The following is a 72,089-nucleotide window of genomic DNA, read 5'->3' on the forward strand; positions in this document are numbered from 1 at the left end:
TGTACTAATTTTTTAAAACTTTTAATTCTAGTGTAGTTAACATAAAGTTATATTTATTTCAAATGTATAATAATGATTCAACAATTTCATATATTATTTGGTGCTCATCAAGATAAGTAAGTGTACTCTTTTTTTTAAAAAAAAGACATTTATTTATTTGAGAGTGGAGAGAGGAGGCAAGGCAGGGGGCAGAGGCAGAGGGAGAAGCAGACTCCCCTCTTAGCAGGGAGCCTGACATGGAGCTTGATCACAGGACCCCAGGATCATGACCTGAGGAGAAGGCAGGTGCTTAACCAACTGAGCCACCCAACTGCCCCAACATACGTGTACTCTTAATCCCCTTTACTTCTTTTTTTTTTTTTTAAGATTTTATTTATTTATTTGACAGAGAGAAATCACAAGTAGATGGAGAGGCAGGCAGAGAGAGAGAGGGAAGCAGGCTCCCTGCTGAGCAGAGAGCCCGATGCGGGACTCGATCCCAGGACCCTGAGACCATGACCTGAGCCGAAGGCAGCGGCTTAACCCACTGAGCCACCCAGGCGCCCAATCCCCTTTACTTCTTTGACCCATTTCCACCACCACAAAAAGTATACCAATTTTTATTTTTCTTTAAAGATTTTATTTATTTGACAGAGAGAGATCACAAGTAGGCAGAGAGGCTGGCAGAGGTGGGGGGAAGCAGGCTCCCCACTGAGCAGAGAGCCTGATGCGGGGCTTGATCCCGAGACCCTGAGACCATGACCTGAGCTGAAGGCAGAGGCTTAACCCACTGAGCTAACAAGAGTGCCTGTTAATCACGTACCTTTCCCACTGTTATATTTTTATTGTTGGCAGTGATGGCCATCACTGTCCTGCCAAACAGGACAAAAATGGTGGTATCTTTTAAAATGTTTATTTCCGGGGGAAAAAAAGTTCATTTCCGGGGTGCCTGGGTGGCTTAGTATATCCCGAGACCCTGAGACCATGACCTGAGCTGAAGGCAGAGGCTTAACCCACTGAGCTAACAAGAGTGCCTGTTAATCACGTACCTTTCCCACTGTTATATTTTTATTGTTGGCAGTGATGGCCATCACTGTCCTGCCAAACAGGACAAAAATGGTGGTATCTTTTAAAATGTTTATTTCCGGGGGAAAAAAAGTTCATTTCCGGGGTGCCTGGGTGGCTTAGTATATTCATAGATCATCTCTGGAGGAATACACAAATTGGTAAGGATTATTGCTACTGGGAATGTCTTGGGGGATTATTTTTATACTTTTCTAGGTTCCTTTGGCTGGTAAACTGATACAGGACAGATTATTAGGAAAAAAATTTTGATTACATACATATGGGAGCCCCATAAGAACATGAGATCTACAGGCAGTCAGAGTTGAGATTTATATGCCATCCTAAACTGGGGAGCAAAGGGGGTAGGGGTCTGAGACTTCAAAGGGGAGAAAGTTTATAGGACCATGGGAAGAACAAATGTTTGATAAACGTTTGCCCGGCCATACGTAGACCATGAAACACAGGAATTTGATCTCCAGGTCCTACAGAGCTTCCCCCAGTTTACCACACCTAGCTCGTATTCTTTGCAGTTATCTATGGTGATAGTTCTCTTCCTGGACCAGGCCCTCTATCTAAATTCCTTTGGGCAGTTGAGGAGGAGGTAAAAGCATTTCCTGAATCTTTGGAGCTTGACTCACTTCCGGTTAAAGTAGTCCACAGGCCCCAGGCGCCTGGCTGGCTGGGTTGGTAGGATATGCAACTTTTGATCTCTGGGTCTTGAGTTCAAGCCCCACATTGAGGGTAGAGTTTACTTAGAAAAATAAGGGGCGCCTGACTGGCTGATTGAGAAGAGCATGCAACTTGATCTCGGGGTTGTGAGTTGGAGCTTCCAGTTGGGTGTAGAAATTATAATGAGTAATAATAGTAATAAATATTTTAAAAGTAATCCTCATACCAAAGCTGGACACTTTGGGAAGGCTTCTTTTGATACCCTTTAGTCCAGCCTTTGAAGCTTGCCAATGAAGTTTCACAACCCAGAAGTTGAGTTGGTATATTGCTCCATCTCACTGAACTGGTCTCTTAATCCTGAGAATAGTCAGTTCAGTTAAATAGTTGTGTCTCATTTCAGAAGATGGTAATGCACTTGAACTCCCAAAGTTAGGGCTGTGATGCAAACAGTCTGGTATTTAATAAGAGAAATTTCTGTGAAAACGAAACAGAAAGGTTAATAGAGCAGATGAAAGTTTCAGTTTCTGAGTTGTTTTTTAGAGAGAGATATAGTGAGAGAGGAAACACAAGCAGGGGGAGTGGGAGAGGAAGAAGCAGGCTTCCCACTGAGCAGGGAGCCCAATGTGGGGCTCCATCGCAGGAACCTGGGATCACAACCTGAGCTGAATGCAGTCGCCTAAGGACTGAGCACCCAGGTACCCACCTAGTTTCTGAGTTCTGAAGGCAGCCTGGTGAGAGGATTTCTAGATGGTCAGTTTGAAGAAGCTTCAGATAGAGTGCAGGCAGACAGTGGCATTCTCAAAGATTTTCCTGAATGTCTCTGGTGATCTTTCTGAGTGGTCCACATAGCAATAGGCATGAAGACTGTATGTGAGCTGTTGTGATGTCTCTGAAGTTGTCCGGCTTTAGCTCACATGGCTTTGGAAAAGGAGCAGTTTTAGTTCTCGGATTCCAACTCAGGAGGTTGGGGTAAATTTAGAAATGTTAGTTTGGAGAGTTGTAGCCAAATATTGGAGGAAACTTCTGGATTCAGAATCCAATCCAGTTTATAGGTAGAACTCAAAGACAATAGCACTAGCACTTGAGACTTTTTAAAAAAGATTTATTTATTTAGAGAGAACGTAAGTGAGGAAAGGGGCAGAGGGAGAGTATCTCCAAGCAGACTTCCTGCTAAGCCCAGAGCCCAGCGTGGGGCTCAGTCCCACAACCCATGAGATGAAGTCCCACAACCTGAGCTGAAACCAAAAGTTAGACACTTAACTAGCTGAGCCACCCAGGCAACCCCCACTTTTTTAAAGAGGCTTCATGTGGAATCAAATGTGGGACTTGAGCTCACAACCCCGAGATCAAGACCTGGACTAAAATCAAGAGTCAAATGCTTAACCTGACTGAGCCACCCAGGTGCCCCAGTAGAACTAGAATTTGATATTCATAATGGTGTATTACTGAAACATAATTTTTCTCTGTCAGATTCCCCCCCCCATTTTTATCAAAGTTAGTCACATACCTGTCTATTCGCAAATTCAGTCTAGTTTCAATAAACTTGGCTTATTTACATAAGTGTAACAAGAGTGTTGATTTGTCATATAGGCTCTTTTAATCTGCTTTGTTGGAACTTTTCATAAGAAATCTGATTGGAGGGGCGCCTGAGTGGCTCAGTGGGTTAAAGCCTCTGCCTTCAGCTCAGGTCATGATCCCAGGGTCCTGGGATCAAGCCCCACATCGGGCTCTCTGCTCAGCAGGGAGCCTGCTTCCTCCTCTCTCTCTGCCTCCCTCTCTGCCTGCTTATGATCTGTCTGTCAAATAAATAAATAAAATCTTTAAAAAAAAATCTGATTGGACTCTTTAAAGGTTTCTTGGGGTTAGAAAGCCAAGCTAAGACTTGCCATTAGACTTAACCTGTAATACTTACAGATTTGGGTTAATTTCTCTTTTCACAGTTCCCAGGATTTCCTAAGGTTCCTATCCTTCTTGAAGGTGACCTTCCTTCCTTACCTGGTAAGGCTACCGGGAATCCTGTAAGCAAGGTATCAGGCTGATTTTTCCAAGGGGCTTTATTGGCTCCATGAAGTTAGCCTTAGCTCCTTAAAGCTGTCTAATGGTATCTGAGTCTGTGCATGTCTCTCTCAAATATAACATCCCAGTCAAAGCCTTGGTACTATAGCCAGTGTTCCCAGTTGTGTCCTGTTATAAGGAGAACAGATTCTTATAGAACCTATGCAAGTAACTATCTTGCCATGAAAATAAGAATACTGAGTTTCCAAATTCTGGATGGATCAGGTAAAAAATGTATGTTCCATTTCTGCTCTCAAAGGTATCATTTAACAAATTGCTTAAGGTCGTAGCTTAAGAAGAAGGGTTTCCTGGGGTGCCTGGCTCGCTCAGTCGGTTAAGTATCTGGCTCTTCGTTTCAGCTCAGGTCATGATCTGGGGTTTGTGAGATCAAGCCCCACTTTGGGCTCCATGCTCAGTGCAGAGTCCACTTGAGATTCTTTCCCTCTCCCTCTCCCAGTTTGAGTCCATGCACACATACTTTCTCTCTCGCAAATAAACTTACTTGCAATTTATTTATCTGAAAATGAGAGAAACTGAACACAAGCAGGGAGAGCAGCAGAGGGAGAGGGAAAAGCAGGTCCCCGCTGAGCAGGGAGCCCAACAACCTGGGGCCTGATCCCTGGACCCCTGGATCATGACTCAAGCCTAAGGCAGATGCTTAACCAACTGAGCCACCCAGGTGCCCCAATAAATTAAATCTCTTTTTTTAAAATATTTTATTTATTTGGGGGCACCTGGGTGGCTCAGTGGGTTAAAGCCTCTGCCTTCAGCTCAGGTCATGATCTCAGGGTCCTGGGATCAAGCCCCTCATAGGCTCTCTGCTCCACGGGGAGCCTGCTTCCTCCTCTCTCTCTGCCTGCCTCTCTGCCTACTTGTGGTCTCTCTCTGTCAAACAAATAAATAAAATATTTTTTTAAAAAATATTTTTATTTATTTGTTTGACAGAGACACAGCAAGAAAGGGAACACAAGCAGAGGAGCAGCAGAGGGAGAAGCAGGCTTCCTGCCAACCAGGGAACCCAGTGCGGGGCTCGATCCCAGGATCCTAGGATCATGACTTGAGCCAAAGGCAGACGATTTAATGACTGAGCCACCCAGGTGTCCCTAAAAATTTTTTTTTTTTTGTAAAGAAAGCATTCCTTATTTCTGAAAGATAAAAGATGAAAGAACGAGGGGCACCTGGGTGGCTCAGTGGGTTAAAGCCTCTGCCTTCAGCTCAGGTCATGATCCCAGAGTACTGGAATTGAGCCCCACATCAGGCTTTCAGATCAGCGGGAAGCCTGCTTTCCCCTCTCTCTGCCTGCCTCTCTGCCTGCTTGAGATCTCTGTCTGTCAAATAAATAAATAACCTTAAAAAAAAAGACGAAAGAACAAGTGATATTATAAACAAGTCATAAAGAATCCTAATCAACCTTTTCAGTTCTTTATAGTATTATGTAATTAGTACTTGTTCTGTTAAATCCAGCTTTTACATTTGTTCCAAAAATTCTCACCCAGTTCAGTTTTATGATCTTAAAGTTATTGGAAACCCATATTCTAGCGTACCTGTCGAGTCCTTTCTATGGGCTCCACTCAGGGCAGGGAGCCTACTTAAAAAGGAAAAGCAAAAAGAGTCCTTCCCATGAATTTCTCTGAAGGTGAAACACTTGTGCGGAACATTTGCAAAAGCATCAGAGTAAATAAGTGTAAGTAGCAAAAGCCTTTAACATGGCAATGGTTAAAGATCTGATGAGTGTTTGTTATAATGTGGTTGACAAGGAAATTTGGTTGTTTTGGTGAGATACATTTTAAGATGGCAAGCATACCAGTATGTAACAGATTTTTAGAATTTTTTCAGAATTTAGAATATTTTATAATTTTTTTCCTTAAGGTTTTATTTTTAAGTAATCTCTGCACCCAACTTGGGGCTCAAACCTATAACCCTGAGATCAAGAGTTGCACACTCGACTAACTGAGCCAGCCAGGCACCCCCAGATTTCTAGAAATTTCATATGAGGGGTGCCTTGGTGGCTCAGTTATTAAGTGTCTGCCTTCGGCTCTGGTCATGATCTCAGGGTCCTGGGATGGAGTCCTGCATCAGGCTCCCTGCTGGCGGGAAACCTGCTTTGCCCTCTCCCACTCCCACTACTTGTATTCCCTCTCTCACTGTGTCTCTCTCTGTCAAATAAATAAATAAAATCTTTTTTTAAAATTCATATGATTTGTGGAACACTTAGGTTTAAGAAGATTATTATCAGTTATTTGACAATGCTTCCCATGTAATTTAACATACCAAATGAGCCTAATTAGTTAATATCTCACTTTTTATAAGGAGAGAACAAATCTTTTGAGAGGTTCAAGGGTGCCCTTTGGAAAAATCCCCAAACTAGTTTGAGGTCAAAAAGACTTTATTTGTAATTTAATTTTTGAAAACTTTGTCAAAAATACCAAAATACTTTAAAACATTTGACTAAATAGGATCAGAGATGATTATGAAACATTATTTAACCAGAGTGACAAAAGATTTTATGGGCAAATACAAAAGCTTACATAGTTGTGAGCAAAACCAATCAAAGAGCTGATAAAGCACAGGAAATTATTTTAATAAAATACAAAATCTTTGCTTTCTAAGAAGATTACTTAAAAGGTAAAGAAAAACCTTTCACAGTCTCTTAAATTAGCAGACCAGTAGTCCAAGGAAGCATTATCCTTTTAGCAAATGAAAAATTGAGTTTTAATTTTACGTAAGTGTACTACCAATATTAAAGCTTATTTTAAAAACCCTTGTAGGGTGCCTGCGTGGCTCAGTAGGTTAAGCATCTGCCTTCAGCTCAGGTCATGATCTCCAGGTCCTGGGATTGGCCCTGTGTCCAGCTCCCTGCTCAGCAGGGAGTCTTCTTATCCCTCTGCCTCTGCGCCTCCCCTGCTGGCACACTCTTTCACTCAAAAATAAAATCTTCTTTAAAAAATTAAATTTAACAAAAACCCTAATTTTTATTTTTTTTTAAAGATTTTATCTATTTATTTGACAGACAGAGATCACAAGTAGGCAGAGAAGCAGGCAGAGAGAGAGGAGGAAGCAGGCTCCCCACTGAGCAGAGACCCCGATGCAGGGCCCAATTCCAGGACCCTGGGATCATGACCCGAGCCAAAGGCAGAGGCCTCAACCCACTGAGCCACCCAGGCGCCCCCCCTTTTTTTAACAAAAACCCTAATTTTTAAAAGATTTTTATTTATTTGTATGACAGAGAAATCACAAGTAGGCAGAGAGGCAGGCAGAGAAAGAGGGGGAAGCAAGCTCCCCGCTGAGCAAAGAGCCCGATATGGGGCTCCATCCCAGGACCCTGAGATCATGACCTGAGCTGAAGGCAGAGACTTAACCCACTGAGACACCGAGGCATCCAAACAAAAACCCTTGTAATAACAGTTCAAATTATTTAAAAGATTTTATTTGAGAGCCAGAGAGCCAGAGAGAGAGTATGAGCAGGGAGAGGGAAAGGGAGAAGCCGGCTCCCTGCTTAGTGGGGAGCCCTATTCGGGGCTTGATCCAGGATCCCAGGATCATGACCTGAGCCAAAGGCAGATGCTTAACCAACTGAGCCACCCAGGTGCCCCAACAATTCAATTTTAGCCAGCTTTATTATACCAGGTAGGATTTTCTCTCTCTCTCTCTCTCTGTGTTCCCAACTTTCTGTTTGTCCCTTCTTTTCACCTTTCCCAATTTGAAATAACCAGATTGACTTCAGGACAAATTACTTTCTTTTCCTATAACACAAATGCATCTCCATACCTCATGCACTTTCATAGCCAAAAACATAACCTGCTTTTTTTTTTCTGGTTAAAACTAATAAGCAATTGTGAACAGTTTACATCAGTATTCTTTTAGATTGGCAAATTTTTGAGTACATTTCATAATTCCTATAAGCATATGCTTCTTCATTTTAGTCTTTTAATGTGGTGTAAAATGTGTTTACTAATAGACCCATATTTATCTTTATGTGTAACAGGAACCCAAAACTAGATAAAAACCTGTGTTCAGTAATTTTTTTAAAAGATTTTATTTATTTATTTGTCAGAGTGAGCACAGGAAGACAGAGTGGCAGGCAGAGGCAGAGGGAGAAGCAGGCTCCCGCTGAGCAAGGAGCCTGATGTGGGACTCCCATCCCAGGACACTGGGATCACGACCCAAGCCGAAGGCAGCGGCCCAACCAACAGAGCCACCCAGGCTTCCCCTGTGTTCAGTAATTAATGTTTCATTGTTTATCTTACTTGGAAATTAGATATTCCGTAAACTTCCATCATTTAACTTAGCAAAACTCTAAACTTTAAAGTTACTAAAAAGGGGGCACCAGGGTGGCTCAGTCAGTTAAGCGTCTGCCTTCACCTCAGGTCATTATCCCAGGGTGCTGGAATCAAGCCCTACATCAGCTACCTGCTAGGTAGGAGCCTGCTTCTCTCTCACTCTTTGCCTGCTGCTTTCCCTGCTTAAGCTCTCTCTCTCTCTCTGCCAAATAAATAAAATCCTTTAAAAAAGTAAAGTTACCAAAAAGATTTTAGAAGCTATTTTTATTTTATTTTATTTTTTAAATTTTTTTTAAGACAGAGATCACAAGTAGGCAGAGAGGCAGACAGAGAAAGAAGAGGAAGCAGGCTCCCCGCTGAGCAGAGAGCCTAAGCGGGGCTCCACCCCAGGACCCTGGGATCATGACCTGAGTCAAAGGCAGAGGCTTCAACCCATTGAACCACCCAGGTGCCCCTAGAAGCTATTTTTAAGTACACATACTGTAAAATATAGTTAACTGCTCAAAAATTCAACCAAAAACCTCTACCCCACTTAACGTCTCACATCTAACTAAATCACTTGCTCCCAACGGTTGTGTTTAGACTACTCAGAAAAACTTCATGAGGCATTAGACAGCCGTCACCCCAAGCTATTTTCTGTAAGAGCTATATACTTGACTAGTAAACCTAGGCAGAATAGAAGTTGAATGTCTGCATTATAATCAGTGTTGATAACTCTAAAAACATGCCTATTTTATTTTTTATTTTTTAGATGTTTATTTATTTGAGAGAGAGCGAGCCCACATGAGGGAGAGGCAGGGGGAGAGGAAGAGTCTCTGAGAACTTTTGGGATACCTAATTTATAAGCACTTAATTTTATAGAGCGTTTTAACAAATTAACTTTAGTAATACCACCTGGAGATAGAAAATGCCACCCATCTACAACACAGAGATAAATATATAGATAAATGCAGGTAGAGACCTTGTTTTAAAATGTTAACCATAAGAAGGGTACCTCACTGGCACAGTTGATAGAACATGCATCTCTTGATTTTAGGGTCGTGAGTTCAAGCCCCACGTTGGGCATTTTAGCCAATGAGATGGGTATGATAATGCAAAACTCACTAGTTTGTAAAGGAGCAGTTGTGGGGGTGCCTGGGTGGCTATCGACTTTTTTGTTTCAGCTCAGGTCATGATCTCAGGGTCAGGAGATCAAGCCCCTTGCCAGGCTCTGCTCAGGGCAGAGCCTGCTTGAAATTTTTTTCCCCTCCTTCCTCTCCCCCTCGGTTCCTCTCCCGCTCATGTTTGCATGCACACATGCTCTATCTAAAAAAATAAATAAATAAAATCTTAGAACAGTCAGAATAAGTTTAACTTACCTGAGTAGAAGCCTTTTAGCTCATATTTATAGAGAAGACTTATAAGATTTGTATTTGTCCTTGACAAGTAATATTTAAGGAGGCTGTAGTCTAGAGTTGAGGCACAAAAGCCTTTTTAGAAGTTTGTATTAGCAATAATCGTGTCTCAAATAAATCTCATTGACTGCCACTGTGCAAAGCTAGCAGTTTATATTTTAAAAAGGTTTCTGGGGGCGCCTGGGTGGCTCAGTGGCTTAAAGCCTCTGCTTTCGGCTCAGGTCATGATCCCAGGGTCCTGGGATCAAGCCCCACATTGGGCTCTCTGCTCAGCGGGGAGCCTGCTTCCCTTCCTCTCTCTCTGTCCGCCTCTCTGCCTACTTGTGATCTCTGTCTGTCAAATAAATAAATAAATCTTTTAAAAAATAATAATAAAAAAAATAAAAATGTTTCTGTCCCCTACCCCTTTTTTCCACACCACTCTTAGGAATTGGGCATAGTCTAGGTAAGATTTTACACTTAAAAATCTCAAAGGCACAGGGAAAGAGTACAAGTTCCTCAGATAAATTTCTGCTTCTTAAGGCCAATATTTCAAGCCTTGTGAGATAAATAGAGGTTTGGGGAATGGTAAAAAGGTATAGGTGAACTTTGAATTGCCTCTAGTGTTGCATTTCTAGTTTTGCAAAGATTTGTAAGATAAGGACAGGTGCTCTCAGGCCCTCCAAGAATTGGGTTGCAACTTGAATCCTTACCCAAGAACATTAGAAGATTTTTCTTTCCCTCTGGGTACATAGTTTTATTTCAACTTAGGGGAGGAGGCCAAAAAAGTTCCTGTCACACTCTGAATATTAGCTTTCAACCTGGCCAGTCTCTTACCACAGAACTACGTAAGCTGTAAGCCTTATGGCCATCATAGGGCTTGAACTCATGATCCTGAGATCATGAGTTGGATATTCTACCAACTGAACCAGCCAGGCATCCCTGGAAAAAAAACCTTTGTCAGTTTTTAGCCAGATAGATAGCAAACATTTTCCAAGTTTAATACAGTTTTGTAAAGTCTGTATAAAGCATTTTATTTTGTTTTATTTTTAAAAATATTTATTTATTTGACAGAGAGATCACAAGTAGGTAGAGCAGCAGGCAGAGGGAGAAGGGGAAGCAGGCTCCCTGCTGAGCTGAGAGCCCGATGTGGGGCTCGATCCCAGGACCCTGAGATCATGACCTGGGCCGAAGGCAGAGGCTTTAACCCACTGAGCCACCCAGGCGCCCCTGTATAAAGCATTTTAATAAAGACCTTCTTTCTTAGTGTTCAGTTCAACCTTGAATTCACCTTAAGGGGAAAAGCCTCCCTGTCGGCCCCAAACATCGCCTTCAGTTGATATTTGTAGGAGGGCCTGGGAGAAATTCCAGGCAGGGGGAGGTTTTCAGGAGGTGGTCTGGCTGAGTGGAGTTGTAAATGGCCATTAATTTTTTGAATCCCTCTTTAAATTTGGTAGGCTCCTGAAAGTAGAGGTAAGGGCTTTATAATTTAAAAGATCTGCTGTCCAGGGGACATGAAATTCTTAGGGACATTGCCTAGGAGGAAACTGGAGGAGCCTGATTATAGAACCCAGCAAAATAAGCCTTATGTCTGAGCCTTATTGTCCATTTTAGGTACTTCTGTTAAATTTATTTTCTGACTTTCAGTATTTACCTGAGTAACTTCTCTACCCCAGTCTTAGAGATCATGCGGGAGTGCTCCTTGTAAATATTGTAGGGAAGGGGAAGCTGAAACAAGCAGCTAAGTGCTTTAAGGGATTTTCTGGGGAAGGTGAAGGAGCTCTGGGGACTAAAGAATTTGCTGAAGAGATGGACCAGATTTTAAGAAGGTGAATTCATATTGGGGACTTCACAGCTTTTATTCTCATTTCTATTCTTATTTCTTGTTAAAGGAATCTCTAAGGCTAGCTCTTCTGTGTCTTTCTGTCTACTTTTTAATTTGGTTTTCCCATAAGTACCATTAAGACAATTGTTCAGGATGAGAGCTCTCTAAAATTTTTTTTCTAATATAGAACTTTTTCATTTCTGAAGATCCATCATCTGGCCACTGAGAAGTAGAATCTATGTTTTTTAAAGATTTATTTATTTGAGAGTGTGCACTCATGTGAAGTGGGCAGCGGGCAGAGGGAGAGGAGAGAGAATCTTAAGCAGACTCCCCACTGATAACAGAGCCTGACATGGGGCTCGATCTCCTGACCCTCAGATCATGACCTGAATCGAAATCAAGAGCCAGATGCTTAACTGACTGAACCACCCAGGTGCCCCAACAAGTAGCATCTATTAATGTCAGTAGTGGTTCAAATCAGGAAGCCTTTTTATGGCTTAGCCAAGGATGCAAGAGGTATCCTACAAGAGAGTGCAAAAGATGCAGTCCTTACAAGATCCTAAAAATTCACTCCCAAAGATAGTCGAAGAAAGTAAAGCCCTTTGTTGTTATAGGCTGTAAGAGTGGTATGAAAACCATGTCTCTGTTTTCTCGCAAAAAACACCTCCAGTCCCAGACCCACTAATCTGATACCAGGCATTACTAGAATGGGTTTTTTCCAACACTAGGAAAACAAAGAAGGTTGCCATAAAAGCCCCTTATGGACTAGGATGGGACCCCTTCTGACAGACTCCCCTGAGAGCTGGCACAGTTAGGTGAAAAGAGTGCTGCTTGTGATTCATGTCTCAGAACCCAGTCTCATTGGCCATCAAGATGCACACTGGTATGTGCATCTTCTGGCTGGCAGAGACAAGAGACAATATTCTCACTGGTCATACAGCCACACTCTCTAAGACAGAACAAGACAAAAGGAAAACCTTATTCAGCTTTTTGTATATGTATGTTAACAGCTTAAGCTAAGCCAATCTCTCGAGCCAAACTAATACCTAAGATGGATGTTCCACTGGTTTGGGGATCGTGTGGTGGTTTACAGAGTAACTTGCATGGAATTTTTTCTGAGTTTCACAGGTGACCTAATAGGAATCTAACCTGTTCTGTTCCAACTTACTCTAATACAGGAGTCTTTGGATTACGTGGCCAGTGCTGTAATAGCTCTTAAATACTTGACCTATACCCTCCAATCTTGTGACTTTGGCTTCCAAGATGTTTCTTAGCAGCAGCCTTTACCTCATGTGTTCATTAACCATAGCAGAGTTTGTATAAACAGACACCGGTCTGGTGAGAACCATGAGTTCACCAATCAGTGAGGCCGGCTTGAACAGCAGACTTATAGGGCCTGAGCCTGTGTTCTCTACCCTATGGTCTTCCTTCTTATGACAACACAGCAGAGACAAAGGAAAACAGTGACTATCTCTGGGAGGAAAAGGATCAATAAAAATCAAAAGTACTTGGGATGCCTGGGTGGCTCAGTGGGTTAAAGTCTCTACCTTTGGCTCAGGTCATGATTCCAGGGTCCTGGGATCCAGCCCTACATCGGGCTCTCTGCTCAGCAGGGAGCCTGCTTCCTCCTCTCTCTCTGCCTGCCTCTCTGCCTACTTGTGATCTCTGTCTGTCAAATAAATAAATAAATAAATAATCTTTAAAAAAAATAAAAATGAAAATAAAAAATACTCAAAAAAATCAAGAGTACTCATAATAGATCTTTAGCACAGTGGCTATACCCAAGGAACTAGTTTCACAAATATGTTTTCCTACTAATCTAAATTTAGAAAAGGAAAAAAAGGACTCAGACCACTCTAATTTCCACTGGACCCCTTAGGCAGAGATCCGGAAGACTGACATGGTAAGAATTCTTACCTTCTGCCATGCCTATTGGAGATGCCAGGATTTCTCAGCTGCCGTAGCCCTGGAGCAAGCAGTGATCAGTCAGTAAAGTTGCTCCTGCCTGGCTCACCAACTGTTGGGGAGAAAAGTTTTTTCCTCTGCTATTCCAGGTTCTTTGGCTGGTAAATTGATACAAAACAGAGCAACAGGAAAAAAACAAATTTAAGTATGTACAGAAGCCACATAGGAATATGAGAGCTGCAGGCAGTCAGGTGGTTGAGGCTTATTTGCCATCCGAAGCTGGCGGGGGTGGGGGTTAGGGGTCTGAGACTTCAAAGAGGAGAAAGACCGTTTACAAGAAGGTGGGAAGAACAAATGTTTGACAAACAAATGTTTACCAGACCATACTGAGAGTGTGGGACCAGAGAGGAATTTGATCTCTAGGCCTGGTAGAGCTTTCCCCAGCTTAAGCACACCTAACCCAAATTCTTTGTAGTTTTCTCTAATATCCTCTTCCTGGATGGGGCCCTTTATCTAAATTCCTTTAGGCAGTTAAGGAGAAGGTAAAAGCTTTTTTTGAGTCTTTGGGCCTTGATTTGACTTCAACTTAAAGTAATCCACATGCCAAAGTGGCATATTTTGGGAAAGCTGCTGAATCCCTTCAAGGGAAACCAGAGGATTTCAAGTACAGGGTAGGTAACATGAATGAGGTGACTTCTCGAACTGTTGGATCATGTGTGTATTGTCTCTTTTAAATATACATCTAGGGGTGCCTGAGTGGCTCAGTGGGTTAAAGCCTCTGCCTTCGGCTCAGGTCATGATCCCAGGGTTCTGGGATTGAGCCCCACATCGGGCTCTCTACTCAGTGGGGATCCTGGTTCCTCCCCTCTCTGCCTTCCTCTCTGCCTACTTGTGCTCTCTCTCTGTCAAATAAATAAAAATATTTTTAAAAATAAAATGAAATATACATCTAAAATTAGTGTTCAGAAATATGATTTGATGAGGTCATGATACATTTGTATAGTCATGTACTGGTCATTCATTTATGAGACTGATGCACTACCTACTGCGCTAATGAGGCACCTTAGTCATCCATGTAAAATAATGTTCTAATCAAGATAAAGATGGATTTGGGAAGATGCTTATGATACATTATTAAATGGAAAAAAAAAACAAGGGCTCCTGTGTGGCTCAGTCAGTTAAGCATTGGCCTTCTGCTTAGGTCATGAGCCTGGAGTCCCGGGATGGAGCCCCACATTTGGCAGGTGGAGGGGGGGAAATCTCTGCACAGCAGGCAGTCTGTTTCTCGCTCTGCCCCTTTCCTCACTCTCCTGCTCACTCTCACTCACTCTCTTAAGTAAATAAAACCTTTAAAAAAAAAGATAAAAAGCAAGTTATAAAATACCATGTATAATAAATCCCCTCTAGAAATATTTATAATGTCATGTGTACATTCACACAGAAAAGTCTTTTTTTAAAGATTTTATTTATTTATTTGGCAGAGAGAGAGATCACAAGTAGGTAGAGAGGCAGGCAGAGAGAGAGGAGGAAGCAGGCTACCTGTGGAGCAGAAAGCCCAATGCAGGGCTCAATCCCAGGACCCTGGAATCATGACCTGAGCCAAAGGTAGAGGCTTTAACCCACTGAGCCACCCAGGCGCCCCTGGAAAGGGTCTTAAAAGGTTAAATATACTAAAGGTCGCAGCCTGCATAGTAAGATTCTTTTGAATTCCTGTCCTTTGAAAAGGAAAACATGAGGGGTACCTAGATGGCTCAGCTGATTAGACATCTGCCTACAGCTCAGGTCATGATCTCGGGGTCCTAGGATCGGTTCTCCCACACTCCGCAGGGAATCTGCTTTTCCCTCTGCTCCTCTTCCCCACCCAATAAATTAAAAAAAATCTTCAAAAAAATTTTTTTTAAGATTTTATTTATTTATTTGTCAGGAAGAGAGCGCGTGGTGCACACACACAAGCAGGCAGAGTGACAGACAGAGGCTGAGAGAGAAGCAGGCTCCCTGCTGAACAAGGAGCCCAATGTGGGCCTTGATCCCAGGACCCTGGGATCACGACCTGAGCCAAAGGCAGCGGCTTAACCCACTGAGCCACCCAGGCGTCCCCAAAATCTTCAAAAACTTTTTAAAAATAAGAAAGAAAACATTTGTATTAAAGATTGAGTTAATGTCCATCTTGAGATTTTTTTTTCTGCCTGTTCAGATTTTAGCAAAGGTTTTGATCTGGGCTCTGAATAAGCATAAATATTAATTATGTCATGGATCTACAGTTTGGACTGTAGATGGTTTGTTTTTTAATCAGAGGCAGCTGATTAGCAAGCATGGTAAATTGCTTAAGTTTTGAACAGTTGCCAATAAAATGAAAGAGGGAATAGTAATAGTGATGTCGAGCCTTTTTATGATCTTTAATGAATTATTGAGCCCCAAACCTGTGTATTCTTCATGCAGAACATTGTTTTGGGAAACACAGGTGCATAATTTGTTAAAAGATGAGGGAATGTTAAAAAAAAAAAAGGAGGGAATATCTTACTGTGTGTCCATTCTGAGCAACTGTACCTGTGGAATTAATTATTATAAATAATTAGGCAAAGACTGGAGGTCTGTGCTCAAAATTTAAGTATTACTCTGACTTTATAAATCAAGTATAGAGCATGTAATTTATAACTCTATTTATTGATTCTAAGTATGCCTTTGCAGGTGTCTATAGAAGTAGGTTTCACGATCAAGTACCTATTGTATATGGCACTATTCATAAGTTTAGGTTATTGACTGAACTTATAAGCTAAGTGCTCATTAATGTCATTTAGTTATTTGAATGACTCTGGTGCTTAATTTTAGGGAATTAACTTTTGATTTGATTGAATGTGATTAATCTCAAAAACGTTTTGTTGACCATTAATATAAAGTTAAAAGAGGGGTGCGTGGCTGGCTCAGTTGGAAGAGCATGCGACTCTTGATCTCAGGGTTGTGAGTTTGAGCCCCACATTGAGTGTAGAGATTACTTAAAGTTAAAAGAATTATAATATGTCATGGTTTGAAGAACCCTACTAGTATAAACAAACAATTTGGCTAAAATTTGAAATTTTTTAAAAGATTTTATTTATTTATTCGACAGAGATCACAAGTAGGCAGAGAGGCAGGCAGAGAAAAAGGGGGAAGTAGGCTCCCCACTGAGCAGAGAACCACACACTTGGGGCTTTATCCCTGGACCCTGGGATCATGACCTGAGCCCAAGCAGAGGCTTTAACCCACTGAGCCACCCAGGTGCCCCAGTGAGAGAGAATCTTAAGATAAATTTGAAATTACAGTATTTTATGGTGAACACATAAAATTTTGATTGTTACTATGAAAAATTTTATGAATCCTATATTTTTGAAATGTGATTTTTAAGTTTTTATTTAAGTAATCTTTCCACTCAAGATTCAAATGCTACTCCTACTGGGCCAGCCAGGGGCCCCTAAAATGTGATTTTAGTATAGGTTTTTTTTTTTAAGATTTTATTTATTTATTTGACAGACAGAGATCACAAGTAGGCAGAGAAGCAGGCAGAGAGAGAGGAGGAAGCAGGCTCCCTCCCGAGCAGAGAGAGAGCCTGATGTGGCGCTCGATCCCAGGACCCTGGGATCATGACCTGAGCTGAAGGCAGAGGCTTTAACCCACTGAGCCAAGCAGGCGCCCCTAGTATAGGTTTTAATCACTGAAGAATTATGCTGTTTGCATGGTATGCCTGTATTTCCTATTTTGTTCACATTTCTGAAGCATATATTAATAATTTTTAGTGCTCACCATAATCTCAAGTGTCTTAGGGAGATGGTGGGTGGGATGTGGTGTAATATTAGCAGTAACCTACTAGAGATGGTTTTGCCCATCATTCATTAAGCACTACGGTATGTTATGTTGATTTCCTTAGGCATTGGGAATACAGGTGTGGTAAGACAATCCTTGCCAAAAAGGACCATTCTAACAATGTACTGCGTATATACACACATACATACATGCATACAGAAATTATTACATCTTGTCCTAGTAAAACTTGGGTCATCAGCAAATTGTATAGAGGATATAGTAGGGGCACAAAGAGTAATCTTTCTGGGGTTTGGAGTGGAAGAATCTGCAAGGATGTTGTAAATGAGATTCTTAAAAACACATATTTTCTGAGTTTTAAACAGATGCCTTTATTTAATTACATAATGTATTTAAGCATAATAGTGCTGCAGTGGGAGCTAATAGGGATATATTGCTTGCATAATTCCTGTCCAATTTTTAACATCATTGTTACTAGTTTTTTTAGGGTTGCCATAGCATGGTACCACAAACTGAGTGGCTTAAATAAACAGAAATTTATTTTCTCACAGTTCCGGAGGCTAGAAATTGGAAATGAAGGTATTGGCAGGGCCACATTCTCTCTGAAGATTCTGGAGACAATCTGTTCCATGCCTTTCTTGTAGCTTCTGGAGTTGCCACTGATCCTTGGTGTTCCTTGGCTTATTGATGGTGCATTATCACTGCAGTCTCTGCCTCCACCTTCACATGGCCATCTTCCCTATGTGCCTCTCTGTCTGTGTTTCTTCTCTTACTTGGACTTCAGTCCTTATAAGGGCCCATCCTAATGACCTCATCTTAACTTGATTACATCTGCAAAGACCCAGTTTCCAAGTAAGTTCACATTCCTAACCACTGGTTAGGACTTAAACATACCTTTTGTGGGGGCATGATTCAACCTGCAACAATCATTTAGTTCCCTTTGTACTGTGCCGTATCATCAATATAATTACTTAAGAAATGCATTTTCATGATGAGAGGTTAACAAAGCCCCTGGTTGCAGGAATAATGTTAAGAATTTGTAGTTCAGGGGTGCCTAGGTGGCTCAGTTGCCTGAGTGGCTGCCTTAGGTTCCAGTTGTGATCCTGGGGTCCTAGGATGGAGCCCTGCCTCACATTGGGCTCCCTGCTCAGCAGGGAGCCTGCTTCTTCTCTCCCTCTCCTGCTCCCCTTGCTTGTGCTCTCTCTCAGGTATTCTCTCTCTCAAATAAATAAAATCTTAAAAAATTTGTAGTTCATTAAGTGAGCCTGTAGTGATTGGATAAATGTCTTCCAGAGACCAGAAGAGTGAAGCATAGACAGATTGTAGAGATCTGTGAGCTTGATATAAAAAAAATACCCACTACTAAAGCTTCTGCTATTTATTTGTTAAGAAAGGTGATTTATTATTCAGGTGCTATTTTGACTTTAAAAATTTTAATGGGTATTTATAGTATTTAATTTCAGTCATCAGAGACATCATCCTAGTTAGCCATCTTAAATAAATTTATATTAATTTGCAGACTTTTCATCACTGGTACACATCTGAAACTGCGTAGTTATATTTTCAAAGGTGCTGTGATACTGAAACTCATGATATTATGGGGTACATTGTTTTTTAAAATTACCTTAGCCAGTAATAATTGACTACCAAACAACTTTTTAAAAAATATTAATCTTTGTTTCAAGGAAGGCAGGTATTGTTAAAAAGCTTAATACATTTCTGAATAGTGTTTTTTTTATTAAATCTAACAAAAAATACTTCTCTCTGCATGGGATTTTTTTTCTATTGCTTTTAACACTAGAGGTTGGGTTTTTTTTTTCCTTTTTCAATTAATCAGGATTTTCTTTTTTTTTCTTTTTTTTTAACCATTTAGAGAATATGCCCTTCAGAATGTAGTCATTTGGGTCTTCCATTGTTTTAATAGCACACAACTGTTTCTAAAGGCATGCATGGGGCGCCTGGGTAGCGCAGTTGGTTAAATGGGTCATAATCTCAGGGTTGTGACATCGAGCCTGGCGTCGAGGCTGCATGGGGCTCTGCACTCAGTGCAGAGTCTGCTTAAGACTCTATGCCCTGCCCCTCCCCCCCAAAAATAAATCCTGTTAAAAAAAATAAAGGTGTCCATAGCAGACCTACCATAAAATTAATTGGGGTGCCTGGCTGGCTCAGTAGAGCATGTGACTCTTGATCTTGGGGTCCTAAGTTTGAGCCCCACATTGTGCATAGAGATTAGTTAATGAAATAAATAGATTTGGGGGCAATTACCCATAAACTGTAAGGAATTTATATACTTCATGATATTCTTAATTTCTATATACATGTATACTATAGTGCTTTTGCACACTGTACAATGATAAATACCAGGGAAGTCAGGCAAAGAATGAAAGTTAGCAGCCTTACTCTTCTTTTTTTTTTAAGATTTTTATTGATTTATTTGGCAGAGAGAGCACAAGTAAGCAGAGTGGCAAGCAGAGGCAGAGAGAGAAGCAGGCTTTCCACCAAGCAAGAAGCCTGATGTGTGACTTGATCCCAGATCCTGGGATCATGACCTGAGCCGAAGGCAGCGGCTTAACCAACTAAGCCACCCAGGCATCCCAGCAGCCTTACTCTTATTTGTTCTAAGTGGATATGCGAGAAATAAATAGCCTAATGAAAATAATATGGATGACAAACTCTACCTGTCAATAATAAATACCACAACTTTCTTCTAAAGTGTAGTCAGTGATCCTAGAATAATCCCGCTGAAGAAGATCTAAAATCTTTGTATAAACCTGCACGCAGATTTATCTGTGTTTAAACTTGTGCACAAATCTGTCCTGTGTGTAAAAATCTTTCAATCTATGTGTATTTTGGTTTCAAAACAATTCACACTACATGAATACATTAAAAAGGTTCAAAAGTGTGCTAACGTATGTGTAGACACAGCAAAAAGAATGCTTTCAATGAGAGAGAATGAAGATAAGACTTAAAGGAGAGTCTCCTATATTACCAGAGTCCGTGTCATTAACTGCATTTAGTAATGAATTATACCTGTTTGGAACTAGTTTATAAATACGTAAGCTGTAAGATGAACAGAGCGAATGTTAAAAACTCACAGAATTTCATAATTCAGGAACATAGCTTCAGTGTTTCATAATATGGAAAGAAGCTCCTAAAAACAGCCAGTTGGGGGGCGCCTGGGTGGCTCAGTGGGTTAAGCCTTCGCCTTCGGCTCAGGTCATGATCCCGGGGTCCTGGGAGCGAGCCCCGCATCGGGCTCTCTGCTCAGCGGGGAGCCTGCTTCCTTTCCTCTCTCTGCCTGCCTCTCTGCCTACTTGTGATCTCTCTCTGTCAAATAAATAAATAAAAATCTTTAAAAAAAAAAAACAGCCAGTTGGCTTGCTTTCTTAGAAGTTAGAAAAGACTGCATTTCAGAAAATGATTTGTAATGATTAGGAACAGAAGAATATTAAGAAATAAAATATTGGGGCACCTGGGTGGCTCAGTGGTTAAGCATCTGCCTTTGGCTCAGGTCATGATCCCAGGTTTCTGGGATGGCCCTGCCTTGGGCTTTCTCCTCAGCCAGAAGCCTGCTTCTCCCTCTCCCACTCCCCTTGCTTGTACCCCGCCCCTGCTTGCTCGCGCGCGCTCTCTCTCTCTCTCTCAAATAAATAAATAAAACCTTTAAAAAAAGAAAATATTGAAAACATAAGAACTGAGGTCCTCAGGGTAGAAAAAGATAAGAATTAGACTTCATATTAGAATTTGAAGAATGTAGTTGAAAGAAAAATTAACTAGGATCTTTGTAACAGGTTAAATATTAAACCACCTCAAATAGAAGTGATTTTGTCCTCTCAACCTACTTCTGAAAATGTACAGTAACATCTAGTTTTCCATATAAAAAAGCACATAATTTCATTAGCAAAGGTCCCTTTGGTTTAGCCTTAAAATCACATCTGATCCAGGGCTCTTGGCTGGCACAGTTGGTGAAACATGTGACTCTTGATCTCAAGGTTGTGAGTTCAAGCCCTTTGTTTGGCATAGCATTTACTTAAAAATAATTTTTTTAATTAAAAATCACCTGTAATCTACCAGTTCATACTAACAATTGCCAAACTAGCATTTAAACAGCTTTATTAAGATACTTGTCACCTACCGTAAAATTAAAGTGTGTAGTTCTGTTGCCATTTAGTATATTCACAGTTGTGCAACCATCAGTACAGTCTAATTTAGAATATTTTCATTACTCTGAAGAGAAAACCCAGTAACCGGGGCATCTGGGTGGCTCAGTGGGTTAAGCCGCTGCCTTCGGCTCAGATCCTGATCTTGGGGTTCTAGGATCGAGTCCCACATCGGGTTCCCTGCTCAGTGGGGAGCCTGCTTCACTCTCTCTCTCTGCCTGCCTGTCTGCCTACTTGTGATCTCTGCCCGTCAAATAAATTAAAAAAAAAAAAAAAGAAAACCCAGTAACCATTTGCAGTCACTTTCTAGTCCCCTTCTGCCCTAGCTGTGCACAATCACTAATCTACTTCCTGTTTCTATTTATTTTCATAACATTTTAAACTTGCAACACTATTGTTCTCATACCTATTCCAGGTCACTGACTCAGAGGTTTAGAAGTTCTTCAAGTAGCCATATTTACAAGTCCTCTGACATCTTCATTCATAAAGCATTCAAATGATGACTTCATAATATGATTGTTCCATATTCTAAGAGGTTTTGATCTGGGTCATGTGTTTCAAATTCTGTTTGTGCCACTTGATAGGGATGTTACACTCAGAAGGAATAGAACCATTTTGTCCAGACTCAAAATGAAGTTTATTCAATGTGTGTTAACCATTCCAGGCTTTCTGATAGTGAGAAGAGCTTTAGGAATCTTTTGTAGCATACATTATCTTCAGTAATAATGTCATCTTCATCACTGTCTTCATCCTTTGGTCAAAGTTTGGTTTAACTTGCTGTGGATAGCCAAGAAGGCTATTATCGGTAGATTTGCTAGAGCTGCTGGAAGTCCTACTGTTCGTAACGTTATTCTGGTTTACTTGTCTGGCTGTTATGATGAAATTGCATCTGTTTCAGTCATCCTGTTACTTGATCAAAACTCTTTTCTGAAACGTCTATGCCATTAACTTCTAAAACTTCATCATGAATATTCAGTAATCCTGCGCTGTAAACCAGAAAGATCCCTAGGACTTACCAAAGCCGTGTAGTGTCTCCCTTGGGCTTTCTGAAACCATTCTGGCTATCGAGTCCTGGAGAATGTTCAGTCCTGTGTTTGTAAAGATAAACTAACCCTATGATGTTTTTCTGGGAGGATTTTCATGGCTGTAATAGAAGATGCAAGTCTAACAGCTTGGGACATACCAATGACTGGGTGTTGAGGAAGCACAATGCATTGAGTAAACATTTTCCTTCTTCATTAGCATGTCTATACCTTAGGCACTAAGGTAGTGCCTCTTTCTTAAGGTAGAGGCCTCTTCCTCTTTTTGCATAAAGATCCTAAGTGTGGGTTGTCTGTTGAAACACCTTTGTGATAATTATTATTTGTAGGTAGTAAGTCTCCCTGAAGTCTGCATAGCTTAATAAATTGTCAGCATTAGGTATCTTATGAACATGTCGTAGTAATCCATAAAACTACTCAAAATGTCCAAGGTTTGCTCTTTCTAGCAAAAAACCAACAAAATTAATTGCCAGACCTGCTCTTCACCTCCAGGATGCCCTGGCAACCACTGTCCTGTTGAGTGTTGGGCTGTCTCTGTGTGGAGTGCCCGTTGGGCGCATGTGCACCCTCAGCTGCAGCCCAGGAATCCACAGCTCAGCAGATGCACCTATCACAGTAGCTTGGATCTTGGTGCTCAGCTCCACTGAGCTCCACGGGGCTTTTACAGGGCAGCAAGGAGTGGTCTGGCAGCGCAGCGGGTAGAGGCACAATTCCTTCCACCTCTCTGCCGGGCTCCAGTGCAGGAGGTTGAGGGGGCAGTTAGCCTATCCACCTCCTTGCTTTCATCCACCTCCCCCATGACTAGGCTCCTGACCTGGGCCTGGGCTCCTGATCCGGGCCAGCAGTGCCAGCCTGAGAGACTGTAAGTGAAAATATTATTAAAGACATTTTGCAGGGTGGTGGGGCAGACATTCTGGAGAAAAGGATCACCTGTGTTCCTGTCATCCTAACATAATTTACTCACTTAACATAAGTTATCTTATGATAAAAGAAAGGGAGGTGCCTGGCTGGATGTGTTGGTGAAGCATGCAACTCTTGATTTTGGGGTCGTGAGTTCAAGCCCCATGTTTGGGTAGAGTTTGCTTTTAAAAAATTACCTTACAGGTCTTATCCATGAGTATATGTTGTCATGCAGTGGCAGTCTAATGTACAAATTACTTTATGTCCTATTCCCCATTAAAATAACCTTTTTTCTATATATTTAAAAACTTTAGTAATTAAAGCTGGAGGGATAGTAACTTTTGGGGGCTTAGTCTTTAAGCATCTGCCTTCAGTTCAGGTCATGATGCCAGGGTCCTGGGATCAAGTCCCACGGTCAGGCTCCTTACTTGGCTGGGAGTCTGCTTCTGCCTCTCCCTCTCCCTGCTGTTCTGCCTGCTTGTGCTCAGGATCTCAATCTCTCTCTCTCCCTGGCAAATAAATAAATAAATAAATCTTTAAACAAAAGAAAAAGAAACTTGTGTATTATGTGCAGATATCAGTAGGTGGTTTTATGTGTATATTTTTCTCTTCCCTCTAATCCCCCCCCCATTACCACATTTTTGATAGATTAACAATCGATCACTCCTCGGTACCCATTCATGGCTGTCTTTACCCAGTTGACTACGCTAAATATGTATGTGTACTGTGTATGTATGTATATGTACATGTATGTGTATTTTTTGGGTATGTATATATTTTAAACAACATCTCACTATCTTGAAATCGTCCATGTCCTTCGTATAAACATGTAGCACTGCTTGCTGATTCTTTCTGCGCCCGTGTTGGTTTCCGTGATACCATTTTCCCAACGACCATTCCATTCAAGTTTACTGACTACCTAGCCCCTTTAATGTCAGAGATTTCTTTGACATCTTTCTCTCAGTGCCTTCTTACCTTTCTGCTTACCCAATATAAAGCCTGAGAGTGTGCTTTCACAAAGAAGCCTTAAATGATCTCAGCATACTTTATTACTTTCAGACCTTTTCACATCTAAAGCTTTTTATCACCCTCCTCCAATATCTGTACCCCATTTTCTTCTCTATTCACAATTCCCGTGCTTCATCTATGCTTATTTTCTAAATATCATCTCTCCCACCTTCATTTCACCTAAATCCTTTATTTAAAAAATCCTCTCTCTCATCCCTTTTCTTTGGTGCCTTCCGCCAATCCCAAGGTTTCTATCTGTTGTCAGTCATTTTTCTCCCTTTCACCCCTAACCTCTGGTAATTCTGCTTTCGCTCCCTTCAACAAAAGCTCACACTCTGATAATGTATGTGTAGTGTTCAGTTGGGTGCTTCTGAATAAATATCTGCTTTTCAAAACAGTGAAATCTAAACTATTAGCATGGAAATAACCATTAGGAAGATGAGGTCTCCACTTGAAAGCTTCAAATCGAGATTCTCCTGCTATTATTGAATGATGGAGTTTTATATAATAATATCTAAAATGGGGTGACTACTTGAACCATACAAAATGTCCACTATTGCAAAATGAGAATAGATCCTTGATTTTATACTTCTGTTTTGATTGACCTGAGAAATAAAACTTAGCACTTCAGAGAAGGTAATTTTCATATGTTTGGATTATTTTGAGCATTAATTCCTCAGGGTCATTATGGACTTAGAAATGTTTTGTTCTGCCTCCTAGTGTATGCCCAAGTGCCTTCTCATGATGGGAAAAATCTATAAGACCCCAGTCCATTCTGCACTGCTGTTGATTGTTCAAACAGTTCCTCCTTGTATTGAGTTAAAATCTGCTGGCTAGAATTATATTCATTGACTCAGCCTCTGTCCTCAGGCTACACTGAATTTGATCCCTTTCCTATATAACAGCCCTTTAGATAGCTAACGGTAATTATTCTGTCCTCTACAGCTCTCTCTCTCTCTCCATATTTTTTTCCCTTTGAGATAAACACTCTCAGCTCTTCTACCTGTTCCTCACTGAGCACCAGTTTCATCATCCCGATTGCTGTCTATAGATAGGACGCTTTGTTAATGTTCCTTCTGAAGTGTTTTCAGTACTGAAAATAATAATCAGTGTGTAGCTGAATTGGGTCCAGGCCTTGTACATCTGGACATTAATGCAGCCTGGAGTTGCTTTAAATTTCTTTTTAGTAGCCATTTGATATTGGCTCATAATGAATTTTTTAAAAAATAAGCTCTGTACCCAACATGGGGCTTGAACATATGACCCCAAGATCAAGAGTCTCAGGCTCTACCAACTGAGCAACCCAGGCACCCCTCATAACGGAATTTTTAATTAACTAAAATCCCAAGATTTTAATATAGAGATTTGCCTTCACATGACTTCTTTCCAAACCAAGTTTCCATTTTCCTTTAGTTGTACAACAAATTTCTAAAGTCAGAATGTAATGTTTAATAACCCTGTGAAATTTCATCTCAGCCTGTCAGCCAGCCTTAGTTTCTTTGAATTTTGATTTTTGTCATCTAGCTTACGCTGATTGAACAAGGGGTCTTTTTTTTAAAAAAAAGATTTTATTTATTTATTTGACAGAGATCACAAGTAGGCTGAGAGGCAGGCAGAGAGAGGAGGAAGCAGGCTCCCCGCCGAGCAGAGAGCCTGATGCCGGGCTCGATTCTAGGACTCTGGGATCATGACCTGAGCCGAAGGCAGAGACCTCAACCCACTGAGCCACCCAGGTGCCCCTGAACAAGGGGTCTTGAAGCTAGTGTCAAAATGTTTTCAGACATCTGGGAAACAATAATGAAGAATCATGGAGTCTATCTTCCAAAAATTGTTGTATGCAGATAATATCTCAGCTCTTGTGGTATATATGAATTACTACCATTGTAAATTAACAAGGCCAATTGAAAGGCTAAAGTTTGTTGAGCCTGCAGGACAGAAGCCTTGTGTTGAACATTACTCTGAGATGATGTTCTAAGACATATTGTGCCAACATAATGCCAGGGCTCCTTATTCTTCCCAAGAAATCAATTAATGCACATAGGAAGTAGAGACAGAATTATTGTGACTTTTTTTTTCCCAAGCATATACTGAGCACAGGATTAGGAACAGTGTGAGATTCTGGAGAATCAGGTTGCCTGAGGCAACTCTGATTTACACCTGTTGTCCTAGTGTAATTATTAGTAGCATCATTTTTCACTTCCCAAAGTGTCTAGGTTTGGAGGATGAATTATCTGGCCATCCTTCTCATAATCCAGCTAGTTCCTTTTACTATTTTATCTGGGTTAAAGGTTACACAGCTGTAATTCAGCAGCTTTAATGAGGCTGCAGTAGCACTTCTCTTCCATTTGAGCAGATTATTTCTTGACCATGGGAAGTTGACAGCAAAAGTAACTGCAGTTAGGGTCTACCCATACTAAGTATTTTTCCTGAGCTATTCTTTAGAGGGCAGTAATATATACACCTGAAATGATCCGATTCCAACAAAATATGGACTACAAAGTCCTGTTTTCATATGCATGAAAATAAGAAACATTTGATGCTCTTAAAGGACATATTGGAATCAATACGATGAGTAAAACTCAAATACCTTTTGCTAAGCAGAAAAGTAAAGAAATACCAAAAATTAATTCATTAAGATTCTGAACATACTTTTTTTAAATTGTAAGAACTGAACTTTGATGCCTTGAATATATAATGATCCATTATAACAATTACGCATAGAGTTTGAGAATCTGCATATTTTATGCTTTTGTTTTTCCTAATTAATAATTTTGCATGGTTAATAATTTTAAGATATTCTTTATCACATAGTTTCCATGTTTATGTGAAATAAGCAATTAAAAATGAATAGTTCTATTCTACCTGCTAAAATATTACTTTCCTCTAAAAAATGAAAATGCTAGGTTTTATCTTATAACTTGAATCTTGTGGTAATATAGAGCTCTAGTATTTAGAATTAGAGGGTTTCTTAGAGATTGTGTAATTAATTTTATGTCATCAGTAGGTAATTTGTTAGCTCCTAATATCAAAATTCTATTGCCTATGTTTCACATTTTGGATTTCCTAATGTAATGTTCTCTTTTTAGAAAAGGTGGACAAGTCCTATTTTCAAGAGAAGATGAGTTTTAACAGTTTTGAAGGATCTAAAACTTGTGTACCTGCAGACATCGATAAGGATGAAGAATTTGTAGAAGAGTTTAATAGATTAAAAACTTTTGCTAATTTTCCAAGTAGTAGTCCTGTTTCCGCATCAACACTAGCACGAGCTGGTTTTCTGTATACTGGTGAAGGAGACGTCGTTCGGTGCTTTAGTTGTCATGCAGCAGTAGATAGATGGCAATATGGAGACTCAGCAGTTGGAAGACACAGGAAAGTATCCCCAAATTGCAGATTTATCAATGGCTTTTATTTTGAAAATACCGCTGCACAACCTACAAATCCGGGTATCCCAAATGGTCAGTATAAAGTGGAAAGCTACCTGGGAAACAGAAATCATTTTGTTTTAGACAGGCCATCTGAGACTCATGCAGACTATCTTTTGCGAACTGGGCAGGTTGTAGATATATCAGACACCATATACCCGAGGAACCCTGCCATGTGTAGTGAAGAAGCTAGATTAAAGTCCTTTCAGAACTGGCCAGACTATGCCCACTTGACCCCAAGAGAGTTAGCTAGTGCTGGACTCTACTACACAGGTATTGATGATCAAGTGCAGTGCTTTTGTTGTGGTGGAAAACTGAAAAATTGGGAACCGTGTGATCGGGCATGGTCAGAACACAGGCGACACTTTCCCAACTGCTTCTTTGTTCTGGGCCGGAATGTTAACATGCGAAGTGAATCTGATGTTGTGAGTTCTGATAGGAATTTCCCAAATTCAACAAATGTTCCAAGAAATCCAGCCATGGCAGATTACGAAGCACGGATCATTACTTTTGGGACGTGGATATACTCAGTTAACAAGGAGCAGCTTGCAAGAGCTGGATTTTATGCTTTAGGTAAACTTCATTATAAAACCAGGCTAATAACTTACTTTCCAACTATTCTAGTGCTTTTTAAAAGTAGATTCCTTTAGCCCCTTGAACTGGTAAATATTTATGTGTAGGCTGGCATGATTATATCAGTATTAATCTGCAAACCCTTATGTTGAATCTGCAGTGTAACCACTACGTTTAGGGGAGAATGACTACCATATTGTGACTTACGTTTACCTTTATGTGATTGTTTTTTGGAGAAGGATGGCATGCAAAAGATGATAGTTTTCTCTGAGACAATGGGTCTGACCATAATAATAACTCTAATTTATTGAGCTCAGTCATGTATTACATGTATTATATGCACTTTCTACATATCATAAAAAGAGTTAACATTAAAGAGTTTAGTATGGCTGATATTAAAATTGATATCTGCCTTTTGTACAGAAACTGTATATTTGAAAGCTGACTTGTATGATGCTTCTTGCTTCAGATAAGCACTTCTCAAAGGGACTGCTGTAAACGTGTCAGGAAGGACCATTGGTGTGATGGCTTCCAGGAGTATTAAGAAAAGTTACACCATTATATATCTGACCCATTTATTTTAGGATTGAGTTGTACCAAAACACAAATTATTAGTTATTTCAGTATTTTATTTACGTAGTCTCCTATAGCAATCTTGAAGGCTTGTTTAGTGTCATGTAGCTATAATAACCTTAGAGAAACTTACTTTGTGTTTTTGTTAAGCTGAACTTTACTGTTGAAGTTCCACAGTTTGAAAAAGTGTAGTATTGGTGGCCCTAAATGACATGTTATAAAGAAGTTAACAGTCGTAATTTTTTACATAAAAATTGGGCATGTAAAATACCTCAATTAAATCAGTGAGTTTACTATGCATTTCCTCCTCAAACAATCATATCTTTTACTTAGATATGAATTTGAATATCTTCCTTGAAGCTGTAAGATTTTCATGTAATTTAGAAATGATTAATTTCATGGTGTGAAAGGGGGTATTTTTTCATAAGCTTCCAGTTGCACAAATACATGTATTTTTACTTGTGTCTTTTCTTAGGGGAAGGTGATAAAGTAAAATGCTTTCACTGTGGAGGAGGGCTAACTGATTGGAAGCCCAGTGAAGACCCTTGGGAACAACATGCTAAGTGGTATCCAGGGTAAGGTATTTAAATGTTTATTCAGGAACAGGCCAGTTAGACATTTGCGATGGGAAAATCTTGAATAACTTTTCACCTCAACTATTTTTGCCTTCACCATGGCTTGCAATTCACACCAGGTTTATAAAAATGGGGTCACCTACTTTATAGAAAAAAAAACCCTAAGCCTTCTCTGGTGACCAAAGCATTTGTTGCTTATGTGTTGTATCTATGACATTCAGATGATTCTATTTCTAAACAGCAAATTAGGAATATATAGTTTTGTTGGTGGAAGTGGGTTCTTTTCACAGTGGGCACAAGAGAGCCCTTGTTGCCAAGGATTTTTCCTAAGAACCCATCACATCCCCTAGCAAATAGTTCTGTGTCTCACTGATTCTAAGACATACAGTTGTTCATATTTTCAGATTTTTGAAAAGAGGACACATCTAGTGGTGGGTCATAATTTAATTGGCACTCATGACACATAAAATAATCATGCTTCTTATAATCAGTGGCATCTTAAAATAATAATGACATACTCTAAATGTCTCTTTGTCATATTTAAAAATAAAGTATACATATATGTAGGTGGTGTAGAATTTTTGGCCTGCAAAAGAGTATAACTTAAAACTTAAGAGTGATTGTTTGAAAATAAACCTTAAACCTAAAAAGCCTTAAGAGGAAAGGTTGAAAGCCCAAAAAATTCCTTCACAATGTACAGTTGGTTAATCCTTTAAATAAAATTTAAGATTAACTATTTGAAAAAAATTTTTGAATCTTAAGGCAATAATGTAATAACTTGTTTAAAAGTTGAAAGTTCTCACGTTGGTATTTTTTGCGTCACTAAGATTAGCAAAGTAGCGTAACAAAGGGAACCTTTTTTTTTTTTAACTTTAAAATGACAGTTGATAGGGAATTGGATAACATTTCATTTTGCAGCTTCTTAGAAATGCCAAAAAGCACATTCATGGAATTAAGACCATGGAGATTATATCTTTTCTTATACTTTACTAATTTGTCAGATACCAAAGTTTAACCTTCTTTTAACCTTCTTTTAACTGTTTAGGTGTAAATATCTGTTAGAAGAGAAGGGACAAGAATATGTAAGCAATATTCATTTAACCCATTCACTTGAGGACTCTATGGTAAGTCACATATTGTAGAATACCTAATTTTAAATATTTAATTTCTTTTGCAATGATTTCTTGGTGTAAAAGTCACAGTATAGTATCTTAAATTAATAATGTATAGTGAGCCTTAAAGAGGAGATCTTGAAGAATGCTTGTTCTTGACCTGAAGCAGATTTGTGAAAAGGGAATCACCATGAGCTGACTCATTCAGTGATCACCGTAAACAAAAATGGGCTTGAAGAACTAAAGTACTTAACCCCTCAGCTTCTGAAATTACTTTTGTGTAATGTGTTTTATACTCATAAATAGTTGTAAACTTTTCATAGACAGTATTTTAAAATCTCAAAAATGTATCTAAATTGACAGTGCAGCCTGGGGTGGCCAAGGTATCGGCACCACATGGGAAGAGCCATGGACTAGAATGGAAGGCCTGAGTTGCCATTATGGCTTTACCATAACTCTCTAGCCTGGATGGAGTTGCTTTATCTCCCTGATAAAGACACCTCAGCGTCCTGTCTGTAAAGGGAATGGATTGGGTTAGATGGTCTGTTAACTTCTTTCTAGCTTCATCATATTATGCCTCTTGCGAACTCTCATATGTTAAATTGGAAGAAAGCCAACTTATAAATTCATGATTAGTATAACTTTTCAAATTGAGATAACTGCCTTCTACCAAAAAGAATTCTAACTTATAATCCATATTTCTGTTTTAGGTAAGAACTGCTGAAAAAACAACATCATTAACTAAAAGAATTGGTAAATACGTTTATTAAAATAAATACACTTTTATTTTTTTAAGATTTTATTTATTTATTTAACAGACAGAGATCACAAGTAGGTAGAGAAGCAGGCGGGGGTAGGGGGTAGGGAAGCAGGCTCCCTGCTGAGCAGAGAGCCTTATGCGGGGCTCTATCCCAGGACCCTGAGATCATGACCTGAGTTGAAGGCAGAGGCTTAACCCACTGAGCCACCCAGGTGCCCCTAAAATAAATATACTTTTAATCCCATTGCTAATTTATTGCAGTTGTTATTTATAGGGTGGAGACATATGGCTGTTCTTTTAAGGTAATTAAGGTATCTTTATTTAAGATGAGATTGCTATAAAGCTAAGAATTAATGAAGTGCCTATAAATTTAAGCCAGATATTTATATATTAATAACATTCATGTGACAAAGGTAACACTGTACATTAATTGTACTGGAAAAATTTTCAATGACACTAAATCATATTAAATTATAAGTTATATAGTTACATATATAAAATTATATTAATTATACTTAAAAATAATAAATAAAATTTTAAGAAACGACATTCCTATGGAGGTTGGGCAGTTAGCTTTTCTAAGTTCAGGAGCAGCAGCTGTCCATTTGGATCCAAATGGCTGTCTATTGCCATTTCTGTTAAAATCAAAAAAGGAAGAGGTAAGTGTATTTTTGTCCCAGGTGCTTCTTGAGTTAGCCGGGATCATGAATCCAATGTGATCTGCTAATGTGCCATCACCATGATCAGCTCTACCTGCTTCCTTATCCCATGCCATCTTTGTGCATCCCCAGTTTCTTCGCAGAGGGGCATGGTTCAGTTTATCTCCTGTTACATTATAGAGAGGTAGAGGTTTTTATCCCGAAGATTATTAACTCATCATAAACATGTTTAAAAACCAGAAAGATACTGTGTTAAGCAGAGATGATACCATTATCAGATGAAGAAACACAGATGAAGAAACACAGTCAATGAAGTTAAGTGACCTGCCCACAGTTACATTATGAATCATTAATAGAACTAGGACTGTAAACAGGGTCTTCTGAAACCTACATCACACTGTAGATATTGTTCTCAACTTAGGTATCATGTTTCAAAAATAGTAAAAAATTTTAATTTAGAGTATGTGTGCTGGCTCCACAGCTCAGGGGTGAGAGCGCTGGTCTTGTAGAATATGTCTGCTAATTCCCCACTCCTTACAGCATCCTCTAAGGGTTACACGAGAAAACTATATATAAGCATAAATATGCTTAAGAAGGAGAGCCACTTTGATAATGTTTGATACAGGTTTTGTAATGGGCATAAGTACTAAAGTTTAAGAAATCACTTATTCCAGCCTATATTTTTGAAACTATCCACAAATGAAGATTCTATAACATTTCTTGGGGCGCCTGGGTGGCTCAGTCGTTAAGCATCTGCCTTTGGCTTGGGTCATAATTCTTGGGGTCCAGCCCCACATTGAGCTCCCTGTTTGGCAGGAAGCCTGCTTCTTCCTCTCCCACTCCTCCTACTTATGTTCCCTCTCTCACTGTGTCTCTCTCTGTCAAATAAATAAATCTTTTTTTAAAAAAGATTCTGTAACATTTCTTGATAGTAATCACCCTAACAATGTATACTTTTTTTAAAGATTTTATTTATTTGGGAGAGAGAGAGCATGAGAGGGGAGAGATCAGAGGGAGAAACAGACTCTCTGCTGAGCAGGGAGCCCGATGTGGGACTCGACCCTGGAACTCTAGGATCATAATCTGAAGGCAGTTGCTTAACCAACTGAGCCACGCGGGTGCCCTATACTGTACTTCCAATGACTACTGCGACTCTTGCTCTACTTCAGGATTAATGTTTTAAAATGGACATGTAATTCAGATAGCAAAAATTTCACCCTTACAAACTATACACTTTGGTGTTTTTTAGTATATTCACAGGGTCGTGGAACCATCACCGATATTTAATTGCAGAACATTATCATAATCTCTAAAAGAAACTGTGTACCCATTAGCAGTCAGTCACCACTGCTGCCCCTTCACCCTCAAGTCTAGCCAGACAACTACCAATCTATTTCTGTCTCTCTGGATTTACCTATCCTGGACATTTCATATAAATGGGATAATAATATGTGGCTTTGAAGTTCATCCATGTTGTGGTACTCATATGAATCCTTCCTTCTTTATTATGGGGGGAAAGTTTTCCTTTGTATGGGTAATACCACATTCTCTTCATCCATTCATCAGTTGATAGACATTTGGGTTTCCACTTTTTGGCTCTTATGAATGATGCTGATGCTGCTGTGAACATTCGTGTGCAAATTGTTGTGTGGACAAAGGTTTTTAATTCTCTTGAGTATAGATTTCAGCATGGAATTGCTGGGTTATGTAGTAATTCTACATTTAACCTTTTGATACATGGCCAGTTTTTCAACAGGCTGCACCATTTTACATTCTCACTAGCAGTGTAGAAGGGTTCCAGTTTGTTTCTCCACATTTTTGTTAACACTTGCTATTGTATGTCTTTTTATTATGTCCATCATAGTGGATGTGAAGTGGTATCTTACTGTGATTTTGATTTGCATTTCCCTCATAGCTAATGATGTCAGGCATCCTTTCTTGTGCTTGTTGGCCATTTGTATGTCTTCTTTGGAGAAGTGTCCATCGCCTTTGTGTATTTTTCAGTTGGGTTATTTATGTTTTTGTTACTGAGTTATAAGAGTTCTTTGTATATTCTAGTTCTTTACATGTAAGTCCCTGTCAGATATATGATTGGCATATATTTTCACTCATTTTCATTTTCTTGCTGGTGTACTTTGACGTATATAAATTTTTAATTTTGATGAAAACAATTTATCTTATTTTTTTGTTGCTTATGCTTTTAGTATTATATCTAAGAAACCGTTGCCTAATCCAAGGTCATTTATGTTTTCTTCTAAGAGTTTTATGGTTTTCTCTTACATTCAGGTCTTTGATCCATTTTGAGTTAGTTTTTATATATGTGTAAGGTGGGGGCCCTTTTAATTATTTTGCATGTGGATATCCTGTTGTCCCTGCTTTTGTTTTTTAGCAGGATAACCTTGAGATACCTACAGAATATCCAAATAGGTGGGTCTTAAAATCTGGAACTCACGTAAATAAGGGTAAAATTGTGGTATTGGGGGGAGTATCCAGAGAGATTGTTAAAAAGGGGGAATCAGTGAGGGAATAGAAGGGAACCACCAGTGTCTAATCAGGTGAGCAGAAGGAGCCAGCAAAACAAGCTGGAAAAAAAATCAGACAGTAGAACCAGGAAGGAGTGATGTCCAGCTGACCTCTGGACAATCCCAAAAAGCAGCTCAAATTCAGCATTTCTAAAAATCACTCAGACTGAACCCAGTCCTGTTCTTTTCCCCCCAAGCTGGTTAATAGTTCCATAGTTCACAAAGTTGCCCAGTAATTTGAGTCATTTTAAGCTCTTTGCTTTCCTTAATCCCTCTATATTTAATTAGCCATCAGGTCTGATGAATTCAACCTTTATAATATTGTCAAAAATCACTGGTTCTGCCCTAGTTTCTGCCCTTATTTCTCATTCAGTTGCTTTAGTAGTCTCATAAATGGTCTTTTATCTGCATTATAACTTCCCAACATATCAAAGATCTTAAGTTACTTTCTTACTTCTCTTACTACTTACCATGTAATATTTCTTAAAATCAAATCCCTTTCCAACTTCTCTTTTTAAAAAACATGTATTGAAGTATAATACACATAAAATAAAATGCTTAAAATAGACTAATCTTAAGTATTTAAGTCAGTGAACTTTAACACGCATTTACCTGTGTAGTTATTAGTCAAATCAAAATATAGAACTGGGGGTAGGGGCGGCGCCTGCGTGGCTCAGTGGGTTAAGCCTCTGCCTTCAGCTCAGGTCATGATTCCAGGGTCCTGGGATCGAGCCCCGCATCGGGCTCTCTGCTCAGCAGGAAGCCTGCTTCCTCCTCTCTCTCTGTCTGCCTCCCTATCTACTTGTGATTTCTGTCAAATAAATAAATAAAATCTTTAAAAATATATATAGAACTGGGGGCACCTGGGTGATTCAGTCATTTAAGCATCTGCCTTTGGCTCAGGTCATGATCTCAGGATCCTGGGATGGAGCCCTAGAGAGGGCTTCCTGCTCAGCGGGGAGTCTGTTTCTCCCTCCCCCCATCCCCCCACCACCCACTACTGCTTGCATGCTCTCTCTCAAATAAATAAATAAAAATCTTTAAAAAAAAAAATAAAAAGGTAATAGAACATTCCCACCATGCCAGAAACTCCTTCAGGCCCCTTTCCCAATCAACATCTACCCCAAGCTATGTTCTGACTTCTGTGTTTTTAAGATTTTATTTATTTATTTGACAGAGACACAGTGAGAGAGGGGACACAAGCAGGGGGTGGTGGAAGAGGGAGAAGCAGGCTTCCGGCCGAGCAAGGAGCTTGATTCAGGGCTTCATCCCTGGGATCATGACCAGAGCCAACCAGAAGCCCCACCATAGATTAGTCTTGAACATCCAATAAACGTAAACATACGGTATATTCTTTTGTCTCTGGTTCATCATTATGATGACGTTTTGTTCATCAGATCTGTGAGATTCATTATGTTGTCTGTGGCAGAAGTTCATTTTTCTTGTTGCTGTGTAGTGTTTGAATATACCACAGTTTACTTACTCATTCACCTGGTGATAGATGTTCAAGTTGTTTCCAGTTTGAGGCTCTTACAAATGACACTGCTATGAATATTCTTGTGTATATCTTTGGTGAATCTTTTTTTTTTTGGTGGACCTTTGTACTTATTTTTAGTACTCAAGTAGAATTGATGCATCAGAGGGTGTAAGTCTCCTCTTTCAGCAGTTCCATTCATAACCTGTATTTCTACTTCGAGTACCGTTGAGGTGAATTTCTGTTCATTTTGTTTCCTTATCTACTTCACCCCCCTCGGCTGCAGAAACTAAGTCTCAGAGTTAGGAAGCTCACACATTCAAGGTCACAGACTCCAAATTCCCCCCATTTCCCATGATTTTTCCAAAATAATTGCTAGTGACTTGGGAAAGACATCTACTCTTCAGTATGTAGGTTAGCTGTTAATGAGTACAGCTGATTTGGAAAAAAAATCTGATTTTTGAAGCACTTAACTTTATCTTCTCAGTTTTACCTAATCTTGCACTATTTCTTTAGTCTTTAAAGCATCTAATCTCAATTCATAGTGCTACAAAATAATACTGTATTGTCAATGATTATAAGATTCTGATTATTCAGTGCTTAAGTATTTTAAAATCTTCCCAGAGTAGCTTTGATTTTTTTTTTATTTTCTTGCTGCGTACCTTTTTCTTCTTAACTGTACTTTTTTTTAAAGATTTTTTTTATTTATTTGATAGATCAAAAGTAGCCAGAGAGGCAGACAGAGAAGTGGGGGAGGCAGGCTCCCTGCTGAGCAGAGACCGATGAAGGGCTCTATCCCAGGACCCTGAGATCATGACCCGAGCTGAAGGCAGAGGCTTTAACCCCCTGGGCCACCCAGGCGCCCCTTCTTAACTGTACTTTGCTGTTGAGTTGTGTTAATGAAAATAATTGTTTAAACTCTGTGTTCTTTTTCCTCACCAACTTTTATTTCAGATGATGCCATCTTCCAAAATCCTATGTTACAAGAGGCTCTACGAATGGGATTCAATTTCAAGGACATTAAGAAAATAATGGAGGAAAAAATTCAGACATCTGGGAGCAACTATACATCACTTGAGATTCTGGTTTCAGATTTAGTGAGTGCTCAGAAAGACAATACACAAGATGAATCAAGCCAAACTTCATTACAAAAAGGTATGCATGGCTGTTTTTATTTTTAAAAAGCAAGAAAAACCTAATAGTACTTCATTATGGATCATATCTTATATGACTGTGACCCATTCATTTTTTCCTTCTCACATCCCCCCTGGCATAAACAATTTCTTTTAAAAAACGTTCTGTTGGGGCGCCTGGGTGGCTCAGTGGGTTAAAGCCTCTGCTTTCCGCTCAGGTCATGATCCGAGGGTCCTGGGATTGAGCCCCGCATCGGGCTCCCTGCTCAGCAGGGAGCCTGCTTCCTCCTCTCTCCTCTCTCTCTGCCTGCCTCTCTGCCTACTTGTGATCTCTGTCTGTCAAATAAATAAATAAAATCTTTTAAACAATTTTTTTTAAAAAATGTTCTGTTATAGGCACCTGGGTGGCTCTCTGTTGGGCTTCTGCCTCCAGCCCAGGTCATGATCCCAGAATCCTGGTATCAAGCCCCCATGGGGCCCTCTGCTCGGCTGGGAACCAGCTTCTCCTCCCCCTATGTCTCCAGTTCTGCCTACTTGTGCTCACTCTATCAAATAAATAAATAAAATCTTTTTTTAAAAACTTCCTGCTAATAAAAAATTCAAAAAAAAGTCAAAATTGGAGAAAACAGTACAGTGAACCTTCATGTACCCATAAATCAGATACAGTAATCATCATCAGTTTTCCAATCTTGCTTCATTTTTTTCCCCCAACATTTTTTGCTGTGGTATTTCAAAGAAAATTCCAGGTATCACATATATCATTTGCCTATAAGTACTTTAATATATACCTAACAGATAAAGATTTTTTTAACTTAATGCTGTCGTGTTAAGCAGTAACTTAAACTATGCTCAGAGTGCTCTAACAGAATACCATAGACTTAAAACAACAGATACTTATTTCTCACATTTCTGGGGCCAGGAAGTCCAGGATCAAGGTGCTAGCATATTTGGTTCCTGATGAGGACACTCTTCCAGGCTTGCAGATGGCTGTTTTTTCTCTGTAAAGGCAGAGCACTCTGGTCTCTTTTCCTCTTATAAATACACTGATTCCATGGAATATCTGTCTGGCTTAGTAGAGTATGCAACTCTTGATCGTGGGATTGTGAGTTGGAGCTCCACATTATGTGTAGAGATTACTTAAAAATAAGGTCTTTAAAATAAATGAAAATAAAAATACATACATACGTGTATACATACATACATAATAAAGTGAAGGAAAGAAATAAAAGAAAAAAAGGATACCGATTCCATAATGAGCAGGTCCCACTTTTATGACCTCATCTGAATTTAATTACCTGCCTCCCAGAGGGCCTGTCTGTGAGTCCCATCACATTGGGTGTTTAGGGCTTCAACATAGGAATTTTTGAGTGGATACATTTATTCCATAACATACTGTTACCACACTTAACAAAATTATCAGTAATTCCATAATATCATTTGAATGTCAGTTGGTTTTAATTTTTTCCATTGTCTTGAAACATTGATAACAGTTGATTTGTCCGAATTGGTATTCAGGTAAGATCCACTAGTTTAGTAATTTTATTTTATTTTTGTAATGATTTACCTATTTATGTTAGAGATAGTGCTGGGGGAGGGGATAGAGGGAGAGGGAAAAAGAGAATCTCAAGCAGATTCCCCACTGAGCATGGAACCTTTGCAGAGCTTGAGCCCATGACCCTGAGATCATGACCTGAGCCATAATCAAGGGTTGGATGCTGGGGTGCCTAGGTACTTCAGTTGGTTAAGCATCCAACTCTTTGTTTCAACTCAGGTCATGATCTCATGGGTTGTGGGATCAGGCTCCGTGCTGGGTTGGGAGTCCACATGAGGATTCTCTCCCTCTGCCTTTCCCCCTTCTGTCTCTCTCTAAAATAAATCTTTTTAAAAAAAGGAAAAAAGAGTTGGACACTTAACTGACTGAGCCACCCAGGCATGCCTAATTTATTTGATTTATGTAGGTGTGGGTTTAGATAAAGAACAATGAAGGCTTTTATGATCATGTGTGGAATCTGTACGTTTTGTAATTGAAATGGATTTAGAGTGTTCTGCAACTTTTCATGCGATGTAAACCTGTAAACACACCATATTACTAAATAGAGCTTGAATGAGTGGCACCCTGGTACTGTAAATCATATATGGAAAGTGTATTAAACTTTTTTTTTAAATAGACTCCACGCCCAACCCAGGGCTTGGACTCAGAACCCTGAGATCAAGAGTCAAATGGTCTGTTGACTGAGCCAGCCAGGTGCCCCTAAAAATTGCATTAAATAATGTGCAAGGGAAGCATATAAACTCCTTTTAGGAACAAGAGGTGTAAGAGCCTATTCAGCCAGAGCAGCCCCATCCCGGTAGAACTGCCATTTTGTTGTTTATGCAGTAAAAGGTAAAAAATGTAAGTTCCTGGGGTGCCTGAGTGGCTCAGTGGGTTAAAGCCTCTGCCTTCGGCTCAGGTTATGATCCCAGGGTCCTGGGGTCGAGCCCCGCATGGGGCTCTCTGCTCAGCAGCGAGCCTGCTTCCCCCTCTCTTTCTGCCTGTCTCTCTGCCTACTTGTGATCTCTGTCTGACAAATAAATAAATAAAATCTTTTAAAAAAATATAAGTTCCTTCTTTAAGGATGAAAGCAACTCGGGGTACCTGGGTGGTTCAGTGGGTTAAGCCTCTGTCTTTGGCTCAGGTCATGATCTCAGGTTCCTGGGATCGAGCCCCGCATCAGGCTCTCTGCCCAGCAGAGAGCCTGCATTTTCCGCCCCCCTCCCCAACCCTGTCTCTTTCTGCCTACTTGTGATCTCTGTCAAATAAATAAATAAAATCTTTTTTTTAAAAAAGGATGAAAGCAACTCTTTGATGTTTGCTTGGCAAACTATGAGTACCTTTCAAACTATGAATAATTTTGGGTACTGAGGTACGTTGTTATAGTCCTTATTCTTTGAGCTCTTGACCACCTCTCGCAAAGGTTGAAAATTCTCCCAGTGCTAATAAATCTAAAAGTTTACTTTTATTTATTTATTTATTTATTTTACATTAAAGACCCTTTTGGAACTCCTGGCTGGCCCAGTCAGAAGAGCTGGTGACTCTTTTTTTTTTTTTTTAAGATTTTATTTATTTATTTGACAGAGATCACAAGCAGGCAGAGAGAGAGGAGGAAGCAGGCTCCCTGCTGAGCAGAGAGCCCGATGCAGGGCTCGATCCCAGGACCCCGAGACCATGACCTGAGCCAAAGGCAGCAGCCCAGCCACTGAGCCACCCAGGCGCCCCGAGCTGGTGACTCTTAATCTCGGGGTTATAAGTTCAAGCTCCACATTGAGTGTAGGCTTTACTTAAAAAAAATAAAAATTAAAATATGAATACACCCTTTTGATCTTTAAGTTAATTCCAGTGCTTCTAAAACATTCAGATAATTAATTGGTCACAAAACAGTATAATAGTGATTTTTTTAAGTTATATCGGTTGATATAAAACATTCAACAGAAAGCATACTGTTCTTTTCCTAAATAGGCATTTATTTAAAACCTGTAATAGAGGCGCCTGGGTGGCTCAGTTGGTTAAGTAACTGCCTTTGCCTCAGGTCATGATCCTGGAGTCCAGGGATCAACTACTATATTGGGCTCCCTGCTTGGTGGGGAGTCTGCTTCTCTCACTGACCTTCTCTCCTCTTATGTTCTCTCTCTCTCTCTCTCAAATAAATAAATAAAGCCTTAAAAAAAATAAAACCAGTAATAGCTTCACTTATCCTGGCAGTGGTAAAATGAACCACTGACTTGGTCATCTTTCTACTACAATAGAAATACAAGTGACCGTATCATTTTTCGCATCTAAACCACAACTCAAGTTTGACAATAAGGTGTTTTTATACCTAAAGGTATTGTCAGCAACAGGATGATTTAGTGGGTTGCAATAGGAAGAGAACAAGGAGCAGAGTACTTTAGGGAGTGTCTGTTTTCTACCCAACAGGAGTCGATGGGCATTCTTGTTACCAGAGAGCCTACAAACTAGGATGGTGTGGGAAGGAAGGCCTGAGCAAATGGCAGCCTTCAGAAGCAGGAGTTGGAATTCATCAGTTGTCTCCTTGGTCTCATTAAATTGAGAGGGAGGTTAACTGATACAGGCTATCTTCTCACACCAGGGCTACTGCCTATTCCTCTTACCAAGGGCTGATGAGTAAAGACGGCACTAAGACTCTCTTAATTCTCTCCAGAAGAGAAGATGGGCCTAACTGAGGTAAAGTGGGTAGAAGTTATTAGAAAAACTACACTGTTACTGTTGCTTACTGAGAAATCCTAGATTCAGTACTAACTTTATCCCAATGGCTATGTGACAGAGAATAGCCCAGTAAATGATCTTCTAAAAATAGTATCTGATAGTATATTTATTTCTTTTTAAAGGTTACATAGTATGCTGGGGCACCTGGGTAGCCCAGTCGGTTAAGCATCCGACTCTTGATTTCAGCTCAGGGTTGGTCAATCTCAGGGTTGTGGGATTGAGCCCCTCATTGGGTGCTGTGCTCAGTGGCCAGTCTGCTTGAGATTCTTTCTCCCTCTCTCCTCCCTCCCACTCACGTGGTCACTCTCAAATAATTTTTTTAAAAGTTGGGGATACCTAGGTGGCTCAGGTGGTTAAGTGTATGGCTTCAGCTCAGGTGATGATCTCCGGGTCATGGGATCTAGTCCCACATTGGGCTCCTAGTTTAGCAGGGAAGTCTGCCTCCCCCCCCCAACTCTTGCTTTCTCTCTGTCTCTCAAATGAATAAATAAAATATTTTAAAAAAAGAGGGGGTGCCTGGGTGGCACAGGTGGTTAAGCATCTGACTCTTGATTTCGGCTCAGGTCATGGCTCGGGGTCGTGGGATTGAGCCCAGCTTCAGGCTCTGTGCTCAGTGCGGAGTCTTCCTGTTTCTCTCCCTCTGTTCCTCCACTTGCTTATGTACTCTCTATCTCTTTCTCAAATAAATAAATTAATTAAATACTAAAGAAAGGAAAGACAGTGTAAGGGGAAAGGTACCATAGTAAAGGATGTAGAATCCAATAGTTACCGGAAGATTTGAGTGAAATAAAATTGTCAGAGGTAAACTATTAGTCTCAGGGGGTGAAATCTATGGCCAGAACCTCACCATGTCAAGTAAGTTGCTGTACATAAGGCTGAAATAAGGTAGGAAAAATCAGTAACAGTGTTTGGTAGGCCTGGCATTTCATTCCACTGTGCTCTGTAAAACAGAATCACAAATCATCAGAACCAAAATGAACCTGAAAGATCATATAAAAACTTTCATTACTTAAGGGCACCTGGGTGGTTCAGTGGGTTAAAGCCTCTGCCTTCAGCTCAGGTCATGATCTCAGGGTCCTGGGATCAAGTCCCACATCGGGCTCTCTGCTCAGCAGGGAGCCTGCTTCCTCCTCTCTCTCTCTCTCTCTCTCTCTCTCTCTGCCTGCCTCTCTGCCTGCTTGTGATTTTTCTCTGTCAAATAAATAAAATCTTTTTTTAAAAAAAACTTTCATTACTTCAGTAAGAAAACTGAAGTATAGATGTGGTGTTGGCAAAGATCACTCAGCGAGTTGAGAATAAAAATCAGTTTTCCTGACAGGTGGTCCAGTGTTCCTCTTTAAAAAAAAAATGTTTAGGGGCACGTGGGTGGCTCAGTGGCTTAAACCTCTGCTTTCGGCTCAGGTCATGATCTCAGGGTCCTGGGATTGAGCCCCACATGGGGCTCTCTGCTCGGCAGGGAGCCTGCTTCCTCCTCTCTCTCTCTGCCTGCCTTTCTGCCTACTTGTGATCTCTGTCTGTCAAATAAATAAAATCTTTTAAAAAAATGTTTAAAGTGAACCAGTTCAGTAGTGTTAAGTACATTGACAGTTGTGCAGCCAGTCTCCACAACTCTTCTTATTTAAACAACTGAAACTGTCCCCATTAAACAACACATCCTTATTCCTCCTCCCCCAGCCCAATAATCGCCATTGTGCTTTCTGTTTCCATTAAACTTGACTCTTCTAGGTCCAGTGTTCATTTTTACTCATTGGAGCATCACATCTAAAAGTCATGAATAAATTTCTTTTTCTTTTTTTAAAGATTTATTTATTTATTTATTTGACAGAAATCACAAGTAGAGAGGCAACCAGAGAGAGAGGGGGGGGGGAGCAGGCTCCCTGCTGAGCAGAGAGCCCGATGCGGGACTCGATCCCAGGACCGTAAGATCATGACCTGAGCCGAAGGCAGCGGCTTAATCCACTGAGCCACCCAGGCGCCCCAATAAATTTCTTTTTTTTTAACGATCATATTTATTTATTTGACAGATCACAAAGTAGGCAGAGAGGCAGGCAGAGATAGAGGGAGAAGCAGGCTCCCTGCTGAGCAGAGTCTGATGCAGGGCTCCATCCTAGGACGCTAAGAGGCTTAACCCACTGAGCCACCCAGGTGTTCCCATGTGTAAATTTCTTAATTATTTTCCTCCTTACGGGGCATCATGAGTATGTACTTGATTCTAACTTTCTTGGTTAAATGCTTTCATAGGAGACAAATCAGTGTAGAGTGCCATCTCTTTAATTCCATTGTTACTTGCACCCCAGCTACCTTTTCCCTGTCTGTGTACCTAGTCTTATTCCCCACTCCACCCCCAGTCTCCTAAATCCATCTTGTGAACTCATCCTTCAAGGTTCCACTTAGAGGTCATTCTCTGAAGCTTTCCCCAGTGCCCACATTAGAGTCCGGAGCTCCCTCTTCTCTATGTGTGCTGCTATGAGAGCATTCGTAACATTGTTTTAGAATGGTTTTCCTTTTCTGTCCAGCACCTCAGACGAAGCTTCTTGAGGACGGGTGCTTTATCTTATCTCCGGTGCAGTCCACGTTTGAGCTTACAGGAGCTTACAGTTTTGATTATGCCCATGAGGTTGCTTTTTAAGAAGAAAGAGATTAAATAATCCTTCCTCTCCACCCTGGTCAGGCATACCTTTCCAAAGCACAAATCTCCTGCTATCTCTCTCCAGGTTAATACCCTTTACTGGCCCCCAGGACCCTTAGGATCAAGTCCAAACTCCTTTAGGTGGGTTCCCAAGTCTTCCATGGTGGGGCATCTGCTGATCTTCTGTAGCCTCAAGTCATGCTGTGTCTCCCCAAGGCTTATCCGTGTACTTGTAGTCCTGGTTCTGTCTCTCCCCTCGGAGCCTGCCTGTACCGTTTCCTCTGCCCAGAACACTCTCCTCCCACTGCCTCTGTCCCCCAGGGTCCCCCCTCCATCTTTCCTAGTTAACTCCTCCTCCTCTAGGACACAGTTTAACTATAATTTCTTCCAAGAGGCCTTCTGTTTATGTGTACATGCACATTTACACCTTTCCTGTGTTCTTTATAATATATTGCAATTACCCTTATCATTACCTTCTATTATAATTTCCTGTCTACTTGTGTTTCTCACTTGTTTATGAACGATGAGGGGCCTAGGGCCTTTGTATTTGCTAGTTGTTGTATCTCAAGTTCCTAAAACCTAGTTAAGTGTTCAGTAAATATTTGTTGAACAAAACTCAACCACTGTTTCCCAAACTTGTTTTCAAACAGGTCATGATCTCAGGGTGTAGCATCAAGCCTGAAATCGCATTGGGCTCTCTGCTCAGCGGGGAGCTTGCTTCCCTCGAGCTCTCTGCCCGCCTCTCTGCCTGCTTGTGATCTCTGTCAAATAAATAAATATCTTAAAAAAACAAACAAACAAACAAACAGTGTTCCCCAGGATGTTAAAGGGGATGCCATGAAAAGGGAGCAAAAATTTTAAAAAAAAGGAACTCTGTAGTTAAATGTGACTTTCTAAGAGGGGATATGCACTGTACTGTACTTAAAGGGGAGATGAGGGGATATGACCTGTACTTCATAGCATTGGTTCCCAAGCCAGTGTGTGTAATCCCAGAAATTGTTGTTGTTGTAGTTGTTGTATAAAACCATATCTTCTTTATTTTGCATATTTTAATTTTGGAACAACAACAACAAAAATACCCAGAAAGTTTAGATTTAGTAAATGGGGCATAGCAGTCGATCATTTTAAAAAATGCCCAAGTGCGCCCAAGTTGCTCAGTTAAGCATCCAACTCTTGGTTTTGACTCAGATCATGATCTCATGGGTCCTGTGATGGAGCCCCAGAGTGGCTCCCCACTCAGTGGGGAGTCTGAAGATTCCCTCCTGCTGCCCCCCCCTCTCAGAAATAGATAAATACATTTTTTTTAAAAAATGCCCCAAGTGATTCTCACGTGAGGCCACATTTGGAAACCACTGGTCTACAAAGATTGTTAAAATATGTAATGCCTTTAGAATAGTGCCTGGCACGTAATAATAAGTGCTATGTTACTATTAACTGCTGCCCTTGTTGGTTGTCATTATAGTTCTTTTTTTTTTTTTTAAAGTAGACTCCACGTGCAGTGTGGAGCCCAGCACAGGGCTTGAATTCACAACCATGAAATCGAGATCTGAGCTGAGATCAAGAGTGGGACACCTAACCAGTTGAGTCACCCAAGTACCCCTGTCATTATTGTTTTGTTTGACCACGAAACACATTTTTGTGATGTATTTGTTAACACCTCAAAACCTAGTTTGGGAAAGGCTGAATTTAACAAGTACTTTAGTGCCACCTACATGCTGATGTTACCCAAATCTCTTTTTCTAGCCCTAACTTCTGATCTCAAGACGTGGCTGTCCAATGACATTTATATACAGATGCCCTGTGACATTTATATACAGATGCCCTGCAGACACCTCCAAAACAACTTGAAAAATGCCAAACCAGTATTTCCTTTTGGCATCACCATCCCCTTGTAGCCACACTAGAAATCTTAAAATCAACTCTGGTTCCTCTTTTTCCTTATCCCTCACATGTAGTCAGTCACCAAATCCTAGTAGTCCCACTTTAGAAGTGTCCCTCACATCCATCCCTCCATTTCTGGAGTAAGTCGTGCCCTTTCCATACGTCACTTCATTTTACCTAACCCTGGCTTCTCCGCCTGGCAAGTTGTTGGCCATGTTTAAATGTCACTCCACCTCTTTCCCCGTCCCCCACACTCTGCAGCTGCCAACCTGAGAAGCTTTTCCCACCTCATCTGAACAGAAGAACTGGTTCTCTCATCTCATCCCCGAGCACTTTGTACATGACTTGATTATAGCGCTTACCACTTTGGGTTTTTTTTTTTTTAAGATTTTATTTATTTATTTGACAGACAGAGATCACAAGTAGGCAGAGAGGCAGACAGAGAGAGAGGAAGAGAAGCAGGCTCCCTGCCGCGCAGAGAGCCCGATGCGGGACTCGATCCCAGGACCCTGGGATCATGACCTGAGCCGAAGGCAGAGGCTTTAACCCACTGAGCCACCCAGGCGCCCCTAGCACTTACCGCTTTGTACTTTGTGCTTCCCTCCATAGCCTCAGCTCACGTCCTTCTCTAGCCCACGAGCTGCTTGAGAGCAGGCTTCCTGTGTGAGTTGTCCTGTCTCCCGGCCCTCGCCTAGCACCTGGCACACAGTAGGGGTTCTCATTGTTTCAGTACATTTCAACAACTAAGAAAGTAAAAATTAACACATTTCTTTTCTCTTTGTGCAGAGATTAGTGCTGAAGAGCAGCTAAGGCTCCTGCAAGAGGAAAAGCTTTGCAAAATCTGTATGGATAGAAATATTGCTGTGGTTTTCATTCCTTGTGGACATCTGGTCACTTGTAAACAATGTGCTGAAGCAGTTGACAAATGTCCCATGTGCTACACAGTCATTACTTTCAAGCAAAAAATTTTTATGTCTTAAAAAATTTTATGTCTTAATCTAACTCTACAGTTCGGCACATTATGTTCTTGTCATTACCCTGATTGAGTGTGTGATGTGAACTGACTTTAAGTAATCAGCATTGAATGCCATTAGCATTTGCTACCAAGTAGACAAAATGTAAACTACAGTGTTCTAGTTCATAATCTAAAATTTGAATTTCTGGATTTGGGGGAATATTAGATATATTGTATATCCTTTTTTTCACTCTTATTTAATTGAAATCTAGACTAAGAAGCATCATACTGTATAACTGATCACAATGTGTATTTGTAGTACACTAACTTAGTTTCTAAGTGTAAGTGAATTAATCAGCTGAATTTTTCATTCTTTTCATAAAGGCTTAACAAATGGAGCATTCTTTGTAAACGTGGAGATTAGAGTTAATCTCCCCAATCACATAATTTGTTTTGTGTGAAAAGGAATGAACTGTTCCACACTGGTGGAAAGATAGAGATTATTTTTAGATGTTTGTCTTTGTGTTTTAGTATTTTGTCCATTCTGTTTTAAAATTAGACACACGTGCTTGGATGGGTGATTGTAAAAAATTATTTTGCCATTGTTAAAAGGGTATTTAAGGATAGAATACTGTCTAGCCAACATGTACTGACATGGAAAGATGTCAAAGATATATTAAGTGTAGGCTGAAGTGGCAAAACACTGTGTATAGAATGAGTCAGATGAAGGTGTGTGTGTTTTGTATATGTATAGAACAAAAGATTTGGATCGATAAAGCACCAAACTGTTAAGTGTGGTTTCTCTTGGTGGGGGGAGGGTAGGGCCCAGAGCGGGGGCGTTGCAGGGGCCTTTCACTTTCTACTTTTTTCATTTTGTTCTGTTTGGATTTTTGTAAGTATGTATTAATTTTGTAATCAGAATTTTTAGAAAGTATTTTACTGATTTAAAGGCTTAGGCATGTTCAAACGCCTGCAAAACTACTTATTGCTCAGCTTTAGTTTTTCTAATCCAAGAAGGCAGAGCAGTTAACCTTTTTGGTGCCAATGTGAAATTTAAATGTTTTTTTGTTTTCCTGCTTTTGTGGATGAAAAATATTTCTGAGTGGTAGTTTTCTGACAGGTAGACCATGTCTTCTCTTGTTTCAAAATAAATATTCCTGATTTTGTAAAATGAAATATAAAATATGTCTCAGATCTTCCAATTAATTAGTAAGGATTCATCCTTAATCCTTGCTAGTTTAAGCCTGCCTAAGTCACTTTACTAAAAGATCTTTGTTAACCCAGTATTTTAAACATCTGTCAGCTTATGTAGGAAAAAGTAGAAGCATGTTTGTACACTGCTTGTAGTTATAGTGACAGCTTTCCATGTTGAGATTCTCATATCATCTTGTATCTTAAAGTTTCATGTGCGTTTTTACTGTTTGCATAATTAAGATGTATATAGGACAAAATGTCAAGTCTTTACCTAAATTGTTTTGTTTCCTTGACTAGTAATAGTAGTAGGTACTTCTGAAATAAATGTTCTCTCAAGATCCTTAAAATCTCTTGGAAATTACAAAATATTGACAAGAAAATGAGAATACTTGTTTAAATATTAAAAAGAAAATAAAACTTGAATAAGAGTCAATAGAGATTAAAAAATAGAAGTTTAAGTGCTTCATACAACACCCAGGGTTTGCTTAAAAGATTCTTAAACCAACCTGTCAATAGAGGTGAGTGAAGCATTTTACTGCAGAGAAACATTTGAGGGTGAAACTTAAAAATCCTATTTTCATTGTATTTTCTATGAGAAAGAATATTGTCATGTTCTCCTCACCTCTGTGGATGACTGTTTTAAGTGACAGTCATTTAAAGCTTTGTGAATTTAAATGAGAACTTTTCAAATTAAATAATGACCTCCCTGGTTGGGGGGGGATGTCTTGTTTTATGGTGTAAACCTTTGCACTTCCACTTAGGTTTAGTTAAATGTTCATTAAGTTAACTTTTAATTATATAGTCTATGATTTGAATTTAAATTACAAGGGGAGAAAAGTGTTAAAGGTTCTTAAATGTGTTTTCCAGAACATGTCAGCTCCAAGTCAGGTAGTTAATTCAATCTAGTTGTTGGCCAACGACTGAATTATTTTAACATAAGGCTTTTCCTGTTCTGGGAGCCTCAGTTCATTAAAACTCTTCTTTTAAAACTTGAATGTTTAGAGTTAAGAAAGACCTTTTTTCTCCCCATGAGTTGTGAAATGTAATGCATGAAGCTGATGTGGATAACAAGTTTATTTTAAGAATTGTTTAGAAATGCTGTTGCTTCAGGTTCTGAAATCACTCAGCACTCCAACTTCTAATCACATTTTTTTAAAGACTTACCAGTGTTTGTCTGTGTTCTCACTATAAAAAGCACTGGATCCTTTCCATCTAGTTGTGCAAAAAATGATTACTTGCAAGGTCAAAATATAACCAGATCCAAATCTGCGCCTCCCCCTTTCCCAAAATAGTTCTTCGTATCTACATGTAGACATTCCTTTTCTGTTAGAAAGTTCACTTTAAAGATTTCCAAGTCACCACCTATTTTACTACATTTTAGTCATGTGAAGAGTCAGGTTGTTTGGTAATAAGTAGTTCTCTTTATTCATAATAATTTGGTGTGCCGGTCAAAAGCCTTGTTTTAATTTTTGAAAAATGGATTTCATGTTTCTAAAGTACTAAACTCCAGTTTATTAATTAACGGATTTGTATTGCCTTTCCTGCTAGGTTTGGGTTTCTTGGGTTTTTTTTCCCCCCCTTTGGTTAAGGGCTAAGATGGGGTAGGGTGTGTGTGACGGGTGTATATAATGGGATCTGGCCCTGCCTAACTATGATCTTTTGTTTTTGTGGTTACATTATTTAAATTTTGGTAGGCTTTTTTTTTTTTCCTGCATTTATTTGAGTAGATAAAACTGGTATTTTGAACTCTGAATGGAGACTACCACCGCAGCATTAGGTGCGTGTATTGTACTCTTTAGGCCCAAATCATTGTTTTATTTCCTGATTCCCCGGGGGTTGAGTATGAGGGGAAAGGGTGGAGGAGTGGGACAAATGGGGTAGGTTTTTCGCTTCCACTAGAGAAATAAGAAAACAGGAGGGGATTGTTGACAGTTGTAGTTATTTTTAGCCAAGTCTGCTTTTAAAAAGAGAGAGCTATTTCTTTATCTCTGAAATAAGAATAATAACTGTCTTATAAAATCAGAGGAGAGTTCCGGAAGACCCTGGATGTCAGATACTTGATACAAATGTTCATTCCCTTCCCAGCACACTCTCGAACCCTTCAGGGGTTTGCCTTGACTCTGGAAATTTGGGCTAAGACTTAGATGATAACTCTTTCGGTGACTCTTACTCATCTTTTTTTGGCAGCTCTCATAGTTAAGATGTAAATTATAATAAATAGGGCAGGTCCTTAAAAATATTTAAGTTCCTCTTTTAAAAACTTAACTATTTTTATTGAATTCAGTGAGTTTTCCTAATAGAAATAATTGGCTTATTCCTACTTTCATCATCAGTGTCAATTTGACTCTTACTCACTTAGCGCAATGTGAATTTCACCAGTGGCATACTAGAATCCTAGAGTGTCGGAGCTAGAAGTGACCTTAGAGGAGTATCTGATTCTTCCCCTTCATTTTACAGGTGAGACAACTGAGGCTCACAGGTGAATGATTTATTCAAAGCTATCTAGCTAATTAGTGGCAGCCCAGACTGACACATGGTTTGAAGGTGAAAAACTTCAAGTTACCTCTCCTGGGAGGTCTCAAATGTTTATTTTTTCAACTATTCTTTCTTTTATAACATAACTTTCACTACATATTAAATGACACTTTATGACTAATACAGTAGGACAATCTTAAATACATGTATCTTCAAATTGTACAATACTACGTTAATGTTTTGGGTGGTAAGATTCTATTTTGAAGACTGATATTTGCAGATATGCATAGAGATTTTTTTTGGCATTTCCTACATTCTTATTGTGTATCATTAATGCAACATTTAAAATTACTATATAAGTATATTTTGTCATTCTCCCTATATTTACTAACAAATACGCGTTTTTCGATTTGATGTAATAAAGGCTTTAATGTACTTTTGGTTAGAAGATTTTGCATTTTTTTCATTACTGTTAATATTTAATCTGACAGAATGACGGATTCTTATGTCATTGTATTAGTGCTGTGAATAATCGTGAAATGTTTTCAGATAGAGTGCTATATTTGTGAATATAATTTTATGACTTTTTTCATTTAGTAGAAACCTTTCCATCAATATGGAAAACAAAGAAAATAGCTTTCCACTGTATAATCTGGCAGTCAACTTAGATTAAAGCTTATTTTTCTGTGAATAAACTTATTCAATAAAGTACTATTCTTTAAAATGATATCTTATTCCTTTGTATTTATTTTACTTTCTTAGAAAAAATAAAATAGCCCTCTTAAAAATACTAAAATGAAACCTAATATATATTTTCTGCTATTGGGCCTGGCATTAAGGTACACATCAAGTCATGTCCTGTTAAAAGAAAAAAAGACGTCTGTTTTCATATTAATTTATAAAAATCTGTAAGTACATGAAAAGCCTGTTTTTAAAATGTATAAAAATACAAACTATTTTACCCTCTCCCCACAAAGATTGGCCTGTTTCTCCCAAGAGATAATATTAGTCACCATAACAAATCATGAGCAAGAAATTAAAATGCAGCCTACCTTTCTTCATGTCAACTATACTTCCGATGAATATTGATAAAGATGTGAATTTTCAAACTTTCTCTTGAAATTCAAGCCCAAGAGAGGGCACCAAAGATTTTTTTAAAAAAAGCTTTCTCTTGGGGCGCCTGGGTGGTTCAGTGGGTTAAAGCCTTTGCCTTTGGCTCAGGTTATGATCTCAGAGTCCTGGGATCGAGCCCTACATCGGGTTCTCTGCTCAGTGGGGAGACTGCTTCCTCCTCTCTCTCTCTCTGCCTGCCTCTCTGCTTACTTGTGATCTCTCTCTGTCAAATATATAAATAAAATATTTTTTAAAAAGCTTTCTTTTTAACAGAAATTTTCAAACTTTCGTGTAAAAAGTAGAAAGGAAGTTATAGTTAGCTCCATGGTATTCCTCATTCAGCTTCAATAAATAACATTTTGGGGGCACCTGGGTGGCTCAGTCGGTTAAGCGTCTTGCCCCACAAGAGCCTGCTTTTCCCTCTCCATTTGCCCGCCACTCCTCTGCTTGTGCTCACTCTCTTTCTATGTCATATAAATAAAAACTATTCAATAAATAAATAACATTTTGCTCATCTTGTTTCATCTGGGATTTCCCCGCTTTCCTCCCCTTTTTTGCTTGCATATTCTAGAACAAATCCTAGGCGTCATGTAATTTCTTCTGTAGTTACCTTATTATGTACCTATCCCAGATTAGAATTTTTTTTAACAAAAATTAAGTTTTTAACACTCTACTGCTGCTGAATTTTAATGGACATCTAAATAAGAATTAAAGTCAACTTTATTGCCCTTTCCCCTATTTGAAGATTAGGGTAAATAAACCCCCTCAGAACTGATATTTAAGGGGTGCCTGGGTGGCTCAGTGGGTTAAGCTGCTGCCTTTGGCTCAGGTCATGATCTCAGGGTCCTGGGATCGAGTCCCGCATCAGGCTCTCTGCTTGGCGGGGAGCCTGCTTCCCTCTCTCTCTCTCTGCCTACTTGTGATCTCTCTCTGTCAAATAAATAAATAAAAATCTTTAAAAAAAAAAGAAGTGATATTTAAGGGGTGCCTGGGTGGCTCAGTCTTTAAGTGTCTGCCTTGGGCTCTGGTCATGATCCCAGGGTCCTGCTGAGGAGGAAGCCTGCTTCTCCCTCTCCCACTCCCCCTCCTTCTGTTCCCTCTCTTGCTATGTCTCTCTCTGTCAAACAAATAAATAAAACCTTAAAAAAAAAGAACTGATACTTGAAAATACTTTCAGGGATGCCTGGGTAACTCATTGTTAACCTTCTGCCTTCGGCTCACGTTATAATCACAGGGACCTGGGACTGAGTCCCACACTGGGATTCTTGCTCAGTGGGGAGTCTGCTTCTCCCTCTCTCCCTCTCCATGCTCAAGAGTGTGTGCACACGTGCACCCTCTCTGTGTCTTATAAATAAAATCTTTAAAAATAATAAGAACGCTTTCAGACTATGTTCTTGGGGTGGTTTGGCTGGCTCAGTAGAGCATGTGACTCTTGATCTTGGAGTTGTGAGTTCGAGGCCCACGTTAGGTGTAGAGATTACTAAAATCTTGAAAAAAAACTATGTTCTCACTATGTCATTTGTAATTTGTTTATAGATTATAGAATAAATGTGGTAGTTGTTAGAAGTTAGTAGTTTCGGGATACCTGACTGAGTTAGCCAGTAGAGCATGTGACTCTTGATCTTGACATAGTGAATTCAAGCCTCACACTGGGCATAAAGTTTACTTAATTTTAAAAAGGGGGCACCTGGGTGGCTCAGTGAGTTAAGCCTCTTTGGCTCAGGTCATGATCTCATAGTCCTGGGATGGAACCCCACTTAGGGCTCTGCACTTAGCGAGGAGTCTGATTCCTCTCCCTTTGCCCCTCCTCCCCACTCATTCTCTCTCTCAAATAAATAAAACCTGAAATATATAGATGAGTAAGCTAACTGCATGGTGAATGGATACCTTGTTCTCAAAGTGTGGTCCTGGGACCAGCAGCATCTGCAACAGCTAGGAACTTGTTAGAATTGCAAATTATTGGGCCCCATCTCAAACCTACTGAATCAGAAACTCGGGGGCTTGACACAGCAATGTGTGTGTGTGTGTGTTTAATATTTTATTTATTTGACAGACAGAAATCATAAGTAGGCAGCGAGGCAGGCAGAGAGAGAGAGAGAGAGGGAAGCAAGCTCCCTGCCAAGCAGAAAGCCTGAGCCGAGCCCGATGTGGGCCTTCATCCCAGGACCCTGGGATCATGACCTGAGCTGAAGGTAGAGTCTTTAACCCACTGAGCCAGGTGCCCCAACAATCTGTGTTTTAACAGGCCCCGTAAGTGGTTCTGAAAAACCCCTGGGATATGGTACAAGGTCTGAATCCAGAAAGAACTAAATGGCTGAAACCTATAAATTAATTGACCTATAAATTAACCTATAAATTAATTAAACCTATAAATTAATCTCTGCAAATGACTGTCATCCTCACTGTTCTTTTCCTTATAATTTATTGCTGATCCAGTCCTGTATGGTCTCCTGTAATCAAAACATGAAGATATAAAAGACAACATCCTGAAAGTCCCTTCTGATTCTCTTTTCAACAAAACTTTCTGGCATAGAGTACTCTTTGAATTTAATAAAAATCTTTAGCCCTTCCACTGCTAAATGCATAATTGCCCCACATTGCCCGTGCCATTAAACTATCCTCCAATCAAGCAATGAAAGAGTTAAATATTTGAAGCTGCACTCACAAGTGCTAGTGTGACAGGAATCAGTTGAAATTGCCCAGAATGGACCTGCACTTCTAGAAAAGGCCAAAGCTTCAGTGGAATGTGAGGAGTTAATCTACAATGATAGAATGTAAGAGTTCGAAGCCTCTCTAATTCATAATAAATAGCACCCCTGAATTCTTCTTTCCTGAAGTGGTGTCGGGTCTCTGAAGGCCTTCAGAATTGCATAAATCCACACTTACTAGTCACTATTGGTCTTAACTGTAACCAAAATTAAATTTTTTTTTCTTATAAGATCATTAGATCTTATTGCAATATCTTTTTTTTTTTACATTTTATTTATTTATTTATTTGACAGAGAAAAAGCACAAGCAGGGAGTGTGGAAGAGGGAGGAAGCAGGCTCCCCACTGAGCAGAGAGCCCAATGAGGGACTCGATCCCAGGACCCTGAGATCATGACCTGAGCCGAAGGCAGACACTTAACAAACTGAGCCACCCAGGCGCCCCAAAATTAAAATCTTAAATCTAGATGAAAGTCGGTGATTTTCTTTTCTGTTCTATTCCTGCAAACCACTAATTTGTTTATAACAAATACTTACATAAACTGGCCATTTAGCTTTGAATAGATTTGGTCTGCTCAGAGGTTTTTTATCTCAATCTTACTCTGTTTAATTTGAGATTTCAAGAGCCTATATTCACCATAATTAATGACAACAGCATAAAAAATATTTTGTATGGGCCAATACTTGTTAACTTTAGTTTATGAATAAATAATGGAAGGATACCCGTTCAAAACAAGGAATAAAAATCCAAGAGAAACCAAACTTTTTAAAAAATTTTTTTAAGATTTTATTTATTTATTTGACAGAGATCACAAGTAAGCAGAAAGGCAGGCAGAGAGAGAGAGAGAAGAGGAAGCAGGCACCCCACTAAGCAGAGAGCCCAATGCGGGGCTCGATCCCAGGACCCTGGGGCCATGACCTGAGCTGAAGGCAGAGGCCTTAACCCACTGAGCCACCCAGGTACCCCGAGAAACCAGACTTTGATCATTATTTTCCCCTGTCAATTTCCCAGAGGTATTTAAAGTTGAGAAAAAAAAAAAAAGCACAACTCGATTTATAATCAGTTGAGGTAATGTGATTGAAACAATGATCCTGCTTCAAAGTCTAATTTTTGTTCCAGGGGCACCTGGGTGGCTCAGTCGTTAAGCATCTGCCTTCAGCTCAGGTCATGATCCCAGGGTTCTGGGATAGAACACTAAGCAAGCTGAGCAGGGAGCTTCTCCCTCTCCGTCTGCCCCTGCTTTTGCTCCCTCTCTCACGGTATCTCTCTCTGTCAAATAAAAAAAATCTTTAAAGAAAATAATTTTTGTTTCAATAAACTTCACTAAAGATACATTTTACAGTGGGGGCCTGGCTGGCTCAGTCACAAGAACATGTGACTCTTGATTTCGAGGTCATGAATTTGAGCCCTACATTGGGTGTAGAGGTCGCTTAAATAAAACAAAAAGATATATTTGGGGTGGGGGGCAGGCACCTGGGTAGCTTAAAGTCAGTGAAGCATCTGCCTTTGGCTCAGGTTATGATCCCTGGGACCTGGGATGGAGCCCTGCATCAGGCTCCTCGCTCAGTGGGGAGCCTGCTTTTCCCTCTCCCTCTGCCTGCCACTCTGCCCACTTGAGCTCTCTGTCAAATAAATAAATTATTTTTAAAGATATATATACATATATATATTTAAAAGATATATTTTACAGTAGTCCCCCCCTTATCTAGTTCCCTTTCTATGGTTTTAGTTACTTGTTATCAGCTGTGGTCCAGAAACAGATGATTGTCTTTCTGACCATCGTCAGAAGGTCAATAGTAGCCTAACGCTACCTCACCAGCCTACATCATATTCCCCTCACTTCATGTCATCACATAACCATACTGTCATCTCACATCACAAGAAGGGTGAGTACAACACAATAAGATATTTTGAGGGAGATCACATTCACATCACTTTCATTATAATATGTTATAATGCTCTACTTTATTATTGTTAATCTCTTACTGTGCCTAGATTATAAATGAAACTTTATCATAGGTAGGCAGCTGTAGGAAAAAACATAGTCTATATAGGGTTTGGTGCTATTCACAGCTTAAAGCATCCACTGCGGGTCTTGGAATGTATCCCAAACCGATAATGGGGGACTGCTCTACATACAAAATTATAGATGTCCATTTGTTACATAAAGTTCTGCGAGTTACTTTTCTTTAAGTCTGTGCATTGTATTTCTTCAATTTTATTCCATTACCAGGTACTAGGGATTTCTTTTTAATTCCATTAGCTTATGCAAGGGGCTTTGCATTTTTGGCTAAAGCATCAAAAATGTATTTTCTCATTAAATACTGGAATTTTGTTTGGCAATGATTAGGCTCTGCTTCTGCCAGATTACTGACAACCGTATTGAGGAAAACAGAACACATGAATATGTTCATGAACACGTACTGATATTTAAGAGGAACTTACTCCCCCCCACCGAAGAACTTATATTAAAAACAAAAATATCCCAATTCTCCTCCATTAAGTTAATCAGAAATGGATAAAAGCTTACTAAACATCATTTTATTTTTCATTAAATAAACATTGTGCATAGATTTCCTAGTAGAAATTTAATAAAGGCCCATGTTGGGATGCCTGGGTGGCTCAGTTGGTTAAGCAGCTGCCTTCGGCTCAGGTCATGATCCCAGCGTCCTGGGATCGAGTCCCACATCGGGCTCCTTGCTCCGCAGGGAGCCTGCTTCTCCCTCTGCCTCTGCCTTCCACTCTGTCTGCCTGTGCTCGCTCTCACTCTCTCTCTCTCTGACAAATAAATAAATAAAAAAAATCTTAAAAAAAAAAATAAAATAAAGGCCCATGTTAATCATTAAGAGAATGACCTAACTTGTCTAAAAAAACCTGTTTTTCTTTCAACTAGGGTTTTTTGTTTGTATGTTTGTCATTTGATTATTAAAAAGAATATACTCTACTTATACCTTTCTTAGTTTCCACTATAAACTTTTTTTTTTTTTTTTTTTTTGCCATTCTTAATTTATTTTTTATTTTCAGCATAACAGTATTCATTATTTTTCACCACACCCAGTGCTCCATGCAATTTGTGCCCTTTATAATACCCACCACCTAGTACCCCAAACTCCCACCCCCCACCCCTTCAAAATCCTCAGATTGTTTTTCAGAGTCCATAGTCTCTCATGGTTCACCTCCCCTTCCAATTTCCCCCAACTCCCTTCTCCTCTCTAACTCCCCATGTCCTCCATGCTATCCACTATAAACTTTTTGTATATATTATAGTCTTATGTGATATATAAGAATTAAGTAAAAAGACGTATGGTACCTACAAGTTCTAAAGCAAGATTTGGTTAGTTATACAAAATAAAATGTAACAAAAGTATTACTACACGGGGATAATAATCCCCACTCCACCTACCTCAGAGGATTGTTGCAAGGATTATATGAGTAAATGTACATGAAAGAGCTTCAAAAAGTATAAACCCTCTATACAAGCCCAAGGAATCACTCCTCTAATTAGAATTTACTGCACTAATTATGGGCAGTTTTACACAAAACGAAACAGTTCTGGACCAGCATCTGATTAATGGGGGATACATGGTGATGAAATTCATTTATATAGTTTCTGGGCCATTTCCATGACTCTCAAAACCCTTCATATACATACTCTCTATGTCTTCCAGTCTCTATGTGGTTACTCCTTGTGTTTACATCAAAAGGGCATGGGTAGGGGTGCCTGGGTGGCTCAGTGGGTTAAGCCTCTGCCTTTGGCTCGGGTCATGATCCCAAGGTCCTGGAATCGAGCTCCGCATCAGGCTCTCTGCTCAGCATGGAGCCTGCTTTCCTTCCTCTCTCTCAGCCTGCCTCTCTCCCTACTTGTGATCTCTGTCTGCCAAATAAATAAATAAAATCTTAAAAAAAAAAAAAGACAAATGCATGGGTAACAGCCCAGAGATAATTGGAGAAATTGTTGCCGTGTACGATTGTGGAAATCAGATTCATAAACCCTGCCATTTGAGGGGTTCTCAAATAGATTGGCTTGGGCAGTCAGGTCAGCTCTGTTTTCTAACATGTGAAAATAAGAATACATAAACCAGATTAAATTTAGGGACAATAAGATAATGGGTCTGGTGTTCTTGCACTCTGCCATTGTGTCTCTCATGCATTATATTCCTAGCATCTCTGTAATTTACAGCTGAGGCACCCCAGACATAAAGGTTATGTGACTCACCTAAATCATATGGTGAATCACCAGTCAAGCTGTTCTTATAGGCAGTGAGAATGTTTTTAGCTAATTTTTGGCATGGGTTAGCAAGACTGGCTGCCTCACTGTCTGAACTTAGAGTATATATGTCCAAATCCAGGCTCTATTTTGGATGCCAAGACCTGACTGGCCATATGATACCAAACCACAAGGCCAAATAGAAGCAGTAAATACGTGTATGACGTCCTTAGCATGTCTACTCAACTAGAATTACGAAATTAATTCTGAAAAACTCAAAGTTACATTTCTTTCTTTAAAATTTTTTTTTTAAATAAGCTCTAACCCCAGTGTGGGGTTTGGACTCATGAGCCCGAGATCAAGAGTCACACATTCTACTGACTGAACCAGTCAGGTGCCTCCAAAATTTGTGTTTCTGATCTCAAGAATTTGGAAGTGGGAAAGAGGACTTTTCACTACATTGCCAAGGCAAACCTTGGAGGTCAGGAACCATGTCTTCCCAACCACTGTGTTTGCAATGACTACCATGCTGTCTAGTCCATTAATAAGCACAGAGTTAATTTTTTCAGTGCATACATAAATGAGTGAAGGAATGAAGAAATAAATAAACGGAATGGGAAAACCTCATCTAAAAGTTGTGTGTTGACAAATATAATACAATTTAGAATTCATGCTGGTTTTCCACAAATTTCAACCCTTTTTATGAACAAACATCAAACACCTGCTCTGTGCCAGGCTCTGTGCTAGATGCTAGGGGATCTGTTCTGTCATAGAGCACAGAAGGGCAGTAGTAACTGTCTCTAATTCAAACTGTTTGGGGGAGGGTCTCAGGGAGACTGTTCTGAAGGAGGGGACCCTTGAAGTAGTCAAGGAGGTGGAGAAAGGGAGTTCTGCCTAGGAGAGAAGCATGCGCAGAGCTCAGAGTCAACAAAGTCTGACGCCTCTGAAGAACTAAAAATGGGGGTTTTGAATGAGAGGTTTGAGGGCATTATTTTTGGTAAAGATTTTATTTATTTATTTGACAGACAGAGACAGTGAGAGAGGGAACAGAAGCAGTGGGAGTGGGAGAGGGAGAAGCAGGCTTCCTGCCGAGCAGGGAGCCTAACGTGAGGCTCGATGTGGGGCTCGATGTGGGGTCGATGTGGGGCTGGATCCCAGGACCCTGAGACTGTGACCTGAGCCAAAGGCAGACACTTAAAGACTGAGCCAACTAAGCGCCCCTCTCAAGGGCTCTTTATGTGCACTAGGTCTCCCTGGGTACACATTTAATCTCTCCCCCTAGAGAGAAGAGAAATTCAAGCTGGTATGTAATGGGTTTTGTATTTCTGAATAGGAAACTTAATTTCTAAAGTAGGTTTTGTGTGGTACGTTTGGGAATAAAGGAAAAGATACTAATTTTCCAGGCAACCATCACCTGCAACCATCACTGCCTTTGCTGCGGCTGGATGGAATATATGAGTTTCACATAGGCACCTTTTTATTAGAAATATGTATTCAAATTACACTACCTTGTTTAATGAGTTAACTGAAACCTTCTTTCACTTCATTTGGGCCTCCACCAACGTCTTTTAATCTTGTTAAGTCACACCAACAGTGTGTGTTGAGTGCTTGCAGAAATTCTGGGAGGTAGTGATAGAAGAGTGATAGGAGTGCTTCTCTCCTAGGCAGAACTCCCTTTCTCCACCTCCTTGACTACTTCAAGGGTCCCGTCCTTCAGAACAGTCTACCCCAAGATAGGCTTTGCCCTCCTGGAGTTTATAGTCTTGTCGGCAAAAGGAGATGTACATTCATCATTCACAAAATATTCCCCCGTTTCAAACATAATACATGGGTCTTTGGTACCCACTGTGTTGTTTAACTCAAAATATCAAAAGAGCAAAAGAATGTAAATACAGTGTGATACAGTGCTAGATTGTGTGGTGTAGACTATCATTATTGTAGGAACACAGAAGGACAAATGAGGGTGTGAACCAATAATTAGGGTAGGTTTCATGAAATTGGTATGACCAAAGCTAAAGGATCTGAGATTGTTAAAGGTCGTTCCAGATACTAAAACTTTACGATTGTAGTGGTGTCTAGGAGGCTCAGTGGGTGAAGCCTCTGCCTTTGGCTCAGGTCATGATCTCACGGTCCTGGGATCAAGCCCCACATCACGATCTCTGCTTGGTGGGGAGTCTGCTTCCCCCTCTCTCTCTGCATGCCTCTCTGCCTACTTGTGATCTCTCTCTGTCAAATGGATAAATAAAATCTTAAAAAAACCCTTTATGATTGTATTTGACACCTTTGTTGTTTTGTTTTGTTTTTATGCAAGTTTAATGATGGAGGACAAAAGGACCCACTGGGCTGTTATGCTATATGGGCTTATCTGTGGTTTCTGGCAGGTATCTTGAATAGTATTTTAATATATTTCCACACATTTCATTAAATAATAACGCTTTGAACAGCATTTTTTTATTAAAGATTTTATTTGTTTATTTGACACAGCGAGAGAGGGAACACAAGCAGGGGGAGTGGGAGAGGGAGAAGCAGGCTTCCCGACAAGTAGGGAGCCTGATGCGGAGCTCAATCCTAGGATCCCGGGATCACTACCTGAGCGAAGGCAGCCGCCTAATGACTGAGCCAACCAGGCACCCTTGAACAACATTCTATCTCAAAAAGAATTCAGCCTTTCTTGCATCCAAACAAACAAACAAAGCCAAAATTTGGATGCCTAGGTGGCTCAGTAGCCTAAGCACCTGCCTTTGGCTCAGGTCATGATCCCTGAGTCCTGGAATCCAGCTCCTTGCTCAGCGGGGAGCCTGCTTCTCCCTCTCTGCCTGCCGCTCTCCCTGCTTGTGCTCTCTCTCTGACAAATAAATAAATAAGACTTTTTAAAAAAAAAAGCCAGAATTCACTCAGAGCACTGCTCAAGTAGTTCTCTCTTCATTTGGAAGTGGTCAATTAATTCAAATGACAACTCCGAAATAGGAGTAACTCAGCAGGTGATTCATGGTGTGATTGAAGGGGTCTGGTAACCTTTCTGACTCAGTTTCTTCATCTGTCTGTAGGAAATAATGGTCTCACAGAGGTGTTATGAAAAATAATTGAAGTTGGTAATGTGCTTTGAGATCCATGCATGAACCTTGCTTTCAAAGTTCATAATTACACCCTGCGGTGAGCTGGCTCCTTCCACTCATTCTTTAATAGGTATTCAAAATGACAGCGCTCAGGTAGATTTTTCCTTGTCCTCGAGTTACTACTACATTATTTAGCCCTGATACCAGTTGCCTTTAAAATCGAATGCAGCCCACAGCGTAGTAAGGACCACTAATCCCTTGGCTTTAGGATTCTTAAAGTATTTCCTTCTGGGGAGTTTAGTTTTCCAGATCACTCTCAACCTACGTTTCTCAATTTTCCCGTTTCAATGGACTCACTCATCTCCTCTCTGATAATAATCCCCAAAGATTGTAAAAGATCAGCTCAATGGCTATACTGAAACATAACAGGAGGCCCTTCTTTGCTTTGCTTAATACTTGGTAATTTCTTCTTTGCCTCCAAATTTTTTCTTCTTTCCCTCCTCCCCTCTCCCCCGTTTTAATTGGCCTGTTGGAAACACAGCAGGTGAAATTCTTTAGATGACTCCACAGCAGGAGAAGAAAAGAGATGCTAAAATCCAAATGTTGAGTTGTTGATTTGGGGGGTAGGAGGGGGCTGGGATTGGCCAAGCAGAAAACTAGAGGGGAGATGCGAGCAAGATGTTTTGACAACATCCGAGTCTATCTGGGTAGTAAGGGGAAACCTAGAAAAACAAAGCTAATTGAGAACACAGGAAAAGAGAACCATTGACCCCTAACATGGGCCGCCTTCCACAAACTCCTTGTGCCATTTCACCATTTGACAGAAGGGAGCGAGAGAATGTGGAATCCCTCCGTCACAGGAGAAGCTCGTCAAGCTTATCTACCCTAATGACCTTGGATCCGTAGTGACATCTTTATTCAAAGGAAAGCACACTTTTTCCTGAACATTTGGTTCTAAGATGGAATATGAGTATAAATCCAACCTTTTTCTTAAGCTCAGCTTGAATTCTGTCAATATGTGTGACAGTTTCTTTTTTGTTTTTTTTTAACTTTTTATTTTGAAGTACTTTTAAAATTACAGAAGAGTTGCAACAACAATACTGGATTTTCACATTTATCTTCCACTCAGCTTTCCCTAATAGTAACAACTCAAGGAATCAGAACAATGATGAAAACCAGGAAATTAGCCTTGGTAAATACACACAAGTCATACCTAACAGTAAACAACTGACCTTACTTAAATTTCACCAGTTTTACCCCTCGTGTTCATTTTCTGTTCCTGGGTCTAGTCCAGCATCCCACATTGCATATCGTTGTGTGTCTCATTAATTTCCTTCTATCTGTGGCATTTCCCCATTTTAAAGAAGAAAATAAAATCTGTTGGTAGTGATAATGTTGAAATGCAAGATAAATGTAAGGACATAAAAATGATCTGCCCTTTCTTCTTTTTTTCCTCCCAAGCAACTAAAAATTAGCTTTATTTTTATTTGCTATACCAAGTAAAGAATAAGTTATGGTTTTTATTCTTAAAATAAATAAAAAATGCAGCTGGTAGTTTTAAAGGTTTTAAAGAAGTCAAACATATTTCAGAATAGTCAAATACGTTTCTTTAAATATGAAATTGTGTATTACAATTGTATGATTGTAATAATCTTGCAGTTGATTTCACTGTGTAGTAAATATTTTAACCTTGCCCCAAAAGAGGTCTGATCTTTGTTCTTGGCTTCTGAGAGGTGGTCTCTAAGCCTTTGGAATGTCATACTTGAAAGGAGAATCTATATCTACTTGAGCAATATGTGTGACAATTTCTACATGAATTTCAGGCAAGCTTTCTTTCATTCTCTCCAACCCCGAGTTCTGTCTGCACTACCTAGGGGAACAGAGCTTCCTTTCATAGAAACCACTACTCACAGCAGTGCCCATTCCTGAATGGCTTCAGTTACCATCACAAAACTAGAACTTAAACAGACTAAGATATCCAGAGAGTAGGTCCATTTTACTTTTACTTTGCTGGTAGGAAATAATTTCCTTCGATTGGAGTAAAAAACACCAAGAGGGCTTGGCTTTTCCCCTTCTTGAAATACTATAGCACTGCATATGTTTCTCACTCAAAGTGCAGAAAACTTTTGAAAAGTATCTATTTATATAACAATTTTGAAATGACAAAATTGAAGAAATGGAGGACAGCTTCGTGGTTGCCAAGGATTGGGGAGGGGAGAGCAGAGGGAAATGGGTGTGGTTACAAAAGAGCAACTGGAGGAATCCTTGTGGTATTGGAACTGTTCTGTATCTTGACTGTAGTGGTGGATACATGAATCTACATGGGTGATTAAAATTGTATGAAAATTAATACACACATGCACATGCGTGCGCACACACACAAATTAGTACAATTAAAAGTGGGGAAATCCGGGGTGCCTGGGTGGCTCAGTGGGTTAAAGCCTCTGCTTTCAGCTGGGGTCATGATCTCAGGGTCCTAGGATGGAGCCCCACATTGGGCTCTCTGCTCAGCAGGGAGCCTGCTTCCCCCTCTCTGTCTGCCTCTCTGCCTGCTTGTGATCTCTGCCTGTCAAAATAGGTAAATAAAATATTTTTTTAAAAAAAGTGGGGAAATCCAAATAAGATCAGTGAACTCTATCAGTGTCAATATTCTGGTTGTGATATCATACCATAGGGTCCAAGAGCAGGTTGCCCCACGATGGGCCACTTTGGAATGAGGATTATTTGAGTTAAATTAAAAGCAATCAAAACCCAAGAGATTCAGGAAAAACTTGACCTCCCCCTCAAGTGCCTACTACCTGTACCAGGAGGAGAGCTATTAACAGAGATTCTTCTTTACCTAGGAAACTGATATGCATAACAGGGCCATCCTCTCACTTTTGCTGCTGTCTTCTTCCTCTTGTACCCCCACATCCTACCCCTCTTCTTAGCTCAGAATGTCATTTGTGCCTCATGTTGCCTGTCTTTGAGATTTCATGTCTGTGTGGACTCCTCATATATACGAAACTAAATTTAATTTTCCCATTCATCTGTCTCATGTCAATGTGATTCTTAGTCTAGTTGGAATGGGCATCTGGGTTTCTCAGAGCCTAAGTGTCTGCCTTCGGGTTGGGTCATGATCCCAGGGTGCTGGGATCAGATACCATCTCCTGCTCCCTGCTCAGCAGGGAGCCTGTTCTCTCTCTCTCTCTGTCTCTCATGAATTGGAAAATAAAATCATTTCAAAAAAGAAGGATCTTGGGGCACCTGGGTGGCTCAGTGGATTAAAGCCTCTGCCTTCGGCTCAGGTCATGATCCAAGGGTCCTCGGATCGAGCCCGGCGTTGGGCTCTCTGCTCAGCAGGGAGCCTGCTTCCTTCTCTCTCTCTGCCTGCCTCTCTGCCTACTTGTGATCTCTGTCTATCAAATAAATAAATAAAATCTTTTTTTTTTAAAGAAGGATCTTGAAAGGAAGAGTAAATTCCTTCCTCCCCAACAATGTTGTAGTTTTGCAAGATGTAACTGATGAAGCATAGAAGCAAAAAAAATGTTCACCTTTAGTCCAGAAGGCTGACCTATAGCCTACATAGTTCTGACAAGCATCAAATACTTGCTGGTTGCCACATTCTTTTTTTTTCTTTTTTTAGATTTTTAAAATTTATTTGACAGAGATCACAAGTAGGCAGAGAGGCAGGCATAGAGGCAGGTGTGGGCGGGGAGCAGGCTCCCTCCTGAGCAGGGAGCCAGATGTGGGGCTCTGTCCCTGGACCCTGAGATCATGACCTGAGCCTAAGGTAGAGGCTTAACCCACTGAGCCACCCAGGCACCCCTGGTTGCTATGTTTTTAAAGGGTTTCATGACTGCCTGTATATCTCACTGATGGTTGATATCAAAATGAATTATAAGCAGCAATTATATATGTTATATAAGCAGAAATTATAAGAGAAATTTTACAAAAGTGGTTTTAGGAGTAGAAATCTGAAGAAGGCATTTATGATGTAATACTCCCTGCATGTCCCCTTCCCCTTGAACACTAAGCATATAACCACCAGCTTCATACAGAAGAGTGCTGCTTTTTCTGCCCAGTGCCCTGTCCCTGTGCTACTCAAATCAAGTTACTAAGTTGCACCATACAATGTCTCAAGAATTCTTTCTTGATTGTTCGCTCGACAACCCCACAACATTACCACTGGGGGAACCTGGGCAAAATGTACAAGGGATTTCTATATTTTGTATACAACTACATGCACATCTACATTTAGCTCAATAAGAATTTTAGTTAAAAAAAGTTAACCAGGACTTTGCTGGGCCCTACTCAAACAGCATAGGCAAGGAGACAAACCTCCCATGGCTGAGACAAAAAGAAGAAAGCTCAGCCCTGAGAGGTGAGCTGGCCTCTGAGGATAGAGTGATTCAGAACCAAAGTTTGATACATCAGAAAAGCAGAAAATGTTTATATTCTTCTAAATTTTTATTTATTTATTTTAAAGAGAGAGAGTGTGTGAGACAGAGAGCATGTGGGGGAGGGGCAGAGGGAGAGGGAGAGAATCTCCAGCAGATTCCTCACTGAGCACAGAGCCAACAAAGAGCTCCATCCCATGACCCTGAGATCACAACCAGAGCTGAAATCAAGAGTCAGATGCTTAACCCACTGAGCCACGCACGCGCCTCAGAAATGGTTTTTGATTACAACTTAACATTCCATGTAAAGAATTTAGGTTTCAAAATAGAAAAAATAAGATGCTGAATTGTACAATCTTTCTTTTAAAAGTTGGTCTAAGATATCATAAAGAACAAATTAATGGTACTCCCTAATGTCTATTTATTTTTATTATAGAATCGTATTTTTATTAATAAGAATAGGAAATCATGCTGATGTTTAGGCAGAAATTTACCTTAACCCAGGTGCCATCACTGCAAAATGACTGGTTCAGATTTGTTTTGAGAAAGGAATAAATCTCCTAAAGATTAAATCTTCATACTAGAGTTTCAAGTATAGCAAAAATGTAGATACAGCCTTTTTTTTGGAAATGAAGGAATATTAAGGCTAGGTTTTGAATATATATTTGAAACAAAAAGGTAGCAGTAGATAAGACCAAAGCGAGATGAGGAAAACTCTAGTTGACATTTTCTGTGAGGTAATTATTGTCCTGAGGGAATCAAAGAGAAAAAAATGGCTCAGCCCATCTGTTTAAGTATTAAAACCTTTTCCAATTAAAATGTTCTGTGTGAGTCAATAATGAGGTAACTCAGATAGACTCAAACTAATATATACCTTGATATAGAACTGAGAAGAATTCCCGGTCCAAGCCAAATCTTTGCCTAGTATCCTATGTGTATGATATGTGAGACTAGGTGTGGCTAAGCGATGATAAATAATGTATATACTGAAAGTCCAACTACTGTGCAGATATTCCTGGCAAATTACATCATTCTTTCAAACAACATCCTGAAGGCTCAGCCGGATGATATTTTCCATCCCCAGGAAGACTTGAAGGATATCATCCAAGCAAGGAGGGAAATAATTTCCTGGAGGCTGAGTTAGGGTTCTCAGTGCCAGCATGGAATAGGAGAGAGCGCAGAATTTAGCAGACACAGGATCAAGATTACCATGTTGGGGCAAACATGGGAGAAAGGGAAGGGCTGCTCTCCTAGAGGTTTTCAAAGGCACATGGGCAAAAAGGGAACTGACAGCCAGGTACACTATAAAAGAATCAAAGGGCTATACAGTAACTTCTAATGAGCAAGTAGAAAGACTGGGTGAAGGGAATTGACAAAAGTATGATCGAAAGCAAAAAGGGGAAAAGAAGCAATGAGAATCTCCAGATGCAGAGGCTGCGAGTATTAGCCCAGAGCTGATTCCAACACCTCCAAATGGCTGAGAAATTATACATGAATGAAAAAATGTGTAAAACATAGAACAGGTTCTAGTCTGTAAAAAGAAAATGATAGGAAAATAATCAAAAGAACTTTAAAAATGGGGATCTCACAGAAGGATTACATAGGAGGTGGAAAAGGAGCCTGGCTATATGTAATTTGGTTTATTTTTTAAAAAATGGTTTGTTTATTTATTTTAGAGAGTGAGAGAGTGTGGTGGGAGGGGCAGAGGGTGAGGGAGAAAGAAAAATTTCAAGCAGAAACCCCACTGAGTGCAGAGCCCTACCCAGGGCTTGGTTCCATGACTCTGGGATCATGACCAGAGCTGAAGGCAGAGGCTTTAACCCACTGAGCCACCCAGGTGCCCCCTTAATTTGGGTTTTTTGGAGCAAAGTTTACATTGACATTCAAGTGTTCCAGGTGGTATCTAACCAAAGCTGGTGGCATCATGCCAATCACAGTTTCGTGGCCGCTTAAAAACCTACAGTCTCTTATTTCAGAAACAAATAATGGATCTTGATGGTAATTCTTTCTGTAAATACAGTATTGTCTTCAATAATAATTGTTATATGGAAGCCCCTTCTTCCTTTCTGGGGTTAAGCATGCTGTTTTGTAATTTCCTACTGCCTACTAATTTCTAGAATGTAGAAACTGTGGCTTATATTTTCTGAATCCAAAGTGCCTGGCATGTGCTAGGAACTCAATGAATGTTCACGTCTTTAATAAATGAACAGCAAAAAAAAACTCAAAAAACAAAAAACAAACTTTAGAAAAATGAAAGCGGGAGGTGCCTGACTGGCTCAATGCTCAGAGCCTACGACTCTTGATCTTGGGGTAGTGAGTTCGAGCCCCACATTGGGTAAGGAGCCTACTTAAATAATGAAGGAAAAATGAAAGGCAACATTCACTTACCTGCTGGAGAGGCAGCTAAATTCTGACAGTGTTTCTTAGTAATCTTTCCATGATGGCCTTGAAGGAAACTAGATAGTGACCTAATAATTTCTTTGAGGAAGTTTGGGAGAGAACTGTTTACAAAGCAACAAGGAACAATACCAGAGAAACACAATTCCTGTGTAACGTGCTAAAATGTGATAGAGTCAAAGCTCACATTCAATTACAGCTGGGTGGCTCAGTCAATTAATGTCTGCCTTCAGCTCAGGTCATGATCCCAGGGTCCTGGGATCGAGTTCTGCATTAAGCTCTCTGCTCAGCATGGTGCCTGCTTCTCCCTCTCCCTCTGCCTGCCGCTCTGCCTACTCGTGCTATCTCTCTGTCAAATGAGTAAATAAAATCTTTAAAAAAAATAAATTACAACTGGTAACAACACTTTTCCCTTCCAAACTTAAATCCAGCTTCCCCGAAACATCAGCTACTCCTTGCTGTGCACCTTTTTTTTTTCTGTTTTTTGTTTTGTTTTGTTTTAAACCACACAAGACCATTTGCCCTTCCTGAGATAGGCTGCGCCCTTTCTGTCCTTTGTGCCTTTGTGTGTAGCGTTCAGTCCGACTGGAAAGTTCTTTCCTCCATTATCTTCCTAAGAAATTCCTATTCACCTTTCCATTGCCAGTTTGTCTAATGTACCAATTGCTGCATAACAAACTCCCCCACAGACTGAGTGGCTTTAAACAAGTTGATTTATTATTTTCCCAAGATTATTTAGGTTGGCTGGGTGGGGGTGCTGAGCTTGCCTGGGCTCCCTCAGCTGGTGGGTCATCTAAGGGTTGGGCTCAGCTGCGACGCTGTCACACCTGTGGTTTCTCATGCCTCCACACAGCCTCTTCCCAGCACCATTGCCTAGTCTTCTTGCCATGGCAACTGGATTCCAAGAGCAAAAGCAGAAAACTGCTATTTACCTTCAGACATGCCTAGAGTCAGAAATCCCAGAATGTCATTTCTGTGGCATATTATTGGTCAAAGCAAGTTAAACAGTCAGCCCAGATTCAAGGGCAAGGGAAATGGACTCCACCTCTTGCTAGGAGGAGTTACAGAATCACTTTGCAAAGGGACCCGAAACGCAGAGAAGCATAATTCACTGGGAGCCATTTTTAACAACCATACAGCTGAAATGTCACCTCTTTGTTCATCGTGTGTGATACAGAGGACGAGACAGGGAGGACCATCAGGTTATCTCATTATCTCATGGACATTATCTTATTCTTCTGTCCATGACTGTTTCCCCTGTTATACTCTGGCATGCCTCTGACACACTTGAAGGAGACAGGGGTTTAAGGAAACAGTCTGAAAGAACAGCTTCCCATAATCTGACTGGGAAAAGCTATACCAATGAGATGCACTTGGAAGTAGAGTTTAGGGCCGGATCATAGAGAACCTTGAATGCCATGCTAAGGACCTTAGATTTTATCTTGCAAGCACTTAGAACTGAAGCCAAGAACATATCTCCCAAACTTTTTCTCCTATATTTCCTAATCTAGTGAATGGCAGAAATAGGGACTCAAATCTTCTACCTACCTTGTTCAAATGGCCTCCAAGTGCTACTTATCACAATTCTTAAATATCTCTTGACTGTCCCATCCTTGTATCTACCTCGCCATAGTTTTAGTCCAGGGTCTAACTCATCATCTTTATTCTAACCTAGTGTCGCTGCCTGTTGGCAAGTTCCCATGATACCAGTCTTGTCCCATTTTCCACCCTCCACACTTCCACCAAACTCATCTGCCGACGTTAGCCCCCTAATCATAAGCCTTCATGGATTTCTGTCACTCTCTCTCTCGAGAGTTCAGTCTCTAGCACTGAATGCAAGGGCCTGCCATGATTTGTCCCCCTACCTAATCTCACTCTATTGCCCCCCTTGACCTTGCCTTTTATATATCAGCAACCCAAACTTCTTGTAGCTCCTTACTTCATCCAGGCCTCATGTCCCGGTGCCTTTGCCCATGCTAGACTCTGTGTCAAAAACTATTGCCCCCTCCTCTTGTGTAACTCCCAGTTTTCTTTCAAGACCCAATCTCTAGGAATACCTCCCTGACCTATACGCCCCTCATTCTGTATTAGGTGCCCCTCTTCTGTGCCATGATAGCACCTAGTTCTTACTGCTATCATCATAATAATAATACTTAACGATCACTCACATGAATAACTCAATACTCATACCAGCTGCTTGAAGGACATCCCCACTGTGACAGCTAGTACATGACAGAGCTAGGATTGGACCCAAAGTACCTGACTCAAGGAACCCCTATTAAAACCACTATACTACTTTCCTGCTTAGGTAGAACACACATCACATTGTATCGTAAGTGTCAATGTGCCTGTAGGATGCACCCCCCGCCATCTACTGTGAATTTCTTGAGAATAGAAATCATGTCACATTCATCTTCTTATCCTCAGAAACTAACATAATGCCTGTCACATAATAGGTACTCTATAAATGTCTGTTGAATGGATGGATGGACAAATGAATGAATGAGTCCCGAAATTTATGAATGATTCTTCTTGCTCTGTTGTTTTAGCCATTTTTAAAAAAACACTTTATTTATTTATTTGACAGAAAGAGAGAGAGATAACAAGTAGGCAGAGAGAGAAGGGGAAGCAGGCTCCCCACTGAGCAGAGAGCCCCATATGGGGCTCTAAGCGGGGCTCGATCCCAGGACCCTGAGCCCATGACCTGAGCCGAAGGCAAAGGCTTAACCCATTGAGCCACCCAGGTGCCCCTGTTTTAGCCATTTTTAAAAATGGTGCCTCGGTGGCTCAGTCATTAAGCATCCACCTTTGGCTCGGGTCATGATCCTGGGGTCTTGGGATCGAGTCCTGCATCAGGTTCCCCGAATCAGGCTCCCTGCTCAGCTCCCTGCTGGGCGGGAGGCCTATTTCTCCCTCTCCCACTCCCCCTGCTTATGTTCCCTCTTTAACTGTCTTTCTCTTTGTCAAATAAAATCTTCAAAAAAATACAAGCAAAATCATTTTATTAAGCAAAAATATACAATGGTGGAATTAAGAAGGTACTAGATAGCAGCAGAAGTTTAATTATTCCTTCAACTCCTCCCCATCAAGGTAAGAAATAAAATGAAGCCCACTATTAAGGTAATCCAGAAGGGGGGTGCACCTGGGTGGCTCAGTTGGTTAAGTGACTGCCTTCGGCTCACGTCATGATCCCGGAGTTCCGGGATCGAGTCCCACATCTGGCTCCCTGTTCGGCAGGGAGTCTGCTTCTCCCACTGACCTTTCTCCACTCATGCTCTCTCTCTCAAATAAGTAAATAAAATCTTAAAAAAAAAAGTAAACCAGAAGGGGACACAAAGTATGCATAAAAAAGATACGTTTAACTAGAATGAAGATATTAATGATACCTAGAAATATAATGAAATAATTACACTGAAAGATGGCTTGGTTGTGGAAAGCCCATATATTTTGCATCCTAATAAACCTGAGTTTGAATCCTGTCTCCCCCGCCATAGTTTTAGTCCAGGGTCTACCTCATCGTCTCTGTTCTGACCCAGTGTCACAGCCTGTTGGAAGGTTCCGATGATACTAGTCTTGCCCCATTGTCCATCCTTCACACTTCCACCAAACTTGTCTGTTGATGTTAACCTCCTGATCATAAGCGTGGGTGGCTCAGTCAGTTAAGCACCTGCCTTTTGCTCAGGTCATGATCCCAGGATCCTGGGATCCAGTCATACCTCAGGCTCCCTGCTCAGTGTGGAGCCTGCTTCTCCCTCTCCTACTCCCCCTGATTGTGTTCTCTCTCTCTCTCTTCTTTGTCAAATAAATAAATAAAATCTTTTTAAAAAGGGATATGACATTGGGGAGGGTATGTGCTTTGGTGAGTGCTGTGAAGTGTGTAAACCTGGTGATTCACAGACCTGTACCCCTGGGGATAAAAATATATGTTTATAAAAATAAAAATTAAAAAAAAATTAAAAAAAGGGATATGAATGGCAT

General features: G+C 40.2%; 1 protein-coding gene across 7 annotated transcripts; it reads left to right on the forward strand.

Moving 5' to 3' along the window:
* Nucleotides 1–2,034: 2,034 nt before the first annotated feature.
* On the forward strand, nt 2,035–50,979 carry XIAP (X-linked inhibitor of apoptosis). Of its 7 annotated transcripts, XM_082750679.1 has the most exons (9): nt 2,035–2,408; nt 3,654–3,711; nt 8,346–8,496; nt 27,141–28,049; nt 29,098–29,197; nt 30,243–30,321; nt 31,020–31,062; nt 36,679–36,879; nt 46,415–50,979. In XM_082750679.1, the coding sequence occupies exons 4-9, from the start codon at nt 27,173–27,175 to the stop codon at nt 46,606–46,608; spliced, it is 1,494 nt and encodes a 497-aa protein (XP_082606805.1). In that variant the 5' UTR covers nt 2,035–2,408; nt 3,654–3,711; nt 8,346–8,496; nt 27,141–27,172; the 3' UTR covers nt 46,609–50,979. The 7 variants fall into 7 exon arrangements, with proteins under 7 accessions (XP_082606805.1, XP_082606804.1, XP_082606800.1 ...); XM_082750678.1 differs by lacking the exon at nt 8,346–8,496 and having other exon boundaries at nt 3,654–3,740; XM_082750674.1 differs by lacking the exon at nt 8,346–8,496.
* The last annotated feature ends 21,110 nt before the right edge of the window (nt 50,980–72,089 follow it).

The sequence above is a fragment of the Mustela nivalis genome (genome assembly GCF_964662115.1).
Source record: "Mustela nivalis genome assembly, contig: HAP1_SCAFFOLD_1654, whole genome shotgun sequence".
In the NCBI taxonomy this organism is placed as follows: domain Eukaryota; kingdom Metazoa; phylum Chordata; class Mammalia; order Carnivora; family Mustelidae; genus Mustela; species Mustela nivalis.

What these genes read in the sequence shown, in the direction of transcription:
- XIAP (XM_082750678.1), top strand. Translation starts at nt 27,173, where the DNA reads ATGAGTTTTAACAGTTTTGAAGGATCTAAAACTTGTGTACCTGCAGAC. An exon ending in AGCTGGATTTTATGCTTTAG is followed by an intron (nt 28,050 to 29,097) that starts GTAAACTTCATT and finishes GTCTTTTCTTAG; the next exon opens with GGGAAGGTGATAAAGTAAAA. An exon ending in CATGCTAAGTGGTATCCAGG is followed by an intron (nt 29,198 to 30,242) that starts GTAAGGTATTTA and finishes TTAACTGTTTAG; the next exon opens with GTGTAAATATCTGTTAGAAG.